The sequence below is a fragment of the Ruditapes philippinarum genome, unplaced genomic scaffold, assembly GCF_026571515.1.
Source record: "Ruditapes philippinarum isolate M1 unplaced genomic scaffold, ASM2657151v2 ctg3148_1_1_1_1, whole genome shotgun sequence".
Classification (NCBI taxonomy): Eukaryota; Metazoa; Mollusca; class Bivalvia; order Venerida; family Veneridae; genus Ruditapes; species Ruditapes philippinarum.
This window is the reverse complement of record NW_026853033.1, coordinates 3,129-75,217: the sequence shown is the minus strand read 5'-3', so window position 1 is coordinate 75,217 and position 72,089 is coordinate 3,129. Positions and strand designations below refer to the sequence as shown.

The window sequence follows — 72,089 nt, the reverse complement described above, 5'->3', positions numbered from 1 at the left end:
GTACATTCAACCTCGTTTTCTTACAGTATAAAAAGAAACAGACAACATTTTTTTATGTAAACGCCTATAGATATGACTGGTGGTGTCAAATTTCTAAAATATTTTATAATAATTTTGATAACTTTTGTACAACATTCATGTGTGTTAAAGTTTAACCAAGACATTCCCTGTTACAACTTTTTTGAGAAAAGTATAAATAAGGTTATGAAAACAGTGTTATTTTACAGTTTTTAAATTTTCAGAAAATTATGTGTTTTTGTCCTTGACCATAGATGATGCAAAAGCAATCCAAACTCTGGTCTTCGTATAAGCTTGCTATATAAACTTATTTAACTATCGCTGAATGCCCATCCCCCACCAATGTCCTTGACAGAAGACGACTTGGAAAGGAGGTTAAGGGAATAACTTTAGTGGCACAAATACATAACCATAAAAAGAAATTATCTCTGGTGAAAAACAGACAAATTGTACAGGTATTAGTATAAGTATATATTGTCAAATCATGGTATAAACGGTTACAAATAACCTTTCATTATCCAAATGTACTGAAACAAACAAAAACAGTGAAGTTAAGAATATAGCATAATTATGTCAAAATGTAATCAAGAGTGGAAAAACTTTGCATACTGAACTTACTTCTAACACTTCATATATCATATAGTTTCAAGTGAATATCTGTTCTAGTTTCAGAAACATTTATTAAGTATAAATTATATCAGAATATTTTCTAAGCCTAAAAGGGACATAACTTGTACTTCACTTCAGTGTTGTTATATTTTCTGGTCCTTCGGGATCATTGATTCCAGTTCATTAGGTGTTGAAGTTTGAGTACCGCTCAAGCCGGTGCTATTTTGCACGTTTTTATTATCCCTCATGTGCAGACTCAATCAAACCAAGCCTGCAATTCTCTTGTAATTTTGTTGTGATTAATCCTTCCGAGGGATCACTTTGTTACCAGAATCTTTATACTTCACAACAGCAGGTATCAAGTGCTATGTGGCAGCTGTAAAAAGTTGCCCCGTACTTCACCTCAGTGTTGTTATACTTTCTGGTCCTTCGGGATCATTGATGCCAGCACTATTAAGTGTTGAGAATTGAGTACTGCTCAAGCCGGTGCTAGGGGGCGTGAGGGATGTTGCACGTTTTCATTATCCCTCATGTACAGACTCAACCAAACCGAGTTTGCAATTGTCTTGTAATTTTGTTGTGATTAATGTTTCCGAGGGATCACTTTGTTTCCAGAATTTTTTGTGTCAAAATTCAATGGAATTTTTGTCATCTGAGCATGCTTGTAAACATACATATAAATTTAAAGTTTCAAGTAAATGTCTGAAAGAATGTTAAAGAAATATTATCAAAGACATAAACATGGACTTAACTTTGTCGAAATACAATAAAAAGTTATCCCCCTACTTTTTTACTTATGAATTTTGACCTGCATATCTTTCTTGCGACACTTCATTTATATTTGAAGTTTCAAATGATTTTCTGTTCAGTTTAAGAAATATTCAAGTACATGTTAAAATTTCAGAACATTTTCTAAGTCAACTTTTGACTTTCAAGTGTGGTCCTTGACCTTAAGTTGGCACCAGGGTAAGATGGGTTCTGCATATGGCCAGTTGGGGTGAAAATTGAGTCAAAATTCTGGAAACAAAGTGATTCCTCTTCAAGTTTGAAGAAAATCCTTCCATTATTAAATAATTTATAGAGCGGACAAGACATATTGTATAGTATTGATTGTATGTAAATTTGAAGACTTAAAAATGGGCATAAATTTGTCAAAATGCAAAACAGAGTTGTGAAACCTGACCTGTATATCTTAATTGTGACACTTCATATATATTTTAAGTTTCAAGCAAATACATTCTCAAGTTTCAGAAATATTCAAATACATGTTAAAATTTAATAATATTTTCAAAGTCAATATCTCACCTTCAAGTGTGACCTTGACCTTTAGCTCGCAAAAGAGTAAGATGGGTTATGCACATTGCACAGTTGAGGTGAACATTTGAGGCAAGATAGAAGAAAATCATTCAATTAGTGTAGGACTTACAGAGCAGACACCATATACTGTCATATATTTGATTGTTTGATATTTGATCTTAAACTGAGACCTTGACCTTGAGCTGACACATGGGCAACATGGGTTCTGCACATCCCCTTGTTGAGGTGAACATTTAAGCCAAGAAAATCCTTCAATTGGTATAGGATTTATGGAGCGGACACGATAATGGCGACAGACGGAGGGACTGACCGACCGACCGACCGACCGACCGACCAACTGACAGACCGACCGACGCAACAAAGCGAAACCATTATAGCCCCCCTCCCAAAGTGTGTGATTGGGGTTTAATTACAATTAACATGTCATTCCAAACTAGTTTTTGTTCTGAAACCATGAAGTGGACCAAACGATAGGTGGAAAGACAGACTGGCAAGCTCACGCCTTTAAACCCCGAAACTTCATTTGTGGGTGTATAATAAATAAATATTTATTCAGTTACACTTTAATCATTTCATTATCTGCCTTAAATATTAAATCCTTTCGTTCTTCTATTGGGGAATTTTTTTAAAAGTCATAAGTGCCTGAAAAATCTATGCTAATTTAAATGCTCATTATACATGTATATAACTCGTTGCTTCATTACAAGATTTGTATTGTTTTTATTGATACACAATAAAGTTTATTCATACACAAAAAGGCAATGGATGCTTTCCTTAAGATATTTATATACACTTAGAACAACTAATACAAAACTTTAGTACAATGTGTGTATTGTGTTTAAAGTCAAACACTTGACAGATTTTTTAATCATTTCTAGTGATACAGAATGAAGATTATTGAGACAGTAAAAGTCCTTCAAAACAAAATTTATTAAGACAAAATCAGTAAGTTTTGAAGGAATAATTATAGTAATACTGAAAAATTTATCACCATATTCTTAACTGGTATATGACTAAACTTTATGGACATATAATTATTTTGTATACCAGCATCTATATAAGTTTTATGAAATACAATGAACTGACATTTATCAACAAACACAAAAATAAACACTAGTTAATGCCCATGTCTGAAAACCTTTATTTATATAACTATAATATGTCATTTATCTCAAAGAGCATGAATTTACATGCAACATTCCTTTTAAATCATTTGTTGTCGTAATAACTTTTTTATTGATTAAATATATAGAACTTCATATCTATATATATATAAGTCTTATAGTTAAATTTTTAATAAGGGAAATAATCCAATTAATTTTCATAACATCAGGAAGAGTAAGTGAGGTATTTCCCTGTAAAATTTTCGGGGAAGTAAAAATTAACAAATTTCCCCCTTTCTTGTCAAACAAAAAGTCAATAACATTTTTGGATTATCTTCCAAGTTTAGTGTAAAATTAAGCTATCAAAGTAAGTGTAAGCTTATTCTTATAAAGAAAATTTCATATTTATATTGAACAACTTTCAAAAAAGTATTACATGGGATATTTTATTACATCAATTATCTCCTTAGTCAATATTTTGCTTCAAATTACATTTCAACGGCCTTTGAATATCAAAAACATAAAAAAACTGAAATTCATTAGATATATAACTATATTGACATATCATTAAGCCTTTAACAATTTTTATGTAATTGTAGAATGCAAAAAGCTGACAGTAATTCAAGGGATATAATTAAATTAACTTTTAATTAAACATTATTTGTCTTTCTTATTTTCAACCAAGATTGGAAGTAAGGTTAAACAAATATGAATTACAAAGTTAAAAAATTAAAGGCCTATTCTAACCCCACCCCCCCCCCAACAAGAGGGACAAGGTGGCTCTTAATCGCTCACCTGATCCATCCAATTCATCCAAGCAATTACTTAGACAAGCATCCTGACCAAGTTTGATGACAATTGAGTCAAAAATGTGACCACTAGAGTCTTAACAAAGTTTTTCCATATTTGGACAGTATGACCCAGGTGACCCATATTCAAACCTTATCTAGAAATCATCAAAACAAACTTGCAGCACAAACGCTTGTGGGTCGTTCATGCCCCCCCCCCCCCCAACCCGCCCCTTTAAACACTCTATCAAAAATATTTTGATATTTCAACACAAATTGGACATCTGTTATAACGATCAAACTGGTTTTCAATTTTTTGTTTTACAAACAGTCCAACCCCGTTTAATCGAAGTGCCTGGGACTGAGTATTTACTTCGAATAATCGATGGGTTCGAATACTCGAAATCGGAATATTTTGATAGACGAAAACTACTCCACTTTGACCAAACATAGCAAAACTACCGTTTACAACACACTTACTTCCTGTAATCAATTGAGGAAAATAAATATTAAAGAAAAGATGCGTAAAAATTATTGTATTGACATTGAAGACATAAATACTTGCATTTTATTCTACATGATGTATCGTTTCGCTTCGCGCAAAGCCTTGATAATGGCCGTGTTGTCACTACGGTATTTACAGCTAAACTCTGGTATTTTCGATTAGGAAAAAGGCTCTCATGTAGCGTTACAATTAATGAAAATGATGGCCCTGAGTCGCTTACCAGACACAACTGCTTTTCAGTGTTGAACATTTTCCATTGTCATTGTAAATTTGAGCATATAAAATGTTTAAACAATTATTTGAAAAAAAATGCCATGACCTGGGGCATTTCAGTTTTAGTAAAAACGAGAATGCTACAGACAAAGTTTAGTGATCATCCATCAATTAATTCTGTAGAAATAGACGTTTAAAGGTATTTCTATCTAAGCTTTAGCTGCCCCTTAAAGGTTTGGTGATCATCCATTAATTAGTTATGTAGATGTCTGAATGATTTTCAATTTTTTGCTCTAGAGATCCCTAAAAGCGGCCAATCAAATTAGTATGAGCAAACTTTATAAAAGACTATCTACGAATGCTAAGGACAAAACTTGGTGATCATCCATCAATTAGTTCTGAAAAAAAGACGTTCAAAGGCATTTCTATTGTTAGCTTTAGCGGCTCTTAAAAGGGTCAATCAAATTAATATGAGCAAAGTTGATAAAGACTACCCAAGAATGCTACAGACAAAGTTTGGTGATCACCCATCAATTACTTTTGTAAAAATAGACATTTAAACGTATTTCTTTTTTTAGCTTTTGCTGCCCCTGAATGGGCAAAACAAATTAATATGAGCAAATAATGAGCAAATTTGATAAAGGACTACCAAAAAATGCAACAAACAAAGTTTGGTGATTATCCACCAATTAGTTCTGTAGATGTCTAAAGGTTTTTATATTTTAAACTATAGAGACCTATCAAATTAATATGAGCACACTTGTTAAAACACTGTCTAAGAATGCTACAGACAAAGTTTGGTGATCATCCATCAATTAGTTCTGTAGAAATAGACGTGTAAAGGTATTTTCTATTTTCAGCTTAAGCGGCCCCTTAAAGGGTCAAATTATTATGAGCAAACATGATATCATGCTACCCAATAATGGTACAGACAAAGCTTTGTGATCATTCATCCAATAGTACTGTAGAAGAAGATGTTTAAAGGTTTTTATTTTTCTATTTTTAGCCTTAGAGACCCCCTCATAAACAATCAAAATAAATCACCATATTCTAAAAAGATATATGACACATATTATCAGAGGAGGTAAAGCCATATAGTTATTTTGTATACCTATATAATTTTCTCTTAATATAAGCAAAACAAATTAGCAAGGGAAATAATCAAGTCAAGATTTATAACAACAGGAAGAGGAAGTTATATTCCTTTCATATTTTCATTTAAAACAAAAAAGGAAGTAAAAATTGTAACAAATTATAACTTAAATTTAAAGCTGAGCTGATTCGCAGACACACTGAACGACGATATGACTCTAATCCTGTTTTACATATCTGTGCATGCTGGGATAAGCCTCCACCAGCAGTAACAGAAGAATTCATGAGGGTATGTGGTGAACAAAGTGAGGACTGTATCAAACATATAACAGCATTTTGTGTCAGATTCATACAGAAAGAGATCAACTGTGTTCCACATGAACTACAATATGAAATGTTCAGATCTACACAAGATGACATGATACACAGAAATGAAATAGAGGACTTTTGGATGGACTGGGCTGTAGTTGATTCTCTACCGTCCTGTACTTCCTTCAATACAAGATCTACAGTCATCTACAAAGACATCAAGATCAGCAACAAGCACTTAGTAGCTTTATAAGAACCATAGTTACTGATGTGAACCTTACACATAGTGAAACAGCTCTAAACATTTTAGGGCAATGAACAAGAAAACAGACCTCAACAAGCATTAAACTGCTACCTGCTTTCTCTTCAACAAAGGCAAGAAGCAATGCAGCAAACTATCATAAATGCAAACTACTTTCTAGGGTATTGGCTGTGGTCAAACATGTGGTCAAAAGCAGACAGTATTAAGACTTGAATTTCTACTGATCAAAATTATAACTCTTGTGTGTATCAAACTGATGCAAATTTCAATATATGTGCTTTCATAATTTTTGTTATATTTTATTATCACATAATATTACCAAATCAAAACAAGAGCGATCAGTGATCACATGTATTGCCTCATGAAAGTCATAACTCGACCACAAATTATCAAACCTAAAAATCTGTTTAATATGCACAAGAACTTGAGCTAACGATTAATCCCTTAATGTTTTATTGAAAATCCACTAGTGGTATAAGAGGAGTAATCCGAACTAATTTGAAAATTTAAAAACCATTAAAGGGCCATAACCCTAACAAAACTCAATGAACAGAAACAAATGGGCCTGCAATCGCTCACCTGAATATTAAACTCCACATGACAAGAAACAATTATTTGTTGTCTATAAACAAAAGCAGATATTAAATCTAAATCTAAAACTTTTATCACAAAGTTTGTATTTGTATCTGAAAAAGTGCATGTGCATTGCTATTGCTAAGAGAAAACAACAAAAGATATGTACATATGAGAAAAATCAATGACCCCCTTTTGGGGGGCCTATTTTGGCCCCAGGGCTTTTATTTGAACAAACTTGGTAGACACCCCTATGAAGATTTTTTCATGCTTAATATAAATTATCTAGCTCTTTAGTATATTTTAGAAGATTTTTTAGTTTTTACTTTATACATATCAGGAAACTCATTAACCCCCTTAAGCGGGGGTCAATTTTTATCCCAGGACTTTTATTTAAACATACTTGGTAAACACCCACTAGAAGATGTTTCTTGCTAAATATCTAAGCCTTAGCTCTTTGGGATGTTTAAAAGAAGATATTATTTTTTTTCTTCAGTTGCCATTGCAAGCAGAGTTTAACATGGAATTAAATTATTTGAATAATCCTTAAAGGAGACCGAAAAAGGAGCATTCCCATGAAATTTGGATCAAATTGTTTTTGCGGTTTATGAGGAAATGTTGATTAAAAGTAAAAGTTTACGGACGGACGCTGGACGAAAAGCGATCACAAAAGCTCACCTTGGTGAGCTAAAAGACAAGAAATATTCAATAATTTTACCTTCAAGGTCATTCAAAATTAATTTGCTCTTCATAAAGGTCTTGTCCTAAGGATTATTGTTTCCCAGATAATCCATTCATATATGAAAAAGTTCTAGCTTATTGTAACAAAAATCAAACGAAATTCAAATATCTGACTTTGAAAGTCATTGTCATTTATAATTGAAGGTTAAATTCAGGCTAGTTAACTTAAAAGTCTTGTGAATTTTTTTTGTTGTTTTCAAATTTGAAGGCAATCCATTAAGAAATAAGAAATTTATAACATATCATAAACCTCATCTTGTCAATTTTAACCACCTATGTGTGGGAAGTCGGTAAGCTTGAGAAATCCATAAATCTGAGAAGTTGGTATTATCTACTGGTCAATAACTTTTAATATTTTTATTACTGTAGAAGTTAAATGGGAAATGCAATATTTTAAATATCTCAGAAGTTTAATTCGTTTTGCGTAAATGTTATAAAATTGAGTAAATGAGTTTATTTACCACAAAAATCCGTCCTACAAAAATTTCCTAGTGTTCATGTAAAATACAACATTGACACTAATAGATGAACTTGAAAAATTGTTAAACCTCATTCTTTCTTTAGTTTGCATTCTTATTTATGTTATAATCACAGTCTGTCAAAAATCTAATCATCGAAAAAGTCTGGGTACATATATAATTAGTTAAATTGGCATTCATAAGATATTAAACTGACTTCTTCACTATTAAGACCTGATCACTATTAACACCTATTCACTACTCTCAGTCAGCCACATCTGTGGTCTGATTAAAGAAAATTAAATGTATTACAAAAAGAGATAATCAAAACATGAGCTTGCAATATGACAAAGTGCTTGGCTATTCTTAGTGCTTGATAGTAAAATAATAGCTGGATGTAAGGAAGCTTTTATTCACAAAAAGACATGCCCACGGACAGAATGCCGATCCTTCTTGGCTAAATTCAAACCTGAACCTTTACGCTACAGATCAAGGAGAGAGATTCATACATAGGTGAGATGTGAACGACATATCCTCTTTATACCCGAGGCAAAACCTTGACAATGCATCATCTTAGGTGACCTTGACCTCTGACCCAGTGACCTGGTTCATGTGCGTGACACAAAGTCTAATGATGATCATTTGTGCCTCAAAGCTCTTTATGTTATTAGAAAAATCTTCCATGTACAAAGAAGTTACGGCATTGACGCACTGACAAGTTTGGATGCAGGCACGCACACACAAAAACCGAACAGCCATTCTGCTTACTATGTCGAGCTCAGCAAAAGCGGGCTTGACAAAAGTCATCTTACCAATAAGCATACTACTTCAAACCATAAGCAAAATACAGTGTGGAGAAACAAATTTTGATATTTCTATTTGATCTTTGACCTCTTGTGACCTTGAATTTTATTTTGCACAAGACAACTCAACTCACCATGGGATAAATTTGTTTCATGAAGTAAGAAACTGAACTTTGCCACATACATTAAAATCCCAACACCCATGAAGAAGTTACGCTTCGGACACAGGTTTTGACCACTAAGTGTGACCTCACCTTTGAGTGAGGTACCTGGGTTTCGTATGCCACACACAACCCTTTTATGGTTAACATTTGTACCAAATAATTTTGCAATACTTTACAGATAAGCAAGATATAGAGCGACAAATCTTAATATTTTTATTTGACCTTTGAACTCTTGTGACCTAAGCCTTCATTTTACACGAAACAACTCAACTCATCATGGGGAACATTTGTGCTAAGTTATATTTAAGAGCATCCATGTATATACTCGCAAATGAATGTGTTTTTCTGTTATTTGACACTTAACCCCTAAGTGTGACCTTGACCTTTGCCACAGACATATTGCATTTTTTTCGTAACTCTCCGCCATTATGGAAAAAATTTGCTCCAAGTAAAATTAAAATCCCTCCATGAATGTAGATGTTACGTTCCGGACACACTCAAGTGTGATCGTGACCTTTGAGCAGCGAACCTGGGTCTTGTGTACCACATATCACCGCACCATGGTGAACATTTGTACCAATTACAGTCGAAACTGCCTTAATGACAGATGCAATTTACTATAAATTTTGTCTAAGTAAAGCAACTCCCTGTCTTACACGACAAGCGACTGTGACATCAGACTCCCAATATGCCGTTTAGACTATTTTTACCGACTTTGAGACACTCCCCTGAATTTCTTTTTAACATTAAAAAGGAAACGTTCGTTAATTTTTTGGGCCTTTTTCCCCTTTGCTGTAGTCGATATTGGGCTACCTCCTCTAGCCGAATCACTACCTTCCTTTACCCAAAATCGTCTAAAATTCCCCTCCTGGGGAAGAATTCTACTATAAAATGAAAGATAAACAAATAAAAACTTGTAATCAAACGTTTTCTGTTAAAAATAGATTGCTGCGTTTGTGAATATTACGATAATATGGCGATCAAGTTACAATGTCACACTATTGACATCCAACCTAGAAAACAATTAAACAATTAAGTCACGTTTGTAATTTTTTAAAAATGAAAAGATTTGATGACTCTTCTATTAGTGCAGAAGCACCTGATACATGTATCCTCTCTCAAGCCCATGTCCAGAAACATGCTCAAGTGGCAAATGCAATTTCAGAAATAAGTTTATATAATCAATTATCACACTTATTTTAAAAATGACCTATATCACTGCGCTATACCGTACCCCGGACATTGCTCGATATTATAAGGACTTTCATCTCGTTTGGCGACTTTGAACGGGGAACAAAGTGAGTTCAGCTATGACATTTAGTCATTTTGAATCGGTTTGATATAAATTTTATACTCAGACAAATACTTCGATAATTTCTCTAGTCACTGAAAACCAATAAATTTTGAGAAACAGCTTTAAAATGTAATAAGGAGATGAGGTTTGTCTCTTTGTTTACATTACAAATGAGCTCGGGACAGTCACATAGGATGTTGTTGTGTATATTCTTCCTTAAAAGAAATATTTGAATCGATTTAAATGAGATTACCATGATAATGTTTATGTTGTAAATATTCGATTAACAATAGAATCTCAGATGACAGCGCATTTTGAGAATAAATACACATGTCTGTGTACCGAGTATTGCTTTGGAGTTGCTCGTCGGTGTCACAAGTATTGACTTTTAATGTAACGAGTATTGGTAATTAACATGGAGAAAATGCGAGGACTAATCACAGACCACATTTAATCTTAAATATTTCTTACTGTGTATACTTATTGACATTATATGTGCAGAAAATGCAGAGTTCCGAGATACTTTACTGGCAACATTTGCGAATAATCCATAGGCAGTAAAACAAAGTTAGCAATTTTCTGTGTTTACAAAGTTCTTCTTGCTATCGAAGGATCAACATTTTCAGAATTTATTAATAATTATTGCATATCTTACTATAAATAGTACCAAAATTGCATTGAAAGTTCATTGATGCTGCCTCAAGATTGTCAATATTAGCCGGTATTGAACAAGTGTACCGATATCTGATATCAACCAAATTCCTACTATGCCAAAAATTCATATAAGGGTTACTTTCCGTCATTTTGCACCTGCATTATAGCAACGGCAGAGCGTCGGCACGTGGAATTTGTTGCGTCATTAGAAATGAGTTATGACTACAGTCTCAAACCGAATAATGGATTTTGATTATGATACGGGCAGTAAATGCAATATATAGGTAATGATACAGGGCAAGTGTTCCTTAAGCCGATACTGGCATACTTGGACGGCATTGGCCTTCGCACCAATATTTTAGTGTGTCGATATCTTTCTTAAGGCACACTTTCCCTGTAAAAACCTATATTTAATGTTATCTGAAGATGAATATTTTTTTTCTTTTAGAGATGGATTTCCTTGATCACGGTTTCTTGAGACATATTTCTAAAGACTTTGATCGTCAATGTTGTAAGTTCTGCCCTGCTCCCGACAAAGTTCAGGCGTAATCTTATAAGCACTTGTACACTTTAACGCCATCCTCATTAAAGGGATATTCAGGCAAAATAATGACAAAAATATTAAAATGATCTTTTGTACTCAACTCGCGCTAAAATGACATTTCTAAAAGTTTCAGCGTGAATTTCTGTTTAAATTCTATATATTTTGGATTTGAAGCATAAATATATCTATATATGTTGAACAAAATTTAGACGCCAATAGAATCACCGAATAATTTTAAAACAAGTCAGGTGACTTGAACAAATCGTTGAAGTTACATTAGCAGATACTGTGGATATTGTATGATTGAAACAAACCTAAATCATTCATTTGACATGTTCTTTAACGTTTCCAGAGTTCACTGTGACAACTATTGTGAAATCCTAGCGCTCTAACCTGACCCACGCGGGTCAGGTTAGGAAACCACCATTTTATTATTTATATGAAGAAAAAGTTTTGTTCCTTTGACTGTCTAATATATTTATTTTGAGGGCATTTACAGAATTACTAACGAAAAATTCAAAACTAAGAAATGAAAATTTTGCCTGTGTCTCCCTTTAACACGCTAAAACTTTATTTCATTCAAAGTGTAAATTTCAAAGTGGAAATTAAATCTCTGTATTTGTCTGTAGAAAAAGGACAGTAATAACACTGAAACTGAATCGTTGAATCTGAAATAAATTGTATTTGAGTAAATATCATTAACAGTACATTATCAGCAAAATGAAATGAAATAGACGTAAAAATTAGACAAAAAAGTCAGGTTTCCATTCTAATTTGCTCATTCTGTTTTACAATACTCTGTACACTAAAGTTGAGCTAATGTGCAATACTCGGTACACTTTCTTGTATCTGTTTTGGTCTGCATCTTTTTGTACTTTCACACATTGTTTGAAATTTGGACTAAACATACTTAGATTATGAATAAAAAAATGATCGATTCCAATTTTTCTATTTTGGTACTCTTATCATTTCTAACAATTCTACAGCATCGCAGTCAATATTTTCTAGTGAGCAGCCGATCGTTTAGGTGTAGTTTAACCAATTTTACAAATACATGTTACTTTTTGATGTCTTTTGAGCTACAAAAAATACCTCTAGATGTTTAAAAGCTGTTGAGATAAATAAAATAGCCATTAGTTTGGCAAATATCGTCGCTGAACTTACCTTCGTTCCCTGTTCAAGTCGCGAAATGGGATGAAAGTCCTCATAATATCGACCAATACCCGGGGTACGGTATACCGCAGTGTATATATACTTATCTTAAGAAGGGCCTATATGCAATGTACATGTTTCACTGGAATAAGTCAGTACATAACTATATATTTGTAATTTAAAACAAAGAAGATAAAAACCGGTGTTAAACTGCCAATAAATACTGGTTAAGGACTACTATATATATCCGGCTGTTATGTTTTCTCCCTCGATTATATAGTTTACAAACCCTTTTAAAGCAAAAATAAAAAAGCATTTTTATTTATATTTCAGTTCTGATAATGTTTTCTTTTCAAACAATACCGAAATAATATCTCATATACACTAACGCCACATATTTCATCCATGTCAGTTAATAAATATTTTTACAAAACGGCACCAATCCATAAGCAGCGTAATGACGTCATCCTAAGTAAATAACCCATTCATAAACGCAGAAGTCAGTTCGAACATACAAGATTGATAAATTGGGCATTGATGTAAACACAATACAATCCATTGTAAGACATAAGTTTTTATTTTTTGAAATAAAATAACGTTTTTTATTATATTTGCTTTTGTTTTGTAATTTCTTTATCTTAACAACAGTAGAAGTTATACGAGAATCGGCACCGGAAGTTATTTCCGCTTGAAAAAATATTATAAGTGATCTCCCTTATTTTATCTTGTAAGAATCGAAATAACATCGGTCTAAGCGGTGTTTAACGGCTATTTAACACCGGTTCGGAGTTTTGATGCGTAGGAATTGACATTACGCCAGAGAAGAGATTGCTCCGCCCACTTATTCACGTGACCTTGTCATTCAGAACTTTAGACAAAAGACGGTACCGACGTTTACGCGAAACTGTCATGCCACTTAAATGACTAATGAATTTACCTTATATAATTTGGTGTATATAAAATTTTAATGCTTTTATTGAATAGTTCAATGTTTTATGATATTGAAAAAAATAACAAAAAACTGCATTCAAGCATTAATGATGAAAAAAACGTTTGGAAAAAATCTTGTTATATTTCTCGCTGACTTCAAAACAAAATATCATTTTAGTTTACGAATTCAAAAATTGATGTAGCGGTACATTTAATAGTAAAATTATATCATTTCATTTCATCTATTGGCAAATCAGAATTATAAATGCCTTTGACCATTTACAACATACTATAACGTTGCATATATGTATACAATGTAATTGAATTAAAATTGATATAACAAATAAGAACAGATGTCCTTAATATAACAACATATAATTATATTGATCAGGTTTCAAAGGTTGATCCCTAATATAAATTTACAATTATTCAGGTCTGCAGTTATCTTTTTTAATGTATAAGACCCTTATTCCATATTATCATCCCCTAGCTATTCCATTTTAGATAGAAAAGCTCCTTAATTTGGAGAACGAACGGTTAGAAACTGTCAATTTGTTTTTGACATCAATTGTAGATTCAGTTATAGATTAGCCAGATAATCCTTAAAGGTTTTAGGCCATTTTATGATACTTTCGGATAGAGATATATTTCGATGTACAGCATTGGCTGTACAGTTTGGACTGGTTGGTCTCGGAAAAATCGTCTGCTTGAAAAAGAGAAATAACCAAAAAGATTTTATTTTACTTTACTAGTCCTGATTCAGCTTTACTCCAATGGGAACCAAACCGCGCAAACGACGGAGAATTGGAGACAGCAAAGTGACCATTGATTGCGGAAATGACGCTAAATAATCAATTTTTGCAAACAATAATATATTTAAGAGCAATAAAAGGTTTTTCCCGCTAGCAACAAAAGAAACTTATATCAACAGCATAGAACCATACCAGCCTAAATATCTTTTTTTTTTCAAAAACCTTATATCTATACAACATGGTGTTTAGTATTGTTATAGTATTTCAATATGGTACCAGAAACAATCATTATGTATTGTTTGTAACATCATCGGGAGAACTCAACATTTTAACAATCGCGAAAATACATTACTTTTATGAATATTGTGTCTCAAACACAGAAGTAAATAACAAAACATTATCGTGAACAATTATCAGCACTAAAAGTATTTCTTAACACCATTATTTACATCTACAAATACATTCAACTTACTCAGGAATGAATTAAATCTTTGTGGTGACAATTTGACAGTGAAGTCGGCATTTTGGTGTCGGTAAAGTTTGCAAGTGTGAAAAGTACAATCAAAGGTATCAGACTGCAATAAACATCCAACAGTACCTATTCGGGACACCTATCCTAAATGTGTAACTCTCCTATTGTTTACTTTGTGTATAAATGAAGAATTCTAAATCTAAAACTAGGCTGCGGATCATTTAATTTTAGTGTATTGATAAACTTTTGTGACGTAAAACGTCCGCAGCTCTTTCCGTGAATCTGATTGGTTCGTAACATTCCGTAGTCTATTTTGATTGGACAAAGACTCTGTACCCTTGAAGTAGTCCGCATTTTCCAAAGGAACGGAATTCTTACGCATTTGTCTATATATTGAGCGTCGCAAAGCATTCTGTGGCTTACTGATGATTAGAGAGTTGATAATTTAGTTAACATTCTATGCAATCCGCATACATTTACTCCGCAGATACCACAGCATTTGTTATGTGAGTAATATCCGCAGCTTCCGCAGCTAAAAATAATCCGTAGTAACAACAACTTCCGATATAAACAAAAACATCCGCAGCTGTCAAAATCCGCACCTTATACAGTACGGTTTAAATCTGTGTACATATAAATAGTCTATACAGTATAGTAGCTCAGCTACTATAATTATATCAGAAAGTACATCTCCTTTGGAATAATAACAACAACAAGTCTACATAAGTTTTTGCTATTTTATTGACAGAAAATAAAAGCTATTGCAATCTACCAAGGGCATACAAATTAGAATTAAAACAAAGACACAGAGCTTTTGTATAATTTATTTATCATACAATACGTTCATAAGATAAACTTGGAATATATTTCAACGTTTGAATAGTTAAAGTTTAAAGAGTTATATATATACATATATTAAAATTGATTAAGTTTCAATATGTTTCTCTTATGTGTTCAATAGTACTTATGCACCTGTGTGCAAGGATTGTATTTATTTAAAGGTGATTTCGACATCACTACCGTATTTAATATAAAAGGAGTATCCCAATGTGCAGTGTTCAGGTGCCTTATATAATTGTTGAAGAACAGGTGACTGGTCTATATTAGATGGCCTAGGTAGTCAAGAATAAAAATAGAAGTGTGCCCTTTTCCAATATTATACTATTTAGGTTGAATACCACTAAATTAAAATATCTATTTCTACAAATAATCTTCAGAAGTAAATCCTCATCAATTTTAACGTTATATAGTGCTAACGTTTCCGCGCCATCCCTGACAACGACACTCGGAGACGCCGGCATTTTTATAACAGTATTTTGATACAACTATCCATGAAACGTGTGTTATGTTATGATAAACAATGCTTTACCACCATGATATAATTACAATATGAAACTAACTTCTGTCTTACTGATAGCTGATTTTATTAAAACTTCCTTTTTGTACGTTTATCATTCACGATAAAAGAAGTACTTGTAAACAAAGTTTTTAGATTTAAATGACAGGACGATATTGCACTCTTATTATCTCTATTCACATAAATCGCAATATTGTAAGCCTTTTGTATTTTGTTTGCATTGCATTCAATTATTCCTGTTTCAAAATGTTTGAGATTAACGATTGCCTTGGGTCTATAATTGAATGATAAATTATTGCTCAACAAACAAGACATATCTTAAAGATATGGCTAAGGTTTTGCCGGCATAACCACAGAATACAATCATATAACTGGCTGCTCTATCGTTCGTTATATATATATATATATATATATATATATATATATATATATATATATATATATATATATATATATATATATATATATATATATATATATATATATATATATATATATATATATATATATATATATATATATATATATATAAGAAGCTTTATTTGCAGAACTTAGATTATTTTCCGCACGGATTAAACGCCAGGAAGGTTGTTTGCTTGAGTAGGAAATCGTCCTATACATAGATTATGTATTTGTATGTTAGATTTGTCTAAAATTAAGCAAATTAATTCTTTTTTATCTAAATCTATTGAAATTATTTAAAGAGATAAAAAAATAAGTATTCGTTTGCTTTTGAATATTGTTGAAGTGTTTTGGGAACATTGCTCCCTTGTTTTTCTTTATTTTCATACTTTAATTCAAAGTTTCAATCTATTCAGTATGTTGTTTGCCGTATGGTTTGCCTTTGTCTACTATATATTATAAAAATTGATAAGAATATATATATATATTTGTCCCATAACACGTTGTACATAAACATTTTATACAATGCCTTTTATATACAATGGGCATTGATACACTGCTGTTGGTTTGGACATTGCAGATGCGCGCGCATAATCAGTGGTGATAAATCAGTCTTTAAATTTAAAAATCTAGCTTTGCTTAAAATTCCATTATCAAAACAATCAAAAAATAAGAGAGGGAGAAGGGGAGGGCATTTGATCCCCTTCGAAGTGTATGACGACATAAAATTCCAACCAAACTTCAACTTAACAAAGGTAAGTCACGTTTATTTGTGGGATTTCATTACGTACGTAACTGTACGCAAACCATCTACTAATTGTATCCCTTGTGACTACATTATGAGGTTTAATGTAACTGGTGAATAAACATGTTTTACCCTGTTAAAGATTCGCAGTCCTCTTTAAATATTCCTTAAGCACAAAAACAACACACAATCTTCTATCTGGAGGATAAGATTTCAATTCAGCAACAGGGTTACTTAACACAACACGACACTGTTTAAATAACCCACTATAATGCAAAATATATGATGAAGAACATTTCCTCATGTCTTTGATATCAAGTAAATATATAGACTGAACCCGGCTTGCCAAAGTCAATGCGATTAACATACATAATTTTAGAGTCAAACGCTTCAATGAAAGTTTGCTAACTGGTGACAATTTCCTCAAATACGTTAGTACTGCCGATACATCCCATGTTTCACAATATTTTAGAACCGAAGGTTGAAGGTTGAAAATACCTTTCATATATCTGATTATTATTGGATGAGATCCAATGGAAAACACATCTTTAACAATACCTATAGCAAAAAGAGCACTTCGTGCTGTATTAATGGCACTATAACTACATCCACTGTCATAGAGACTTGTAAGAAAATCTAAGACAAAATTTAAATCTGTTTGAACTGAATTAATCTGTCTGTCATTACAGAATCTGGTCCAACGATTAATATAAGACACATATTTTTTTTCGTATCTTTTCTCCATGATGCAAGTATGATATTGGTAGACTTAACTGATATGTTCTTACTTTGGAAAGATCTCCTGAAAGCCGACAAGCAATTCTCAAATGCGTGGCACTTTTAAGTAAAATGTTGACGTTTTCTCCATTCATTGCGTTGACCACCATGTTAGAAACATCTTGCTATGTCTCTATTGAATTAAACGTTCCTAGATTGCATATCCTGCTTCTAATAGATTAAAAGTCCACGTCTTACATGTTATGTTTCTAATACATAACACCATCCAAACATATCTTAGAATTTCTTGTAACCTGCACAATAAAAATCGGAACACCTAGCTTATAATTCAAAATCGTTCCGGAAATAATACGGATTGAAAGTGACTCTAAAAAGTAAAAGTATGAAAGTTAGATTTCGTAATCGTGTTTTGTTAGTAAAAACAATCTGAAAAAAAGTGTGATCAGAGGTAGCATAAATCACAACAAAATTACATGGCAATTTTAGGTTTGATTCTGTCCATGACGGATTATGAAAATGTGCAACGGCCCTAGCACCGGCTTAATTTTCAACACTTAAAAGTGTCGGATTCAATGATTTCGAAGGACAAGAAAAATATAATAGCACTGTAATTATGTACTGAACAACTTTTTACATCTGCCACACAGCACTAGACACCTGCTGTTGTGAAGTATTAAAATCTGTTTGTATTTCACAATCATCGTCAGTTTAAGAATGTCGGATGACATATAACTTTGAACCAAGTCATTAATTTCGACTGTTACAAGATATAATAAAGTGAATAACAGCAATATACCCTAGCATTTACTTACTGCAAAATGCATATGTTTATACCGAAACTGTATTGAAAATACACCAAATCAATACGGAACCTCCTTATTAAACAACAAGAAATTGTGTTGCCATTGGCTGCCATAAGGCATAATTTATAATTTCCGCATGCCGTTCTCGGAGCTTTAAGTGCTTTGATCTAATAAACAGTGCTGATGTTACCATTTTCATTCGGATCACTACAACCTTTCAATTAAATCACCGAATCTATAGAAATGTTTGTAACGGGAACATAGACGTTTGTTTACAAGCATTATAGCCAAAAATATTCCTCATTTTGCTCTTATTATCTGAAAAATGTATTAACGACACCACAACGGCTCTTAAAATTTCTAAAACTAAATCTCGTGTTAACGAAAACGCTACAAAAGCATTTTTAAGGACGATTGTGCCATCTGATAAACTTCAGAATTACAGGTACCCTGTGCTATATCACCAAAAGCAGTAACAACAAAGCCACTGATGAAACAAGAGAAAATTCCTGCTGTGCTATATCGTCAAGCTTTTCAACGAGTTATAACATAAGTTACCATGAAAAACATAATTGCATCGAGAGAAAAAATCCAGTATTTGGAAGAATATGATTGTAGAACGGTGACGTCACGTTGGTTTCATAGCTTATTATTTACTAATTACTTGAAACGAGATATATCTTGCTTGCTTCTGTTATCATACTCTAAATAATTTTTCGTTCATGTTCATATGACAGCAGTGTAATACTTTAACAGATTTAAAAGTAGATCATTAAACAAGTGCCACTCTATCTATCTTCAAGGTCTAAGCGCAATTTTCTTTCTAAAGTAGCCTTCCTACAGTTTCATGCTATTTTTTTATGAAAATGTTAAAAATGAATTTGAATGTGTAATATTGTGAAGAACCCAAAAGAAAGCAATTTACATACTGTCAATTGCACTTACAAATCACTTAAATTACCAAACAAATGGTCAAAATATGTATAAATAGACATTACTGCGTAAGTAACGCAGTAGAAATATAGTTGTAAATACTGATAATCAGTCATTAATCATACATAAAATGTAAAATATTGCTTGAATCTTGAAACATTTTAATTTTCCTTACGTTTTAATACATTATTTCTCAAGTTTGGGTTTATTGAAATATATTGACTTATCTGGAGGCATGTAGCTTTAATAAACAGTTGAGTATCTAGGCAGTTTATCCATAAATATCTGTGACCTGTGACTTTGCTTCTTATCAAACAAAGATATCGGCTAATCAGCTATTCGCAGTTTCTATGATTATATAATATCTAATATATGATTTAAAAAAAAAACTGTTGTAGCTAATTACATAACAGGGAGTGAAATGTGATAACTTTCAAATAAAACATTCGAGTTTTAACAACTGTATATGTGATAAATACAACAGTCTGTGCATAAACAATTCAAGACATCTGAACGAGAACAAAGAAATAATTAACAAATAATTAGCATTAATATTTTCAAACGCAACAAGGTACGTAAATTTCTCTTAATAATATATATATATAGCTTGTTTTCTTTATTTTGTAAACCCAACTGTTAAACATTTAACATGAATTTTCGAAAATATGATGAACAGTTTATTCATTTTTATTTAATTCTTTTCGGTGTTTTACTGTAATATATCAGATGATTATATTCTGATAAATCACTAAAGAAATTTATAAAATATAATTTTCACTGTAGCCGGACTATATCTGATTGCGGATGAAAAGAATATCATAACTAAATGGAATAACAGGCGAAAACAAATGCCATCATACGTTAGTTTTGCTTTTTTAGGGAAAAAAAGTGGCTGTCATCATACATCATGTTAAGAATGTAACAAAATTAGAGAAAGTTTAACAGACCTATATTTCAAAATAGATGATGTGACGACATGATGTGATGACTTCATAAAGGAGAATGCACGACGTTACGCGGCAAAATCAGTAAAAAAAATATTTAAAATCACTTAAAAAGCAAGAAATAAAAAGAAAATTTATTTCTTTTACATATATAAGATTGAAATATATTTCATTCGTGACCAGCTAATATATTTTTACGCTACTCGTGAAAATATTGCATGTGGTGTTCACCCAGTGATATATATTTCAATCTTACATTCAAAACAAAATAAAATATCCTCTATGCATACATTTTCTTTCAACCATCGATTTTTTTTGCTACCTACACGTTTTATATAAATGTTGTTTACAATGTACTATGTAACCAGTGCGCATTTACACAATAACGCTTGGACATGCAATTCATCAAATGCCGGGCACTTTTAAGTAAAATGTTGATGTCACATTTTTACAATTCGTTATTTGACAACAATGTTGAAACTAATGAAATAAAAGTTCCTCGATAACATGCCATGCTTCTAATAATAAGAAATTCACTGGTTACATGTCACATCTTAAGCATCATGTGTTAGAATTAATTCGTTCACTACTGACTGGTTTGACGTCCACTGTGGCTTACGTCAAGGCTGTGTTTTATCACCTTTACTTTTTAAACTTTAAGTCAATGATCTTGCGTTGTAATTTAAGTCTCTAAATATTGGTGTAACAATTGATGTTGAAATTGTATGTATTTTTTTGTATGCTGATGATATTGTGCTACTTGCGGAAACCGATCGTGACTTACAATGTTTATTAAATGGTCTAAACGATTGGTGAAGTATAAACAACATGTCAATAAATACAAGCAAGAGTAACATTGTTCATTTCCGCCCAGAATCCTGTACTAAATCAGATTTTGTCTTTAAATGTGGTCATGATACGTTAAGTTATGCTGATAAATACAAATATTTGGGAATCTTTTTGCATGAGCATGTCGATTTTAATGTTACAGCTAGGATGGTGGCACAACGCGCTAGCCGTGCGTTAGGCTTACTGATAGCCAAGTGTAAGTTAGTTGGAGGGGTTCCTCATAGCGTTTTTACTAAATTGTATGATTCTTTTGTATGGCCCGTTATTGCGTATGGGGCTTCCTTATGGGGTCATAAGTCATATTCTTGTATAAATGCTGTCCATAATCGAGCTATGAGATTCTTCCTTGGGGTTGGAAAATATACGCCCAATGCAGCAGTTTCAGGAGATATGGGTTGGGTCCCCCCTTTGGTCCGGCAATGGAAAGCAGTGGCCACTTTTTGGGTTCGCCTTTCCTAAACAAATACTTGTAGACTAAATAAACGGATTGAACTTTGGTCGTTGACAAAAGGTGCTCCTCAATGTAAAAATTGGTTTTATCATGTCTAAAAGCAATGGAATGAATTAACTCTTGGTATGTTTTGCGACTTGTCTTCACTCATTGCTAAAACTTCCTTTGTGCGCCAGGTTGAATCTTTGACGTTAGAGGGATTTGAGGCTGAATGGATCCGTTCAATTAATTGTACAGTGGGCCCGTCAGGTAGGGGTCTGAATAAACTGAGAACCTATTGAACTTTTAAGCAGGAACATTTTTCAGAAGAGTACTGTAAAATGATCTAACCCCCTGGGCATAGGTCAGCGTTTTGTAAATTTAGGTGTGGGGTAGCCCCTATTCGTATCGAAACGGGTAGGTACGAGAATCTGAGAATAGATGAACGCCACTGTCCTTTTTGTAATGTACTTGAAGATGAACAGCATGTTATATTAGACTGCCCAGTATATGATGATTTTAGATCAGAATTACTCTCTAAGGCTGTGTTGCACGAACCTTCTTTTATTAATTTTAGCAAAGACAACCAACTTGCATTTTTGTTCTCTAGTCAACCATTAGTCATAAAATGTGCCAAAACCTGTTTTAATATTCTTCAACGTCGTCAATCTTACTTGTGTAAATGATATATTTTATATAGAACATGCTACTGTATTTTTTATATTTTTTTATGTTTTGATGTATGTGTTTTATTTATTTTTATTTTTTTTTCTTATTTTGAAATAATAAAAAATAGCGACTGTTTTTTTTAAATCATATAAATAAATAAATGTATATTTCTTTCCATTAATTTATAGTATTTGTACTGTGTAGTTAGTTATTATTTATAATTGGATATAATTTTATGATTAGTATGATATTTTATCGTGTTATTATAAAATTAATGTTTTACTAGTCTCTTATAATTCAATGATTGAATGGTCATGTACTTTTCTGTGTTTTATGTTTGCTTATGAATTTTATTTGTGTATGTACATGAATGAGACTTAAATAAATAAATAAATATCCCAAATAAATTATAATTAGAAGTTAATTGATTGCATGACATTTGTTTAATTAATATATTAGATGTTTATTGGTAACAAGATAAGTCTGTTATAGAAGAGAAGTTCATCGGTTACATGCATGTTACTTACAGATAAGAAGTTCAATGGTAACATGTCATGTCTCTTATGATTTATAAGTTTATTAGTGACATGTCATGTCTCTTATGATTTATAAGTTTATTAGTGACATGTCATGTCTCTTATGATTTATAAGTTTATTAGTGACATGTCATGTCTCTTATGATTTATAAGTCTATTAGTGACATGTCATGTCTCTTATGATTTAGAAGTTTATGATTTAGAAGTTTATTATTTAGAAGTTTATTGCTAACATGTCAAGTCTCTCGAATGAATTAGGAATTCTTTGGTAACATTTCATGTTACTAAGAAGTTTATTGGTTACATGCCATGGCTCTATGATTTAGAAGTTTCACTGGTAATATGTCATGTCTCTGATGATTTAGAAGTTTATTATTTGAAATAATAAAAAATAGCGACTGTTTTTTTTAATCATATAAATATATAAATGTATATCTCTTTCCATAAATTTATAGTATTTGTACTGTGTAGTTAGTTATTATTTATAATTGAATATAATTTTATGATTAGTATGATATTTTATCGTGTTATTATAAATGTTTTACTAGTCTCTTATAATTCAATGATTGAATGGTCAATTTACATGTCTGTATTGGTAACATTGGATATCATAAAAATAATCAGACTGTTATTTATTAATTTTTGTAATGTGTGACATAAAATAATAAACTAATGAAAAAAATGAATTAAAAAGTGAGAATAAAACATGAAGAAAACAATGATATTATAAAAATAATTACCCCTTCCCATCTCTGAACCAATCTGACCACAAAACACCCGATATGCATTATCAATTCATTCCTAATACAACTAAAGCAATGAAATTCTAGCATAAGGACAATGTGATCTCCTAAAATTGATGATATTTGGCCATTTATTTGGAAAATAAATCATGTTTGAAATAACATAATTGTATACGTTTTCTTTTTCAGAGATTTGATTTGTCTGTTACGCAATGGCCTGTTACGAAACGGGAAAACAAATCCTTCTGGCTCGTACTGTGTTTGTGAAAGGAGAACTTAGAAAACTAGAACAACAAAAGTGTAGTCGGAACTTAACAGAGATTCGCGCTATTTTTATTGCTATAGATTCCAATATGAATGAAATCAGAAATCTAAAAGCAAAAATGATTGAATCAGAGTTATCTTCTTATCTAAGTGTTCTAACAAATATTGAAGACTTCGAGAAAGATATGCTTGAACTACAAACAAAGATAGAAGAGGTAACTTATCTGAAATTCTTGGTCGACAAATTAGGTTCGATGGGTAGTTTTTTTAAAAAAATTCAAAGAATTTAATCTGCTAAAAATTGACCGAGATCGCAATTTAATACGACAATATTATTTGGAATTAGTAAGTTAACTTCGCAAATTTCCTTCCCAAATGTTTCTAAAAGAAAAAACATGTTTTATTCTATAAAGAAACAAGCGTTTTATTATTATCCTTTATAATCTCATAAAAAGATTCGCATTTCTTGATATCGTATCATTTTATACTACTTTATATACATTGAATACATACAAATATGAACAATTGGCAACAGTTCTACATTTTGTATTTTCGGTCTCTATAGACGTAATTGGCTAAACATTAGTGTACTTGTAGTTGTAATATTTTTTCAATAGATTTGCACGATATAAGGAGACAAGCTAACTCAACAAACATAGCATTTAATGACTTGTTTACATGTTTATTTTTTAAGAGTAATTTAGACCAGTGTCACGTAATAAACACACGCGTGGTAATATTACGGGACACCGGAATACCATATCCGTTCAGTGTATTCATACTATTGTGTGCGAGATTCTTAAAAAGGGCAGAAAAATTGCAAGCATCCTGTGAAATATTCAATGTGCCTGTAATAAAGATATCAGAAATATTTTACATAGGATAAATATCATATACCTTTTTTTATCGTTACAGCAACGTGCGTTGAAGCTTTGTACAGCTTAGATGAAATGAAAGAATTGCAAAGGAATGCCATTTTACTACATAAGCTGAGTTTTTATATGACATAAAATAGGCTAATTTTTGTTAAAGTGTTTATGTTGCTAAGTAAGTGATTCAACATAATTCATCGAGACGACAGACTTAATTTCAAAATAAAAATCAACAACTTAAGTGCCAATCAAAGTAATGATGAAATGGTATCATATTTTTTATTTTGCTTTAATTTGTTAATACCTATGTACATAATAATGTGATAAAAAGTATAATAATATATAATAATATAGTATTTTGTTTGATTGTATTGACTTGCATCTGTCATCTACTCATTTACGGTTTAAAACATACATATGCCTTAAATAGATATATTTTAACCCTGTATAATTTGTCTTAATATGATTGATAAAAATAACGCCGACCTTTGATGTAGCTGAGGCAGATGTTGTTTGAATTGAGCAAACCATATATTGAAATAAATCGGAACTAGTCTATAATATAAGATCAGATAAGATGAAATTATTAAAATTAATGCTACTTTCATCAAAGATAAAGTTGTTTGGATTGAGAAGTTGTACTTGTAAATCTATTAGGAGTTTTCAGCCGAAGGTGGAAAGGAGGGTATTTAGTGGTCGACAACCCAATTTATTTAGTAACTATCACGCTGTGTAACTATTATGACACCAGCGCGTGATTAGTGCATGATTTCTTCGAATGATTTCTTTGTTCGAACCGTATCACAGCGGCATGAAAAATTGTTGATAAACAGTCGCCATCTTTCTGCGAGTAGTTGATGCAGAATAAGCATTGAAGCTAAATTAAAATTTACTTAGAATTAAGCTGTACCAACACCTCCCCTCCACCTGCATTCATTTATGATGTATGACTTAGTAGATTATATTTCTATAATATTTTATATATATTATGACCCACCTTTGCTTAGCATTCTTTGTTAAAACATTAGTTAATAAACATTTGGTAATTTTGTTTAGATTTATTTTAAGAACTGTCATTTTAAAAATAAATCACAATTATTCATTCATGTAGTAATTACTTATTTTTTGGATCCTAAAGCAAAAGAACTCACTTTGTGCAGCAGTCATGGGTATTTTAGTCCAAGGATTCCATTCAAATATTCAGGGAAAATGGTGAAATTGCGCCTTGCGATTCTACAACCGCAGTAACAAATACTCGGCGCACGCAGAATTTGAGACCATTGTTAAGTTACTTTTGTTTCAACTACAGAAAAAATATATATGAGAAAATTTCGAAACAACATCACATGCCAGTTCAATATGCCACGGTCTTTCAAATAGAAATTTGAAGCTGATGCGTCTGTGTCAAATGTAATTTGTGGTTTTAAAACAACAACATAAATAGAGCGGTTTAACCAGTGTTTCTAATTTGAACATGTAATCCATTGTAATCAGACCAGCGGGATATCCGTAAAATATTCAGTTTTATCATTTTCTCTTAAACATACCAAATAAAACGCTAAACATGACTGATTAAACCAAAGCCGAATACCAAGTGAACAGGAAACATATTTTGAAATAGATCTATATATCGGTTTTCTGACGGTCATATTATAACGTATTTTTACACGCATTTTTATGATCTTTATCGAAGCACACGTACATAGCTTTGATATAGTGCAAAGACAGGTAAGTTTGCAAACATTCAATCATATACAACTTGAATATTTTAACTATTTGAAGTTTTTATAATAAAAATTAAAACTATAATTTTGTCCATCTCTTTTAATCTTTGAAACCGCAACCCTGAATGGATTAATAATGGGTGAAATTTTAAGATATGTAATCAACTCTTGTCACGTGTACATTGATGTCACCAGAATAGGTATTGTGTTAGTTTAATATAGAACATTGTTATCACATCTTGTGACTTTTACAGATAAAGATAGTCAAGTTTATGGACATGTTTTATGAAAAACAAACAAGTAAATTATCAAAGCACACAATAACAAACATGTATATATAGATAGTGAACATTATTTAAATTTATTATTAAAAATATGTGTCTCGAAATACTACTTTTTTCATCAGCCGCATTGTTAAGGCTGCACTATCCTATGTCCACTTTGGGCTTCGGAATTGAAATGACTCTATTATGATGTTTTATCTATGACATTTTTCCTGTTTATATTAATTATCAACAATTTTCATAATTTCGTGAATAAAGCAATATTATTTATTTTTTCTTCATTTTGAGTTTTAATCAAATCACAAAAATAATGGAATGTATAATCATGACTGTACCATGGAGATATATAACGTTGTCTTATTTGACAAAATCTCTTACAAAAAAAAAGATACATGAAATTCATCTTCGATAAAGGAATTGTTTTAATTTTGCAAACAGTGTTTGTGGCGCCGTTATAAGTCGCAACGCGGCTATATGAACATTGTCTTTCGTCAGCCCATTAATCTATGATATACATGTACACTATTCTGGTTGAATCCAATTAACCATTGAAAATTTTATAAGAATATCTGGTCATCAGATGTCTAATAGGTCATCGTCAATTGCTGCATTTCTTGCTTGGATGCCCTTTGATAATGTTCACGAGTACTTAATCTAAACAGAAAATGACCTGTGCGCTGTGATTTGGTAAGGTATTTGTAATGAGCGCATATTTTTTTGCGCGGAGCTTCTCAGTTGTTACATTGCATCAACATTTGTACTTGTAAGCTTAGTGTTCAAATATTGCATTTTTCTCGTATTGAAAAAAAAAAACATTGATGAATTTTCATAAAATTGTTAAATGATAAATATAAAGGTTTGTTGTAATCTAACGCTAGTTGGCTTATATCTCTCTCAATTACACAAAAGTACTTGTCCAAAACGTTTACCGTTATGACGTAAAGAACAATCAGACACAATGGCGGAGGCGCGAGCGGCTGATTGGACGAACAGCTTACGCGCTATTTTTTTTGTTTATTATTATTATTATTATAATTTATCTACCCTTCAGTTTATCTGATATTGTCGATTTTTATGCCCCCGCCATGTAATGGCCGGGGCATATAGTGTTACCCTGTTCCGTCATTCCGTCCTTCCGTCCTTCCGTCCTTCCGTCCTTCCATCCTTCCGTCCTTCCGTCCTTCCGTCATTCTGTCATTCCGTCATCATCAGTTTCCGTTCATTATCTTAAGAACGGTTGGGCACATTGAACTCAAATTTGACATATGGATATGTCATGAGAAAATACAGGTCAAGTTCGAATTTGGTCATGGTTCGATGATTTTTTGCAGAGTTATGCCCCTTTTACTTTGAAAATAATATGAAATTTCAGTTTCCGTTCATTATCTCAAGAACGGTTGGACACATTCAACTCAAACTTGACATATGGATATGTTATGAGAAAATACAGGTCAAGTTCGAATTTGGTTATGGTTCAATGATTTTTGGCAGAGTTATGCCCCTTTTACTTTGAAAATAATATGAAATTTTCAGTTTCCGTTCATTATCTCCCCAACGGTACAACACAATCAACTCAAACTTGACATATGGATATGTCATGAGAAAATACAGGTCAAGTTCGAATTTGGTCATGGTTCGATGATTTTTGGCAGAGTTATGCCCCTTTCACTTTTAAAATAATATTAAATTTTCAGTTTCCGTTCATTATCTCCCTCAAGGTACAACACATTCAACTCAAACGTGACATATTGATGCGTCAAAGGAATGCGCAGGTCAAGTTCAAATTTGGTTGTGGTTCGATGATTTTTGGCAGAGTTATGCCCCTTTTACTATGAAAATAATATGAAATTTTCAGTTTCCGTTCATTATCTCCCTCAAGGTACAACACATTCAACTCAAACGTGACATATGGATGCGTCAATGGAATGCGCAGGTCAAGTTCAAATTTGGTCATGGTTCAATGATTTTTGGCAGAGTTATGCCCCTTTCACTTTGAAAATAATATGAAATTTTCAGTTTCTGTTTATTATCTCCCCAATGGTACAACACATTCAACTCAAATTTGACATATGGATATGTTTTTGGAATGCCCAGGTCAAGTTCAAATTTGGTCATGGTTCAATGATTTTTGGCAGAGTAATGCCCCTTTCACTTTGAAAATAATATGAAATTTACAGTTTCTGTTCATTATCTACCTAACAGTGTTACATATTCAATTTTAATTTGACATATGGATATGTCAAAGGAATGGGCAGGTCAAGTTGGAATTTGGTCATGGTTTGATGGATTTTTGGCAGAGTTATGTCCCTTTCACTTTGAAAATAATATGAAATTTACAGTTTCTGTTCATTATCTACCTAACAGTGTTACATATTCAATTTTAATTTGACATATGGATATGTCAAAGGAATGGGCAGGTCAAGTTGGAATTTGGTCATGGTTTGATGGATTTTTGGCAGAGTTATGTCCCTTTCACTTTGAAAATAATTTAGATACATCTTAGGAATAAGCAGTTTAAGTTTGAATTTGGTCATGGTTCAATGATTTTAGACAAACTTATCTTTCCTGAATGTTGGAAAAATTTTGAACTTTCAGTTTCAGCACTCATTCTTTTAGCCATTATTTTGGCTACAAATATGCAATATGCTTTTTCTAAAGGTTAAGACTGAATAATTTCAGTGCCTTGAACGTTGTATGGAAATGGTTTGTGTTAACATTGAAAAGTTTTAAGGGCTTTGAACTTAAAATGAAAAAAAAAAATTAATGCACCATCTGAAATTTTGGCTGCATGCGGGGGCATCCGTGGCATGATGACACATTTCTAGTTTACCAAAAGATTGCTAACGACCCGTATCTTATTTATGATGCATATAATAGTGCTCATGTTTGGAACGCCAGTACTCGCTATATAACGTACTGTATAATTGTTTTTTTCTGCGGGCTCCAAATTCTACGGTTTTTCCAAATTTTAGCATGTTTTTATTTCTGCGGACTTTATTTCTGCGGCACATTGTTTGGACAAAACGTGATTTTAATTCTGCGACTCGTTTTATCAAAGTCTAAGTCACATTACCCTATCTATCATATTTGCATTTACACGTTCGTTCGCATTTGTTTTTTGTCGTCACCGCAAAACTGTTTAGTAATTACGAACAATTATATTGTTTGCGTGCAAACACATATAATGCGCAACAATAGAAAGGTCAGCGTGAAGTGACGTGTGAAAATTATACCCTGGTAATATCTTTAATTTAATAAAATTGATAGAAGTATACCGTGAATGAGATGACAATTAAAGTAAACAACGAATATTTAGCAGTATTAAAAGTTGGAATGGTTTGAAATATCTTTATTCTTAAATTAGAATAATTAACAATAAGTACATCCTTACAAACATAGATAACATACTTAGCCGACAGCAATTTTATACAACTCGAAAACCCGCTATCCGTTATAACCTGTTAGTCGTTATTAATTTAGACGAAACAGGTCACAATGTAGGAATATCGTAGCAGGTAAGCGAAATATTCTGCGGCTTTCATTTCTGCGGTGCCGAAACTGACCGCAGAAAACGCAGAAATAAAGTCACCGCAGAAAAATCACTTATACGGCAGCCGATCGTTCCATAGATTAAATGATACCGTGGTATATATTATTATATGCACTTGAATAACTTTTTTTGTTCAAATACTTGCGATATACCAGTTGAACAAGTCGTGAATGTCACTTAACTCTGACAGAGAAAAAACCCACCTTCTTACATATTCTTTCGTACAAATATGCATTTTTATTTAATTATTATTTTTTTTTAATTTATTTATTTATTCATTATTTATTTATTCATTTATTTATTTAAAAAATTGTAAACATGTCTACGAATACATCTAAATATTGTCATTTCTACGCATGCGAACATTTTATTATTTTTTAAGCATTTTATATAATTCGAATTTGCTTACTTTACAAGTTTCAAATCATTTTAAATCTTAGGTGTATTCCAATTTCTTCTTTGACATGTGCTCAAGTACGTCAGTGAATGCGCTTTAGAAAAATCATATCTAATGCAATTTTAGTAAATTCGAATCATTTTCTATTTACAAGTTTCCAAGTGGTTCAGTGAAAGCGTTGGGCCGTACCACAATGGCCAGGCATATTCAACCTATGACCACGATGTAGACAAGTATGGTGCAAACTGTGCCATGAAGTACCAGGGTGGCTGGTGGTACAACAGCTGTTACTATGCCAACCTTAACGGTCTCTACATAACCCCCGGGGTGTGTACTGAAAAAGCAATTCGCTATAAAAAATATTTTCGACAACTGGTCCTTGAAATCTTGTAAAATCATAAAATGATGATCCGGAGAAGATAGAGTGCAAGAAAATGTGGATTAATCAGTGTACATAGTTTACCCATAATTAAAAAATACAATTGTCAGGAACGTGAAAAATTTAACTATTTGTCTAAATTCATTTGTTTCTTTGTTTGTTTCTTTCTTGTTTGTGTGTTTGTTTGTTTCTTTGCTTAAAAAATAATTATTCATTCATTCGATTATTTATTGTTTGTTTATATATTCATTTATTTATTTGTTTATCTATTTATTTATATATTTATTTATTATCTACGTTTTTGCCAACCAAGTGAGTGAGAGAGTGGGTGAGTGAGTGAGTGAGTGAATGAATGAATGAGTATCTGCGTGCGTTTTTATGCACGCGTGCGTGCGAGGGATTAAGTGAGTTGTTATTTTTGCTTTAGTTTTCGCGTCTTGTTCAATCTTCCCTGTTTTGAGTCATAAATTCATGTACGTACATAAACGTTTGTTTATCGTTATGTCAATTTACATCTATATTTTATAATAGGTAATCTCAAACCGTGTATTGTCTTACATTGTGTACCCGAGATATGATGATGTGAGCATCTAAAGTTAGATTATATAAATACTTTGGTTTTCATGAAATAATTTAGTTCCGGACGTATAAAGACAACCTGACTAAAGGTAAGAAAGAGAATTTTTGTGTGTGATTTTTTCCAACAGTCACTTCGTGGAAGTGTTCGTAATTTTACTTATATGTTGTATATTTGTTTTTTTTTTTTTTTTTTTTTTTGGGGGGGGGGGGGGGGTTTAGGCCCATATATGCTCCCAGAAATGTTTTTTGTATGATTTTAAAAAGTCTTTTAACTTTGGTTTCCTATTATAATTTCCAAAATGTTTTACAATTAACAATTGATTAAACCATTTTCTGTTTCCGGTTGCCCTTTGGCAATCATTTCAGTTTTAGCGATTACGTTTTTTGTGTAGGTCAAAATACTATTTGATTACATTTTGGAATTTTCATTACAAATCATTTCACATCCAGTGCTATTTTCTTCGGGTGATACAAATTAACATTCTCTAAAACCATTATTTAAACGTTATAAATCTTGTGTTTACCATGGCTTACAATTAATTATGTAACCGTATTCACATTATGCTTCAGAAAACAAATAAATTTTTCCTCATTTGAAAGTGCAGACATCGATTTTATAACGTTTAAATAATCTTTTAATAGCATGTTAGATACATTATAAAAATAAAATCTTACTAAAATGGACATTGTGTGTCATAAAAGTTGTAAAGAGTAAACAACATTGCATTTTCACTTCCATACAAAATAATAAATCACTATAACTGTATTTATTACCAAAAAGCAACAGAAGCAAAAGATGTTTCACGTAAATTGCCGATGAGTCTCATTTTTGAAACTATAACGGAAAACGAGCAGTTAAAAGGTTTCAATCAGAAAAGGAGTATCGGAGGGGGCATAATGGACCTCTAAAGTTGCATTTATTTGAATTAATTGTTTTTAAAATCATGTATTTATTTTTAAAAGGGGATGAGATAAGATATGAGAGTGTGTAAAGTATCAATACTTTATGATATTAGTTTAAACAATATTTTATTAATAATCCACACATTTACATAATAAATTACATAAAATAAAATTTACGGATTGAGTAGGAAGCTTGTAAAGCTTTTTTGAAAACTCTCTCCGTAATCAGTATTTAACAAATTTCAAATAAATGGTAACAAAATATAAATATCTAAACTAAACTATACATATCATATCGACTTGTTCTTGATTTCTTACTATACATACTATGTTTATGTCAAGTATTCATGAACTAAATTTAAGATACATTGCTGTTAGATTAGAGGTATAAGCACGAGTATGAATTCATTTTTAAAGGGATATTATTGCTTAGTTTAGTGATTGGTTAATTAAACTAATATGTTGAGAAATTTAATTATTAAAACATGTACATTTGGAGGAGAAGTAATAATAGAAGAGAAAAAGAGATAAGGAACAAGAGAAAGAAAGAAAGTCACTTTACTACTATGGAGTTGGAGGACCTTTTTCTTTTCAAACGAATATTATTATGTATCAAATCTTTTTGTTTTTTGTATGTATTTATGTATATGTGCTATAATTGTTTCGTTTTGAGCACCGGTAAGTGAATTATCGCCGTATAGTAAATTATTCAATGTTACAGTTGTGATTTGACTTAAATTGTTTATAAGGACAGTGCGGTCATCTTGATACATGGGGCAGCGGAGGAAATAGTGTTCTGTATTTTCTATTTCACCACATATACAAAAAGGGCTGTCTATTATGTTTTTAGAAAACAGATGTTCTTTCAGAGAGCTGCAATGTGTTCTTAATCGTGTATGTATTATTTGATATCTTCTTTCACCTATATAATAGTGAGCTGGAACTTTTTGGACATCTTCATTTAGTCTTTTTTTGAAAATTGCAAGCGATGGTGCATTTCTTAGTTCGACAGGGAGATCATTCCAGTCTTTAATCGAAAGATGGTAAGAATGAATTTGAATAAAGTTGAGTTTGACAGAAAATATTTCTAGTGTTACTTGCATTTTCGTAAGTTGTATACTGAAGTTTGTCCTACTGTGTTTGGAACTATGGAAGATAGATATTGTGGAGATAGTGTGATTGAACATTTTATATAGCAGAATTAGTTTGTGTTTATAGCGTGCTCTTACTTTTAGGGGTTGAAAACATGTGTCTTCATACAGATTTGAGAAAGAAACAAGTTTCGTTGTACCAGTTATAATTCTGCAGGCTTCAAGTTGGATTTTTTCTAACTCGAATTCATCTTGTTGAGTAATATTATCCCAGACTACATCTGAGTATTCAAGAAGAGGCCGGATGAAAGAAAGATATATAGTTTCGAGTGATCTACGATCAGTGATGATATTAAATACGCGAAGTCAAGTGGATGATAATGATATATATAGCAGAACGAAAGATGACTGTTTAAAATTAAATTTAACTCCCCGATAATAACAAAACCATTTAAAATCTAAAAATATCTCATAAAAAATCATTTACTAAAAAGCATTTTTCGTGTGCAGGATAAATGACTTTATGATTCGACTTTCGTACCGTTTCTTTTATAGTTTATGATATTCGTTTGATAGGCGGGCAGACATTAAACACCATAAGAAGTTCTTTCTCCAAAATACACAAAGGTAGACAGAACATTTAAAATAGATTGTCAAGACTGTATATCTAAGCCTTCCCCTCGCTATATTTCTTACATGGACTTGTCCATCTTTCGATATGGACGAAACCATTCATCATTTTGAGGGAATATTTCAAAAAATTTAATGACTTAATAGGCGAAATCCAGGTGCCGCCTGTTCTCAACAGAGGAAGGATGATTTATTCATGGTCGGCCCTGGTCGCATATTAATATAATATGTTGCGTTTCCCAACCAAAGGGTTACAGGTTTATCTAATATAGTGATAAACAGTGTTTATACATGTATAATATTACTTTGGCACTAAATCATTGTGATTTAGATCTATTTCTAAAAGAAAATCGCTCAATTAAACAAATAATCAAGAGACTTTACGATGCCGTGGTTGTGTGCCCTATAAAGATAGTAAAATGCGAAGAATGTAGTACTTTGTCTTCCATACAAAAGAGTTATTCAATATCATTATTTAAAAAAAAATGGTATGATACTTAAAGTGAATATTCAATATTTCTCGAATATTTACGTGTCATACGAAGATTAACTAAGCATGAAAATTGAATACGGAAAGTGACGAATGTATCCGAATTGTTAAATTGGAATATTGATCAATACTTTAACTTGGACTCCATAAGCTGACAATATACAGCATGATAGTTTTTATACTAGCGACTAGCTAATTATTTACTACAATAATTCGATAACCTTTATGATAAAATTTGAAATTAGGTAATCAAAAAAAAATATCCAAATCTTACAAGTAATGAACTTTTATTTGCTGATAACATCATACAATTAATGTCACAATAGTGATATTTTGTTCTAAATATTTAACCCTTTACTTCATATAGACGTGTTTTGACAGCTTTACGCTCTATTTAGGCCCAAAACAGTGTTTTTCGTTTGAGAAATGTTGATAAAAAAGTGATCATTTTTTCGGCGCCGCCCCTTTCAAAAAGTAACATCCAGTGGTTGCCAGTAGTGGGGTCCCCTCTTTGTTTTGGGGGTTTGAAGGGGGCGGCTGTCCTCTTCATCGCCAAGAAAATTTGGACATGTGACAGGCTAAAAATGAACTCAGGTCGATCGTAAGGTAACGTGTAACCAACAATAAAATACCTTTTACTCTATCTCAATCCATTGAAAGGTTGCAGCACTTTGAAATCAGTTTTAAAGGAAAGAAACTAGGCAAAATAATATTTTTGGGCAATTTTGAGACGAGCCCCCACGTTGCCATGGAAAAGGGAAATTTAAGATTGAACATGCTGTTACAAAGGCTATTGTCCAGTCAACATTTGTGCAAAGTTTCATCAGTATTGAAGCATTTGTCATAGTTTCATAGCAGTTTGAACTTGTAACAGGAGGCTTTTCTTGAAAACGGCTATTTTGAACAATATGATCATAAAGGAAAGGGTTACTATCGTTTTAAAAACATATCTCAATATATCAAATTATACTGGTTTATACTGGTTTGCTAAAAATGTACTGAGTATACAGGACAAAAGATAAAATCATTTTGTCATCAATTATTTAGTGATCGACCAACCATGGTCAAAACCATCAACTCAACAATCAATCAATCAAGCTAACAACCAATCAATCAATCACTCACTCAATCAATCAATCAGTCAATTATTTAAACAACAAACTTTGAGGGTACACAGTCAATAACTTCCTAATACCCTTTCGATCACATAACAAAGTCGTTAACATTTATACACTACGCGTTACAGGAATAAGAAATTTGTTTAGATCTTATCAATCGGAAATCTAATTGTTTACACTGTAATAATCACAAGGGCGTTATATTACCACGGTTTATCTAGGACGTTTGTTTCTTTCTTTCGTTCTTGTCTGTTTTTAAAATAATTATTAATTCATTTGATTATTTATTGTATGTTTATGTTTTCATTTATAAATATATAATTATTAATACATTATATATATATTTATTTATATAATATCTTTTATTTATATACGTACCTAATTGCCAACTAAGTGAGTGAGAGAGTGAGTGAATGAGTGCCTTTGTGCGTTTTTATGTGTGCGAGCGTGCGAGCGAGCGAGCAAGGGAGTGAGTGAGTTTTCGCTTTAGCTTTCGCGTCTTGTTCAATCTTTCCTAATTTGAGCCATAGATGCAAGTACGTACATCAACGTTACTTTATCTTTATAACAATTTACATCTTTATTTGGTAATAGGTAATCTCAAACGATGTACTGTCTAACATTGTTGTACCCGAGATATGATAATTGTATGTAAAAATCATATAATTTTTGGCACGTGATATATTGCACGTGATAGTCACATATAATTGTTCACTCACAATGTGAAATCTAAAAATTAGAAATTTTATAAAATTTTGGTTTTCAAAGAAAAAATTTAAAATGCGGACGTAACCCGAAAAACCTGACTAAAGGGAAGAAAGTTTTTTTGGGGTGTTATAAGGGGTTTTTTTTACAGTTATTTGGGGAAGTGTTCGGTTTTTCCCTAATAAAAATATCGGGATTTCTCTTTTAAAAAAGGGGGATTTTTGGAAAAAATATTGAAATGTTCAAAAAACAGGGGAGGTATTTTGTAAAGCGGCCGGAAGCTTTAAAGGGAGTAGAGTTTGCCGTACAGTAAATTTCCCAAACGTCCCCGGTTCGAGTCTTGTCAGGCTTTGGGATTTATCTTTGCCCCGTGACAAAATTTAGGTGTTTTAGTCCCTCAAAGGAGAAAAAAAAAAGGGGTTTTTTGTTTAGTAAAAAATGAAAAAGGGGGCGATTTGGTTGGGAACTGTGTTGAGGGAAACCTGATGATTCGTACAATTCAGAATTACGGTCTGAAAGGAAGTGTTGTATTGTTTTGAAAATTGTACATCATATCTATTATTAATGTTGTAAAGCTAAATCCTACTGTCTGTTGAGGCCTTTAATAGTGGATTTTTTTCATTCCTTTTCGTTTAAGAATGGCATATTTGAACTTTTGATGATTAAAATAAAAATAAAAATATTATTATGAAGATATTCATATTTGTCATATTATACTTATTTCAAAATTGAGAAATAACCGATTTTGTCATTCTTCATAGAAAGGTGGTTAACAGTGTTGGCTTTATTATTTAAAAAAAAATCATTGTCGGCTTTTATAAAACAATATAATACAATTTATTCAGTATATAGCTTATAAACTTTAAAGCAAATCAATAATAAACAAATTATCAATAAAGAAAATGTTATATTAAACAGAGTCTACAAAAGGGAAGTTAATCTATAAAAGTAATAGAAAATGTTATATTAGATATTTACTCTTTATAATCAACATATTTCTAATAAAAAATATATATTTGAGCAATATCCAAACTGATAATGTTAACTAAATTCATATTATGGATAAATATTAATTTATCTCAAAAGTTAAAAAAAATATCCTCACATTAGTTAATCAATATAGGAATTTATTCTGGTAAATTGCTATGCAATAACCAATTAAACCAATTTAGTGTCACTCTGTCTTGTCATTTGGTCTTGTGTACTAGACGTGCACATGGTGTGCATTTCTAGTTCAGGTATAGTGCACAAATAGTGCAGAAGTGTGTAAATTTCGTTTGACTTCAACTGTAGACATGACCTTATGTAATGAAAACTAATGCATGGTTTTCCTCCGCATATGAGTGTATTCGACTCGTCTCCCTTTATTATATCATGATAACATTTGCCGCGAAACATGAAACGGACATTGTGGAAACTTAAGTCGATGAAAGTTTGTGTTTTGACTTATTTACTTAATTATGGAGATTTATATTTTTTACCATGATTACTTGTTGATAATTGTAGAAAATGAGTAGCGTTAAAAATGAAAACGAAAGTGTACACACTTTATTACTTTCTTATCATTTCACGGCGTCTCAACGCCGTGATATTGTGATGGGTAGTTTTCGGTAGCATGGGCAAAAGTCACGTGACAAAATTCATTTCGATTTCTACAGCCGACATTTTATTGGCTTTTCACGCAATCATTGTACAGCCCATTTCCGTGAAAAGTTACATAGAAACATTTTCCTTTCAAATCATATACATTTGTAGAATCTAAACAGTATTTTTATCCACACGCGATATATTTACACAATTCCGCACATCCTTTCGACACACTTGAGAAATTCTCATAATAAAACCCGGATTTCGAATATCGTTGTGATCTACATTGATGCCGTTATCCATTCGTTCATTCATTCATATATTTTCAAAATTTTCCTACATGAAGAAAGTTCACCTACCAATTAGTATAAGGATAGGTAATGGACTGTTATAAACGATTATCCTATTAATTTTATATATTACGTTTATCTGTTGCACAGAATGGTTGTTTTTACAAGGTGTACCAGTATCCGGATGTTGAAAGCTATCCGATTTTCTGCAAAACTGCTGACACATGGCCATCTATTTTTTTATGAATACTTTACCATGAATTTGCATGGCTTAATAAAACTGAGCCTGCAACATTTCTTAATTTTGATGTTTGGGGTGTTCTTTTGGGTTTCAGGTTTTCTCTATTTTAAGGGGAAGTAACTTATGTTTACTATTTTATTTGTTCTTTTCTGTCTATCTTAGGTTGAAGTTAGGTATTACTTACTATTTTTGTTTAATAAAATTTACCAGTTGTAAGGTAATCAAAAGCATAGAGGCCATGATGAATGAATATTGATATATATTTTTTACTGGCTTTATATACCTTAGACCAGATTTTTCTAGTTTGTTCAGTTAGCACATATACTATAGGTATTCTGCTAGAGGAATATTCTAATCAATATGTGAAATTATTATTTTCTATGTGTTTGTATGTAAATTGCTCATAAAATAACCTTTGGTAAAAATGAAAAGGTAGAATATTTAAGCTATACATATGGGTGCTCATTTTAAACACTTGATATACAGTATATACAGTTAGTTTTATAGTAAAGTCTAATGAGGGACAGTATTTGTTACTGTAAGAGATATGCATTTAATGTTTAGAAACTCACACAACTTAATCTTTAATTTTATTTTTTCTTTTTATACTTTACAATATCATGTACATTATAGTTTTCTTTCTACAAGATTATGAATTCCACCCAAACACCAATGTTAATAGGATGTTATATTTATTTTTAATGGAACCTGAGAATTATTTATGTAATGTTCATACAAGTGTATCATAGTTAATATGGATATAATGTGTATTTCTGTATTTAAAGACTTACAGTTATGATGGATGAGACTTGCATTTAAATTTATAAATGATAATACATTATCAGTCTACAGGTTTAAAGATGTTTTATACCCAGTATTAGCTGGCTAATAATAGTATCTATATTAACAGAGTTTATATATTATAGTTTTCTTTCTACTAGATTTTGAATTCCATCCATTAGTGTTACCAATGTTAATGTTAGGATTTCATATTCATTTACATAGAAACTGGGAATTGTAATGTTATGTGCATACATGTATATCTTAGTATATTGATATGATGAGATTTATAATATTTCTGAATTTAAAGAGTTACAGTTATGTCATTATTATTAAAGGGATGAGACTTTCATTTAAAGTTATAAATGATAATACATGTATTGATTGAAAATGTCCTGAATCATAGATCCAGCAATATAATTTATAAAGTCTCAAAACAAATCATATTCTGAATAGTTACATTCTATATTTTTCTAACATGTGTATAGTTTGAAATGGACAGCTTCTGCCTTATCTATTTGTAATGGAGGGACACCGGTCTCAATCTCCAGGTCTCCTGAGTCAACCCGACAACATACTTTTCATAGAGTAGATTGTTACTTGCCCTTGTAAAATTTGTACACTAAATTTTATAGTGGGTGATTAAATGTGCCACATGAAAACCAACAAAGTACAAATTTAAGTAACCAGGCGCCAGATGAAAACATTAAAATACAATCTACCACGAAGTGGTTCGTTGGTTGCATAATTTTCATGTTTTCGCCCGGTGCCCTTGATGCAAAATACAAATCAGTCTTCATAAAATTTCTTATCATAGAAAAAAGGTTAGTTTTTTATCTGTACAAAAAATAGATATTGTACATGAATTAGCACAGTTATGTTCACTTTCAAATTGACCTGTTATAAATAATGGCACAACCAATAACTGTCTAAGCCCTTTTTAGTAAAAATAATTATACAATGGTATATAAATTGTTATCTTAATTAAGACTATATGAGTATGTAAGTTTTTCTTTCTTATTTATTAATTAAGAATTATTTATCTGATAATTTAAAAATCTAAATATCTGTCATGGTTTAGAACTGTTCACTATTTAGGGGAGAAAATGTGTAAGTGGCCAGATAGCTCAATCGCTACAGCCGCGGTACATTATTCTGTGGGTCACAGGTTTGAGTTATGGTGAAGCTGAAAGTTTTTCTCATCCTGTGACTGCATATAACCATGAGTTTAATTCACTATGCTCTGTAAATTTATATCAGAAATTCAAGGACATTAATCAAAATAGTGGAGAAATATGTTGTGGTTTAGAACTGTTTCATTATTTAAGAGGAAATGTGTAGCCGGGCGGATAGCTCAGTAATGGTCTTCTGAAAGTCATGTGTTCGAGTCATGGTCAAGCAGTTTCAGTCAGGGTTTAGAAGTGGTTTTGCGACTGGCACATGTTTTATTCATTTAATAAAGTGCATTTAATTTGAAATGGACAAAGGCAGTATTGCATGATACTGTAAAAGCATTTGATACAGTTGATCACACTATACTGCACATGAAGAAGTTCTTTTTCTTCTTCTTCATTAAACTTCAAGCATCTTCCATATGTAATGACATTCTTACATGGTTCAAGTTTTATCTCTGATAGCAGCTGGTTGATGTGGCTGGTACTTCTTCTACTTCTGCTCTGAGTACCTATGGTGTCCCCCTGATGTTCATTTTAGGTCCTCTTTTATGTCTAATATATGTCAATGACATGTCTGCAACCCTAAGCAATAAGCTTTATTATATGCATAGGTACAAGTATCAGACCTGGGAAGAAAAGATATGACTAGATTTTCTTCCCAGGTTCGATACTCGTGCATGTGATTATATGATGATGACTCAGGTATCCTTGTATCTGGTAAAATAAATCTTAAGATTGATTAATTGACTATAAATTGTCTTTGCATCTTGGCAAGACAGTGTCTATTCTTTTTGGTTTAAGTTTCAACTTAAACTGGGTCTAGCCTCCAGGTCACATGAAATGGTACAGCTATAAAGTACACATCTTTTGTTAAGTATTTAGGTCAAATTCTTTTGGCGTCGCCCTTTTGATGCTTTGCATCAATGCTTTTCTTCTTGTCTTTTTTGAATAATTTTATTTTCTTGCGCAATAAAACATTTTTTCCCTTAAATGAGACTTGGTTTTCCATATGCGTTTCACAGTAAGCATTTACCATACCAGGTTGTACAATAACTTAATTGGGTCTGTAAATCAGTCTTTTACACAAAGTCTTCTGAACTTCTGCTATAATAATAATTCAGAATTCCTGTCTCATTATTGTGAGCAAAATTCTGAGTTTCCTTTAGCTATAAGCTGGAAAATGTTTAATTATCCCCCGCCGAAAAGGCGGTTGGGGATATAAAATTAGTCTCCGTACGTCCGCCTGTCCTTCCTTCAGTCTGTCCTTCCGTCCTCATTTTAGTCCGGACCATATCTTAAAAAGTATTTGAGGTATCAACTTGAAACTTCATAGGTGGATAAATCATATTTAGGAGAAGTGCAGTGCACAACAATAATGATTCTACCCTACATAATTTTTCAGTTATTGCCCTTTGTTATTTTTCAAACTTAATTTTTGTCCAGAGCATAACTCAAAAAGCCTTAAAGATGGATAGATCTAACTTAGGAGGTGTGCAGTGCAAAAAATTGATAACTCTACCCCTTCATAGTTTTTGAGTAATTGCCCTTTGTAATTTTGCATACTTTATTTTGCATTATCATACGATTATAATTTTTTAGTTATTGACATTTGTTATTTTTCATACTTTTTGTCCGGAGCATATCTCTAAAAGTGTTAGAGGTAGATCTTACTCAGGAGGTGATAACTCTACCCTTCATATTTTATGAGTTATTGCCCTTTGTTATTTTTCATACTAAATTTTTCACCTGAGTGGTCCAGCATATCTCAAAAAGTGTAAGAGGTAACACCTTGAAACTTCATAGGTGGATAGACCTCATTGAGGAGGAGTGCTGCACACAAGAGTGATAACTGAGCGTGCATTATTTTTCAGTTATTGCCCTTTGTTATTTTTCATACTAAATTTTTGCAGAGTATAACTACAAAAGCCTTTGAGATATCAACATGAAACTTCATATATAGAAAGATCTCACTCAGGAGGTGTTCAGTGCATAAGGGTGATAACTCTACCCTTCATAATTTTTGAGTTATTGCCCTTTTTTATTTTTCATACTTAATTTTTCACCTGAGTGGAGCATATCCCTAAAAAAGCTTTTGAAATCAATATGAAACTTTATAGGTGGATATATCTTATTAAGGAGGAATGTTGTGCACAAGAATGTTATTTACTCTACCCTTTATAATTTTTGAGTTATTGACATTTTTTATTTTTCATACTTTTTGTCCGGAGCTTATCTCAAAAGTGTTAGAGGGAATAACTTGAAACTTCATAGGTGGATATATCTCATTGAGGAGGATTGCCTCACGCAAGAATGATAACCTACCGTGCATTGTTTTTCAGTTATTGCCCTTTGTTATTTTTCATACTTAATTTTTGTCCCAGAGTATAACTACAAAGGCCTTTGAGATATAACATGAACCATCAAAGGTGGATAGATCTTACTCAGGAGGTGATAACTCTACCCTTCATATTTTTTGAGTTATTGCCCTTTGTTATTTTTCATACTAAATTTTTCACCTGAGTGGAGTATATTTCTAAAAAAGGTTGTTAAATGTCAACATGAAACTTCAAAGGTGGATAGATCTTATTAAGGAGGAATGTTGTGCACAAAAATGATAACTTTACCCATTATAATTTTTGAGTTATAGCCCTCTGTTATTTTTCATACTTTTTGTCCGGAGCTTATTTCAAAAATTGTTATAGGTTACAACTTCATAACTACAAAAGCCATTGAAATATCAACATGAAACTTCATAGGTAGATAGATCTCACTCAGGAGGTGTGCAGTGCAAAAGAGTGATGACTCTATCCTTCATAGTTTTTGAGTAATTGCCCTTTGTACTTTTTATGCCCCCCTTCGAAGAAGAGGGGGTATATTAATGTTTTGCTAATGTCGATCTGTCTGTCGGTCGGTCTGTCTGTCTGTCGGTTTGTGGGTCTGTCCGTCGGTAGACCACATGGTTTCCGCTGATTATCTTGAAAAGTATTTATCACAAAGTCTTCATATTTCACATAGTGATTGGTCTTAACTAGTAGATGACCCCTATTGATTTTGGGGTCACTAGGTCAAAGGTCAAGGTCACATGGGCCTTAAATGTTAAAATGGTTTCCTCTGATTATCTTGAAAAGTATGTTTCACAAAGTCTTCATATTTCACATAGTGATTGGTCATCGCTAGTAGATGACCCTTATTGATTTTGGGGTCAATAGGTGAAAGGTCAAGATCACAGGGGCCTTAAATGTCAAAATGGTTTCCGCTGATTATCTTGAAAAGTGTGTATCACAAAGTCTTCATATTTCACATAGTGATTGGTCATAACTAGTAGATGACCCCTATTGATTTTGGGGTCACTAGGTCAAAGGTCAAGGCCACAGGGGCCTTTAATGTCAAAATGGCTTTCGTTGATTTTTCCATAATTGAACACTTCCATGTACCCATTTTTGGCAAGTTTCTGTAATAAAATTACCAATTATGTGAGTCAATGGCTAGAAAGGGGGGTATATGTGTCGTTCGACATTCTTGTTCATACTTAATTTTTCACCTGAGTGGAGCATAATTCAAAAGGTCTTTGAGATGTCAACATGAAATTTCATTGGTGGATTGATCTTATTGAGGAGGAATGTTGTGCGCAAGAATGATACCCTTTATAATTTTTGAGTTATTGCCCTTTGTTATTTTTCAAACTTTTTGTCCGGAGCTTATCTCAAACAGTGTTAGAGGTATTAACGTGAAACTTCATAGGTGGATAAATCTCATTGAGAGGAGGAGTGCGGCACACACCTACCGTGCATTATTTTTCAGGTATTGCCCTTTGTTACTTTTCATACTTAATTTCGTCCAGAGCATAACTACAAAAGCCTTTGAGATATCAACATGAAACTTCATATGTGGATAGATCTCACTCAAGAGGTATGCAGTACACAAGAATGATAAATTATTTTGCTCTACTACATATGCATGGCTCTTGTAACAAGTTACATTGTGGATAGATCTCACTCAAGAGGTATGCAGTACACAAGAATGATAAATTATTTTGCTCTACTACATATGCATGGCTCTTGTAACAAGTTACATTACACTACTTAAAAACCTTCTTAACAAGTTAACCTGTCAATTAAACTCAATGCTATTTGGAGATACCTTAACATTATACTTATATTATAACTGTTTTTTTTGTATTTTTTCTCTTTTTTTTCGCCGTGACAATCACATTGCTGCATTTCCCAGCAATTTTTTACTTGTTTTCTATTATTGACTAGTGACACAAAAGAACACAAAGTTGCACTACTGCCATGTCACATGGACAATTCATACAATAAGTATAATTAAAAAGCAAATTTAAATGATTTAAAAAACATGCGGAACTATTTTTCAATAGTTATTAAAATAGAAAATGACCTTTGAGTAGGAATGATTGGCAAAATATCTGTAATGAGCGCATTTTGTTTTGAGGGAGCTTCTCGATTGCTGCATTGCAGCAACATTTGTACTTGTTGAGTATGTAAATAGCTTGCATACTTCTGCAAACAATGACATATATTCTTTATCATACGATGTCTCACTCATCTATACATCTATACATATACACATATATAATAAAGATTAGATATACAACGAGAACAATGTATAGCAGTATAAACACACCATGTCCCAATTCTTTTTATTTTCGCCGACTTTAGAAAACGAGTTTAGCGAGTCTTTTTATACCAACATGCTCTTATGTGCGATAGGCATTTAACGTCATACTGAAATCACTTAAATATTTCAAATAGAAATTGAAACAGTTGAGTTAAGAAAAAAAATTGTAAAAGACAATAATTATTTTATTCAACATTGTCATGATCCGCATTGAAAAAAAATATTTTTAAGGGACCTAAAGAAACGCGATACGCAACATTTTAGCTGTGAATAACTTATTGTTACACTTAAACTTATAAGCCGTTGTGTTTGTATTATCGTCATAGAGATCAATTAAAGCATATTTTCCTCGATTATATCTGATGTTTAGTTACAAAAGGTAAATAACAAAGAAAAACAAACTTGTTTCAAAAGGAAATGAAACCCAACTTGGTTACGTAAGAGACACCTAGCTAAGACAATAATTATATTTTCTTGATATTGTTTTTAATAATTGCTAGTTTTTGATATATGAGCATCTCCTTATATACGTCTCCTTATATACGTCTCCTTTTATACGTCTAACACAATTAAACAATCACTATGTTTATTTACGGTGCAATAAATTCTTCCTAACAGCAAATCAAATATTCAATATACATTTCGATTAATTCATTATAATTATAGATTACACATGCAAATCGTTTTCTACTCGGATAAGACGAACATTGACTGGACTTGGGACAAAAGTTTGAAATGTTATTTTGCAAATAAAACATTGGATTTTTCCTTAAACTATGTTAAAATACTGGAATTATACTATCTTAAAAAGAAATCAGACCAACAACTAAGGACAAAAGAGTCCAAAAAATTGCAATAACAATTTTCAATGCACTTTTACACGTAATGTGAATCGATCTACCTGTTCTATTGATCTAGCTTTTTTTAAAATTGCAAATCTAATTGGTTGCTTTGTGTTGCCTTTTTCAGTATAGTTTACGATTCAATTCTATAAAATATAATGCTCAGTTTATGCTTATAGTTTCAACTTACTGTCATAAGCTATCATTGATTTGAATTGTTTAAATACTGCTTACAGTGCTCAATGGAAACACAAGCGAACTTAAATAGACTTACACAGAGCAAGCAGTGTGTCTAAATGTTAATAAGCGGAGTAGCTATTTTGCCATCAAATTAGATGCGTCATTAAGACTGACTGTTCAACTTATTATAGTATAAAAAACATTAAAAGCAAACAACAACAAAAAATTTTCTAGCCCAAAAACGTATGTAAATATATCTTGATTTAGCTTATTATTGATGATCCCCTGTGTAATTGATTTCTTTTTAACGGTTTATTCTGATATATTCCAAATGTCACGGTTCAGAACTGTTCACTATTTAGAGGAAATGATTTGTTAGCGGCCGAACAGAACATATAACACTAGCCTCACACGTACCTCTCCTCAATCATACATTAACGGGTAAGTAAAGTGTAAAGAGTATGTGAAGACAGTATGCAAAGAAAGTGTGCTCGATAGTTGGGCAAGAATAAATCAGACCGAAGGATTGGGATAACTCAATAATTAAACAGACTCTAACGTTTAAAAAAATGAATAACTAACACACTTTGACAAACAAACAAAAATACTGCAAATGCCAAAATACTCTAAGACGCTGTGTTTTATGAATATATACTCTATCGTGATCTAAATTAATGACAAACAAAATACAAAAATATATCCCTTATCGATTATTTACTCAGTAAAGAAAACAAATCGGAAAGAAAAAAAGATACCTCACGAAAATATATGACAATTCAGTTTACATATTCACAAAACAAAATTTAGAAACCCTTTTACATACATTTCACATACAATAAAATCCTAAATAATATTGACACTAACAAAAGTCCTAATCCACTATATACCAAGATACCTGATAAATATTCTTTCAAGATGTTCAATGTTCTCCATTTTCTCATTCCCGCGTTAGTTATCCAGTTCCCATAATAACTACACGTCGAAGGAGTTCCTCAATCCCCTCATGTATAGATATGAAGCGATAATGAATACGCGAATGTGCACACTTATAGCTTCAATAACACTGTCGCGTTAGATTTCACAAAAATAACTCCCGATGCATCACACTTTCATAAATTAGTATTCTTCCATTCTTTGAATAAAATCCTGTCTGGTTTAATCAAAAATTGGGGTCCTAACGGCTGCGCTGGAAATTCATCACCTCTAGGAAAATACGTGGTCGGATTCACATCCATGACCTATAGATTGCCTCTCTCGCTCAATCGCTACTGATGAACGTAAACTCCTCACCTCCTCTGTCCAAACACTGTGGCTTCTCATAGACCACACTGGCCACCAATGTCACAGAGTAGAATTGTAACTACAAACTCCTGGCGTAGTTTCGTCAATTTAATATAATACGAAGAATAAGCCTTAACACATAAATACATGATTATATTACAAGTTTATTATAACATACATAAAATACAAAAAAAACAACAATTGAGCTATGATATAAGAATTATTTCAAGTAAATAAATAAAATGAAAAAAGTAAATAACTTAATAATAAGTTATTTCCAAAAATTCTATTAAATAAACTTATAGAATCAATGCAAGTACAATTGTGTATCTAAACGCGGGAGAAAATAAAGACGAAGTGAAGTGGAGAAGGAAAATTCGCGGGAATTTAGAAGAAAGGAAATGTTAAAAACCAATGTAAACTTTCTCTCAGATCTCTTTCATACAACGTACAACACGATTGGACATACAAAAAAATTTCACAAAATTGCACGAGATACAGACATAGTTTAATTGTTTCGGCCGTTTTCGTGCATTTCCGCTTATAAGCGTACGTTACGGGACCTTTCCATACAATACAATAGCAGACAATGACAGACATCACGGAGGCTTACGACAATAGACGCATGTGCGGACATTAAGGATACTTTTCCCGCGACTAAATAACGAACAGTGCAGAGCAAAACGAACAATAATATAATAATAATAATAATAACAAATAAATCGGTCTGTTACACAAATATGACGAACAGTTAACATATTTACATCATTTCCTCTAAATACCATTAATTATCAGTTGCTCACTTTATGCCGGCTCGCCACGGCGAGCCGGTATTACGTTAGGATTTTACTGAGAAACAACCTAAAACTCCGAATCCATCCAAAAATTTAATCGAAGCTTGGCTTCCAGCTTTCTATAAAAAATTATCTATCAGGGCTAGGATCCAAAATTATTTAGCCAATCAAATTTAATCTTACATAGCGTCAAAAAACCTTCAATTTTCACGCCATATTTAAAAAGCAGCAAGTATTGTTTTGAGCGCAAAGATATTATGATGATTAAAAACGTTTGTTTTCATGAATTCTTTTCAATAAATCATATTAACACTGACTTTTGATTTAGCGATTTCACCTGTTCCTCTGTAGTAAGTTTTCGTTTGGTTAATTAACATAAGTGTACACCTGGTCTGTGCATTTTTTTCTTTTTCCCTTTTTCCGGTCATTTTATCCTTTCTGGTATTTAGTGTATATATTTACTGGCCGGGATCCGGGACGCCCGGACTGGCCGGGATCCGGGATCGTATAAGATATAGAGGAAAAACTTATAAACTATATTTGTGTTGATTATTGTCGTAATGAAAGGCCATTAAACGTTAAGTTTTTTTTATTGTATGTAATGAACGTTAAATTAATTAAACTTTGGATATAAATATATTTAGAGCTATTTATCAACAAACTTAAAAATCACAATACTTATAATTATATGCCTAATTAATTGGAAAAATCAAAGACTACATTCTTGAATTGGTCAAATCCCGGGATCCCTTTATGTTTTAATGCGATCCCAGCTTTTCTGAAAACTATTCTTGAACTGTCCAATTCCTTGGATCTCTTTAGACTTTAATACGATCCCGGCTTTTCTGAAAACTATATTCTTGAACTGGTCGATTCCCGGGATCCCTATATGTTTTAATAGGATCCCGGCTTATCTGAAAAGCATCTAAGACTGGTTAGTTCCAGGGATCCTACGGAATGCCGTTAGGGCCATCGCCTATGAATGTGTTGATCTAAAACGCGATAGTCGATAGTACGATGGTGAAAACGCGAAATCACGAAACTACGATGGTGAAAACGCGAAAGCACGATGATGAAAACGCGATAGTACGATGATGAAAACGCGACAGTACGATACTACGATGATGAAAACGCGATAAACTATCGTGTTTTCACCATCGTACTGTCGCGTTTTCACCATTGTAGTTTCGTGATTTCGCGTTTTCATCATCGTACTGTCGAGTATCGCGTTTCAGATCAAACCATTCATAGGCGACGGCCCTAACGGCATTCTGGAATGCCGTTAGGGCCATCGCCTATGAATGTGTTAAACTGAAACGCGAAAGTCGAAAGTACGATGGTGAAAACGCGAAATCACGAAATTACGATGGTGAAAACGCGATAGTACGATGATGAAAACACGACAGTACGATGATGAAAACGCGATAGTACGATGGTGAAAACGTGATAGTACGATGATGAAAACACGACGATACGATGATGGAAACGCGAAATCACGAAAGTACGATGGTGAAAACGCGATAGTACGATGATGAAAACACGATGATACGATGATGGAAACGCGAAATCACGAAAGTACGATGGTGAAAACGCGACAGTACGATGGTGAAAACACGATAGTTTATCGCGTTTTCATCATCGTACTTTCGCGTTTTCATCATCGTGCTTTCGCGTTTTCACCATCGTAGTTTCGTGATCTCGCGTTTTCACCATCGTACTATCGACTATCGCGTTTCAGATCAACACATTTATAGGCAATGGCCCTAACGGCATTCCGTAGGATCCCTATATTTTTAATAGGATCCCGGCTTTTCTGGCTGATTTAATTGACAACTTGTGTTTACTTTAGGACTTGTGTCTGTCACTCATTCCAATACTAAATATCATATTACAACTTAACTTCGTATAAAGAGACATCTTTATGAATTCTACCTATCTAACATTTATTTGGTCAAGGTCAAAAGGCCATATAGTAAATGTGCATAGACATAGGGACTTCATTCTATCTGTTTACATGCATCTTCATATATACTCATATTCCTCTTTGTTAAACTGAGTGAAACTGGCTTCCATAACTTTATGTCACTTTTATTTTGATGTTCGCTGAAGTCTCTTCAGCTAACAGAACTGTCATTTTTACATTTAAACGCACCCCTGGAAAAAAATTACGAAGCGAGTCGCTACTAGCTTTTTTAAAAGCTAACCTTGTTTTTATATTTATTTATATTTAGAGGCAGTTGAAAATAGTTGGCAATATAATTTCTAAAATGCCCGATGCTGTTTCGTTAATTCTAACGTGGCTTATTGACTTATTGATTTGACAACTAGTGGGTTGGTGTTAGGGATAACGGCGGCAAACCACACTGAATTTACTAAAACACTGTTCATTGACGACATAGGGGAGCATTGGACCATGGGACGAGTTGACTAAGGGAAACTCTCATATAATATACTTCTATATATGTCCATCCTTGAAACGTGATAGGACAAACGTTTCTTGATTATTATATTTCAGCTTGTGCAATACTTACGTGGCTACAAGTTGACGTTATTTGACTAAATGTATTTTGTGTCGAAACAGACGGATACACGATTGATCTCTGTAAGAAAGATGACATTGGAATGATTGCTTCCAAGGTAATTGCGTACTCCTTGTTTTTTGTATAAGAAATATTCGTATGTATGCGCAATATTACTGACTAATATTTATGAATAACCTACTTTAAGATAGAAAAAATATTGTCCATGCCGTTTGCTCATTTTAAATATCGCCTTAGTTTATATGATTATGAAGCGGTTTCAATATCATTTTTTTAAAACACTGAAAAGTATAGTGTTTATTTTCAGAGGTGATTGCAAATAAACACATCAAAGGTTCGTTGCTAAGAACCTTGCAAGGATACAGGACCAAATGAACCAACATACCATTAAACTAGAAAAGAACATATTTAGATGATTTCAATGACATCCATGGAACATTTGTTTAAGACAAATATATTATAATACATTTCCTAGACAATATTCTTCAGTTGAATAAGTATCATCATTTAAATCGAGAGACCTTTGCATATACATGTAGTGAATTTACAATTAGAGATATTCATTTGTTGGTATGAGTGTAGAGAAAAATATATAACGTTGGAAGCTACATTGAAGTGCAGAAGATTTTCGTTATCATTAAGTTTGGATGGACAAACTTTAATCTTACTTAATGACGGATTAAATTTCAGTTTGAATATTAAGGAAATTACCTAATCGTTCTTTTCCAGCATACAATGTGACAGTTAGTGTATAGTATACTTATTGCATTTTATTGATATTTTACTTCATTTTATCAATTATGTTTCCAAAGGTCTGTATGCAATCTAGGTTGCCAAAAAAGTGTAATGATCAGACCTCCTTAGTATTGTATTCTCTTAATATTCATACTTTTCTCTGGAAATATGATAATTAAAATTATAAGTATGAATGCGGATGGTCCAAATGATGGCAGAGGGTCCGCAGCAAGGCGGAAAACGGCGATTCATGACATAGTCTGGAATGAACAACCAGATATCATTTTCTTTCAAGAATTTAATTGGGCTAGTATTAATTGGAAAGTGAATTCCCTACCTACGAACTACACTCACATTCGTCATAACGATACTTGTATTGTTCTAAACAATAAGCGAATAAGTAACATGACAGATATACATCAAACTGTCCTTGAACGTCTCGACCCTAAAGAACATCCGAACAAAATTGCGCAAACGCGCTATTCGATTAAGTATTTTACAGTTGATAATTACTTAGACATAATTTGTATGTCTTGGCACGGTCCACATAGAGGTTTTACCGATGACGAAAAAGTTTGCTTTTTTAATGACCATCTTATGAAGTTCATAAAAAGGATAAAAAATAGGTATAGGTTACCAATGATTATTGCTGGTGATTTTAATGTTGAAAGAGATCATATCAGCAAGTATGTTGCCCATCCATTTAAAATTTTAAATTATGAAGCCTCACCACGACGACAAGATGTGGGAGTGATTGATTTTATCATTACGACTGCTTCTTTGGAATCATCTGATGAATCCTGGTTAGATCTAAATGAAACTTCGGCTGAAAAGCCACAGGATGTATTGGATCACGATCCAATTAAAGCATCATTGATATTACCAGAACCGGTTGAAGATATTCATATACTTTTTAAAGCTGGTTAAATTAAAAAGGTACTCTGTTGATAAATAAAAGAAATCGAAATTAAGATAAAACTCAAGAAGCTTGTCCTTTTCTATTCATTTTGAACTCCGAGTAGAAGAAGATACCTTCTTTCATCAAGTGACAATTAACAAAGTAAAACGTATTAACTGTGATTGCTATTATAAATGAAGTGTATGAATGAAACTTCAAGCCACATAACGTTGTCATATCATTGAATACCATGGTATTTTTGCATTTACTACCACACTTAAAATGGTTTAGCTGAAAAATAATGAAAATTAATGTCAGCTCCCCCGTTACCCTTAGATTATACGATTTTTGTAGGATAATTGTACGGTCATATTGTTTAACGTTGATATTGTTTAAATATTTAATATCATTGTTTTATATGCTTGTTATGACTTGTTGAGCAATATTGACTAATTAATTGTAGGTAGTTATTTTGGGAGTTTGTGTAATTTATTGCGATTTACGCATTCGTTTTAATAGTAATATAAGTCTCAAAATTAAAGCAAGATTGCCTAGTGGAAAGTACAACGGAGTGGAAATCGCTTTGTTGAAAATTCGATTCTTCGATAAATCATTTTCTAAGAATTCGTTATTAGTTTTATTTAGATTTTTCCTTAAAATTGGCATAATTTAATTCTTATTTCATAAATAAGATGAGGATATAATTCAAAATAATTTTCATTTGTTGGCATTAAGTCTTACAAGTGGTTCGCATGATCGAAAACTTAGTGGTCCAGTTTCACAAAAATATACAAAGAAGAAATGAAATAACGCTCCTCGTTTTACGAACCTACAACTTTTCATTTCATTGATGCAAGTAAGGGGCGAGCGTTACGCGGATAATATCTAAGTTATACATATAGTCTGATTTTATTGTCATGTCAATTTTGAATATATAATATCATTCATTTGATTTAAATATTTGATCCTATTTCTGTCCTTGTAACTTACGAGAATTAATATGAAATATTAAACTAATGCTCTTAAAAGTTACAAAAGGTAATTGAATTTTCAAAGGCCTAAGGTCATTACTGCATATCAATAGCATTGCAGTATACATATGTTTTCTATATGAGTCTTTTCTTGTATTTACTTTAAGCTTGAAATCATTTTAAGTACACATATTGCTAGAATTAGGTTTAAACTGTCTATACTTTACAATGGATAATACTTTATTTTAATTCAGTATATTTAATTTTATCTTATTTGTAATAAAACAAACAAAAAACATTTCTTTATGCATAAGATTTTAATATGTCAAGAACTGAGTTTCATTGAATTTTTATTCGATTTCTATAGATATTATGATTTAGTATATAATTTTGTTTTTTTGCATGTAAATTTCAAAATTGTTTACAATGTCCCTTTAATTAAATCGAAACCCGATAATTACAGGCAACTGGTCATTGAATATTCAAATGACTTAGTGTCAATGTTGCTAAACAATATTTGTACAATTTTCATAATTATTATGTTTTCGAATTGCCTTACTTGTAAATCTTATTTGTTGGCGTTATCTTTTTTTCAATTCTAATGTGACCCATGAATAAGCAAATAAGAATGAAAATGTGTTTATGAATATGCAAATGTGGCTATGAATATGCAAATGTGTCTATCAATATGTAATGGTGTCTATGAATATGCAAATATGTCAATGAATATGAATATGTGTCTATAAATTTGAAAATGTGTCTTTGAATATGAAAATGTGTCTATAAATATGAAAATGTGAGTATGAATATGTAAATGTGTCTATAAATATGAAAATGTGTCTATTAATAAGAAGATGTGTCTAGGAATATGCAAATGTGTCTATGAACTCGTGATTATTATCTTATTAATTATACCTTTTATATTTTCCCGTGATCATTTGTTTTTGAAGTGCTTTTTTAACTATTAATTATGTGTTTATTTATTATATTTATAAATACTTGAAGGTTAATTTCAACAAGCCGAAGATAAATGATTATAAGTTGCAATGCTTCAAACATGTACAAAATATGTCAATTAAATGTGTGTATGTCTATGTGTCTGTTCCTATGTCTGAGATAAATCATTGTTATGTTTATTTTTAGATAAACATTTTGATTTTCTGAATTTTATTTCACATCAAATATTTACTTTTTAAAGAGACACTTTTGATTGTTTTTGCTAAACATTCATTAAAATGAATACAATTCATACATTGCTCCAATTAAATCCTATATCTGAACACTTTAAATTGTTTTTGAAAACTTGAAAATCATTATTAAGTGTAAATATATTTGTTAAGTATGATAAGTAATAATTATCTATATTATTATTTATATAGTTTAGATTACTTTAATGATCAATTGAAAGTGTGGGTATAAAGAATAGGTAGACGCCTGATGTGAATAAATTTGTTTCTTATGATTTCTTTACATGAATCGTAATTCAAATATGTATTTTATGCGAGACCTTAAATGACGTAGTACGCAGATACTGCAAAAAAATTACGTTCGAAAAGGAGCATAGTGACATCCAATATACCATATATATTTTTTCAGCTATGATTCTCTATAATCATGAGAATTTAAGTAAATTATGTATACTTCTTAAAATCTACCTTCTTTGCCTAGTATGAAAACAATAATTAATGCAGGATTGTTGGAAATGTCTTTGCTAATTTATTCAACACTTGTGTTATCTGTTATGAAAGCAAAACCAGCCAGATAATTTTTATTAAATCGATATTTATATAATAAAAGTTATGCAAACATGATACTGCTAATTACTTTTTATGTTAACAATTTAGTGGTTATCTGGTGTTGTTTTTGATATGTTGTGTTTTTAAGATATTATTTGCTTCTGTATGAAAGAATTATATTTACAGACAGCTTCACAATTGATTGTCTGGGGAAATTTTTCAAACATTGTGGAAGAAGATATCACAATCCGAAAAGATCTGTGTATTGCTTGTATCCTGTGCAATGTCAATCGGAACACCTTGCCTATAATTCATAAAAAATTCAGAGATAACACGGATTGAAAGCAGTTCTATCAAGTGACTCTTAATGTATAGGAGAGACATATTTTGTTACCGTTCATGATTTTGTAATGAGATAATATATATTACAATCATCGTCAGTTTAAGAATGTCGAATGACAAATAATTGTAAACCAAATATAATTTTACTTAATTCATATGGACTTTTACATGATATAATTAAATGAATTACGGCAACATACACATGCATTCACTTACCTTACCATTAAATCATCGGATTTATAGAAATGTTTCTAATGGGACTGTACACGTTTGTTGACATGATAGCCAAAAATATTGCCTGAAAAGTGTGTTTACGACACCACAAAGGCTCAATCTCTTTATTTTACTATCTATCTTCGGGGTCGAAGGCACGATTTGCTTTATAACAGTTAGTTGCGTATCCATAAATATATGCTACGTTTCGCCAAAACAAACAAAGAAACCACCTCGTCAGTAAGTAGGCAGTTACAAAATTAATTCATTTGTCATTAATTCAATGATTGATGGTCAATTAAATACTATCTTTTCTATACGTAGCTGAGAGCATTGCAGAAAGTTAAAAGTGATAAATTTCATATAAAACAACCGTGTATGTTAAAGATAAAACTTGGGAGAGACAAATTAAGACCATATATACAACAAATATTCATTTTGTTTGTTACGTCTGGAAATGAATCATGTCTAAAGCAACTTTCCGTATTACATAGATTCGGATTGCCTTTAACGCAATGGATCAAATCCGCGAAGTTCGTATTTCGTTTGTCAAAAAAAAACTGACAGAACTAGATGAAAAGAATATATGGACTTAGCAGAGGTTCGCGCTATTTTTAAAGCAATGTATATGAAATCAGAAATCTCAATGAAAAGATAATGGAATCATAGATAATGGAAACGGATTGCGACATAGTTTCCAAAAATATTGACTACTTCGAAGAACGTATGCTGAAACTACAAAGATTGATAGAAGAGGTACCTTATCAGAACTTCTCTGTCGAAATTTTGGGTTTGACAGTTTTATTTATCAATTTATCAACTTTTTTAATCAACTTTAAACAGAGATCAAGTAAATTCAAGACGGCAATTTTGTGCTATATACATTGTAACAATATCATTTGAAAAAGTTCATTTCGCAAATTTACTCAACGTTTTAAAATAAATCAAGTGTTTTATAAGGTTATATTGTACTACCCTTGGCTGTTCTTGAATTAACATTCACAATTCTTGATGTCGTATAATTCATCATACGACTTTATATTAATTGAAAACGAAGGTTGTTCGCGAAGTCTGTGTAAAATGGGATAATATTGTATTGAAAGCATTTTTTCTATTGTCTTTTGTTTTAGATATAGTGTCGACTTACTTTAGCTGATCACCACAGCTTTTATTTGATTTCATGTTTGACTGTTCGCACAAGCCATGTCTATAATAATGCAGGTTATGCCCGAAGGGGTTACCATTACCTTAAAGTTTCGTCTGACTTTATAGTGCCCTAATTTGTAAATATTACGCTAAGTCGTAAAGATATTTTCCCGGAAAAATGTGGACGTTATCGTGACGTCTTAATGTCATTTCCGTCAAATTTCACTACTGTAATGCTTCGTGTTGCAAAATGTCATCAAATTTGTTAATAGTAACAGAGTGTTACTTTATCCGACATAACGTCAATGATGACGTCGAATTGACAGCGTCGCTGAAATTAAGCGCGGGATTGGGTCATACACCAAAACAGGCATGGGAAATGATAGAAACTTGCATAAAACGTAAAACAAGTTTCACACTTGTTTATAAATGGTACGATATGTTCCGGAAATTTGTGACTTCAATTTCAACGTACAGCGCCTAAGACTGCCAACCAGCAGCTGTAAGACAGAAAAATATGGAAAGATTCGAGCTCTAGATATGGACGATCATATTATCGTACTACCGGATCATGTCAAGGCACGTTGTGTTGAGTGTTCTGAAGCGATTCTGAGGAGATAGGAGTAAGAAGGTGATATTTTTAGACCGTATTATTATGCTTGATGAAGCATGGTTGGGCACTTCGACCCTGAATCCAATGTCCAGTCATCCATGTGTAAGGCCCCTTAGACACCAACCCCTAGAAAAGCTTAAGTAACCAGACACGGCGGTAAGCACATGTTCCTGTTCTTCATGGGCAGAAAGAGCATGATTATGCAGCACCAGAATCAAGCCTGGCAAACCATGAACGCACAGTGTTTTTCAAAGGCAAATTTTAACATTATCATTGTTTGTTGAAAACTTAAATCTTAAGATAAAATGATAAAATAGCATTAACATAAGTTATAAATAATATTAAAAAAAAGATCTGTGGACAAAACGTTATTATTGCAAAAATTCAGTATGCTTGCATTTGAGTATTTTAAGTTATGAGGAGGGATCTCGCACGTGCATTAACAAAGAATCGTCCTGATTTACCATCATACAGAGTAATTATGCACCAATGTAACGTTCTGTGTCATGCGGCAAGAGAGACTATTACCGAAATAGACTTGTTTGGCTTTTGATTGGTACCACACTCGCCTTACAGTCCGGACGTCACTCCTATGGTCTTCAGGCTTTTTCCTGACCTAAAGGCACAGCAACGAGCAATTTGTTTCCAGACTTCTGAAAGCTGAAACTGGTTACTCAGAACATTATTGCAACGTTTGACCAAGAGTGGTATTTAGAAATCTTTCAGAAATGCATCCACTGGCATCCGAAATGCGTGAGCGTAGGCGATGAATACATATAAAAATGCGACTTTTGAAGTTGAGTGCGAAATCGCAGCCCCGGTTTTACATACACGTATTTTTTTTCTTTTGTAATTTAAAGTAGTTTTTCTGTTTTGTTAAATGCATGTGTAGTATTTCACCGGATTTGTAATGAAATAAATTTTCTAGTTGTGCAATTTATTTTTATCCCATTATAGTTTATTTATTTTCTTTAATCAATATTTTAAACGGACTTCGTGAAAAACCCTCGTACATACAAAAATGAACAATTGTCAACAGTTTTACATTTTTGATTTTTGGTTTCTATAAACATAACTGGCTATGAAAAATTAATGTAAGTTTTATTTTGTATTATCTTTTCAATCGAGTTTTGCACGATATCAAGGAGTCAAGCTGACTCAAAACTTAGCAATTACGTAATAAAAAGAGCACCGAAACACGAGGCTATCTGATTTGTACGAGGGGGCGTAGCCCCCGAGTATTAATCAGATTGCCGAGTGTTTTGGTGTTCTTTCTCTTTTGTATCATAGTCAAACATAAAAGCACGTTCCTTGTTGTCACAATATGAAACCCCGGCAAAAATGAACAAATGAACGAACATCTGAATATGACATTTCTGTCGCTTTCCCTTTCTCTGCCGTCACAATATGTAAACATCAGCAAAAATGAGCCAATCAATGGGCATGCTCTGGAGTGCGGGTAACTAATACCCGCACCCCAGTTAACGCACTGTGCATGTATATGTATGCGATTTAACCCTGACACATTTTCAACAGAAAACTATGATACAAATAATTGTTTACATGTTTAATTTTCAAGGGTGTCTCGTAATAATAAGACGCGTGGTAATATTACCAAGCGTGCGATAATTACGCGGCACGTGAATTCTTAAACGGTTCCGTGTATTCATACTACGCGAGATTCTTATCAAAATATTGAAGAAAATGGCTGTGAAATTTCAATGTGCCTGTAATAAAGATAAACGAAAAATTTTACATAGGCTACAGCTTCATATACGTTTTTATCATTACAGCAACGACAGTTGAGGCTTGGCACAGTTTAGTTGAAATGAAAGAAAAGCGAAGGAAGTTTCGAGTGCAAATTAAAATGATGATTTCGTTACCATATTATTTCTTTTGCGTTAATTTGTTTAGACATATGTAAATATGTGATAATAAGTTTGCTTGTTTGGAAGTATAGTATTTTGTTTGATTATATTGACTTGCATCTTTTAGCCACTCATTTAAGGTTAAACACATAGATATGCTTTGAATAGATATATTTAAAACCCAGTGTAATTTTATTTTGATACGAAGGATGATCAATTAAAATACGCAGACGTTTGATGTTGCTAAGAAACAGGTTGTTTTAATTAAGTTAACCATATATTGAAATAAATCGAAACTAATCAATAATAAGATAATGATAAGATAGAACTATAAAATATTCAGGGAAAAAGATGAAATTTGGCCTTACGATTCTATAACCACAGTAACACGCGCACGCAGATTTTGCGATACATGTTACGTTACATTTGCTTCAACTCAAGAAAAAATACATATGAGAAAACTTCGAAACAATGTCACAAGTCATGGCAGTTCAATATGCTGATGCTATTGTGTCAAAGTTTGACGTAATTCGAATGTTGCGTTTTGTAAACAACAGCATTATTAGAGCGGTTTAACCAGTCTTTCTAGCTAGACCAGCGGGAGATCCGTAAAAATATGTAGTTTTTTCATTTTCTCTTAAAAAAACACATAATAATCGCTAAAGATAATTGATTAAACCAAATTCGAATACCAAGTGAACAGGAAATATATTTGAAATAGATATATATCGGTTTTCTGACGACCAGGGCAGATGTTACAAAGACAAATTATCACGTGACAAAAATGATGTCAATTTGTGACCCGCTGCACACACGACTGTCGACCAGAAAATGGACTGAGCGTTAAGCCTCGGTCTCACTTACTCCCGGCAGAGCCCAGGACCATCCCGGTAAGTTACCGGGATGATCCGGGACGATCCGGGATGAAATTATTGTTGCGGTCACACTTACCCCGGCAGCACTACGGTAGTTCCCTACTTACCACCCCGGATGCGCTCCGGATCATCCAGCCAGAGCCCAGGTGAAGCTACGGTTCATGCCGGTGCTTCCCCGGTCGTTCCCGAATGACCCCGGAAGAGCCCCGGTTGACCCAGGCAGAGCCCCGGTCGATCCAGGCAGAGTCCCGGCAGAGCCCAGGACGATCCAGGCAGAGCCCCGGTAGAACCCCGGTGGATTGAAAACGCCCGAAAATGATAACATTGATACATAATTTTTATTTAATATAATATCTATTGTTCCAGAATAGTAATTCATGATGATTTTCTGAAAAATCCTTATGCCATACTGGATAGAAGGGAAATGGGAAGGCTTTTAATACAAGCAAGTGCAATCATCGCAAATTGTCGTTATTCTTTTGAAATGATCCGGGCTTTGCCGGGGCTCTACCGGGGTCAACCGTAGCTCTACCTTTATCCTCCGGGGCTCTGCCGGCATTTACCGGGGCTCTGCCGGCATTTACCGGGGCTCTACCGTAGCTCTACCGGCTATATCATACCCCGGATCATCCCCGGTTTGTGCCGGCAGAGCAACGGTGCTTTCCCGGTATAACCCCGGTCGTTCCCGGCAGAGCTAAGGATGAAGCCGGCAAAGCTATACCTTCCCGGATCATCCCGGACCACCCCGGTGATATTAAATATTTTATTCCATCCGGGGTCGAGTCCCGGATGTTCCCGGATCACCCCGGATCATCCAGGACGTTGCCGGCAGAGTTACGGATGTACCCCGGTTGTTCCCGGTAGTACCCCGGCCGTTCCCGGATCACCCCGGACGTCTACCGGGGCTCTGCCGGGGCTCTGCCGGGATGTAAGTGAGACTGTAGCTTTAAGGCATCATACCTCGGATACAAACAAATAATTTGATGATTTAATGCCAAAGATTAATTTAATATCTCGTATTGCTACTTTATATATGTATGCGATAATACCATAATGTATCTTCATAAATAGTGTACGTTGTGTTTAACATTCATTGCGAATTTTTTTAAATAAGATTTGAAGTTTCGTATAATGAAACGCTTAAGCTAAACAAATCTTTCACACTATCTATAAAATACAACAATATATCAATTATATAATTGTTTATTATGATTACAAAGTTCCGATTTATTTTGCCATAATTTAATTCATCCATGAAGAAACATCTAAAGAAATACGATTCTGATCCCGTGCTACTATAAAGAGTACAGTATTGTATGATAAAGAAATAAACAGAACCGAACAGAGTTTATTAGGAAAAATCATAAATAAAGAGAAAAATCAATACAATACAGAGGAATGGGATATTTAATACATACAATGCAATACATTACATATACCGACAAAACGCCATTAATCAATTATATATTCAAATCTATGAATTACTTCTGTAAATGAAAATAATGAAGAGTACTAAATTTAAGCTAGGAACAAATTATAACTTCGCATTTAATATAATTTTTTTTGACAAAATACTTATATAATATACAGAAAGAACATCAAGGTATATAAAATCAAAACAGCAGCATAATACTATTGAAGATTTCTAGAGTTATCATTTCGTCTGATGTTTGTCTTTTTAAATAATAACAAAAGTTTGTAAGTACTTTATGGCTTTCAGATTGCAGTAGTTCTATAAATTTGGCCATACTAGGCCGAATGTAAATAGAACGCTTAATATATTGGCTAGATTTTCATAAGCTCTGCATTTTAAAACAAAATGATACTCGTCTTCGAGCTCGTTAGCATCACTGAATTAACAAGTTTTTTCGTGACGTTTTACCCGGCCTCGACCATACCTTACAGACTCAATTCTAAGTCTGTGAGAGGACACTCTAAGGCGTGTAAGAGCGCTTCTAACTGATTTACACTTAATCTTATCTAAATATAATTCATAACAGAACTGTTCTTTTACATATGAGTATAGATGTCTGAGCACACCATTACTAGATACATCTGCACGCCATTCTTGTAAGTAACAATCGATAAGTCTTTGTTTAAAAATAGGTAAGAATTGTTTCACCAATACACTATCGGAAAAAAATCCATATTTCGGCAAAACCAAGTACCGTAAGCAGTTTTTTTAATTTTACATGGCCAGTGTTGTCATTTTCACATTTGTCACGGGCATTATCGTAAATACATTTTAATATAATGTTATCCGTTTTCAGTTATTTAAACCAATACTTTATTATATGTGTATACCTAGTGATAAATAACGGATACCTCCCTAATTCCCCATAGACCGACACGTTACTTGTACTTAATTTAACGCCAAATATCGTTTTACAGTATTTGAGATGCACACGTGCCTTTATTTATTATATTTTAAACCTTTAAATAGATTTTAGCATAACATAAGGTAAAGATTTTTCTATTAAATAAGATACATAAAATGTTTCGTATTAAATGTTGTTTATAAATGTGTAAAACTATTCAACGAATTAAATCGAATACATATGTACTGGGAGTATATTTCATTGAGAGTAATTTTATTTTAAACATGTACCTAAACACTGCACAAACTATGGTAAAACAACAACATTTTTATTTACAATGGTGCAAAGTTTAGGAAAATAATACCATCCAATGTACGTTCTTCTAATTCTCTGACATCTTTTACAAATAAGTATAAAACATATCTTGCAGATCAAATAAATATCTTCATAACTCTGTCATTATGCTATTATGTTATAATAATTATTATGCATGTATATTTTGTTAAAATATTTTTAAATGAAAATTGTATAAATGATATTTAATATCTAAAAGGAGCGTTTGTTATAGGACAAAATCTTAATGGAATAGTTAACTGTTGTTATTGTTTTATGATCTTTTGTGTTTCTATATATTGTTTAGAAGGCACAATTTAAAATTAAGATATGTTATTTGTTTTATACGATTGTATATCTTCATGTGTTACAGTTACCTTCTTTAAATAAAGATATTATTATAATTATTATGTACATAGTATATAGGTAAATGGTTATTAAATAAGTAATTTGTTTATAAAAAAACGATATGACTGACGGCATTGTTTCGTTTAACAATAATTCATATAATATGTTTATCAGTCACTTAAACGTGTTAAAGATAACATCTGTTTGGCAAAGTATTATAGTGACGAACAACATTGTTTGATTACATAAAGAACAGAAAAACCTTTACAAAACAACGAATTGTTACCATAAAGATGCTTAAAATCGAGAAATGCTGTGTTAACGTTAAACCTTAACTATACTAGAATTTCATTTGGACTGAAATTCAAACATGTATTTCTTATCACCTTCAAAATAAAATATTGAGAAATATTGATGAAAAAAGATGCTTATTTTAATTTCCGTACTAACACTGTAAAAATTCTCTTTTACTGCAGTGAAAGTGCACTTACACTGAAGCATGAATCAGACTTACAAGATAATTTGTGGCCCCAATTTGAAAAAAAATGGTTGTCATAAGAATTATGTGGATACGTAAAAAACAACAACTTAAGATGAGTTCATACCTTGTGAATTATTGAGAATAAATTTTAAAACAATACATCTGTAAACCGACATCAAATATTTTTATTTATTGCACTCTTATAATAATAGTATACAAAACGTTTTTAAAAGACTTAAAGTGTATAAAGCTATATATATCTGAAGCAAAAATTATTGCTTGAATTTTATAAAAGTATACTTCCAAAATGTTTTTATGAGATAAATATGCTAATTTATTGCCTTAAAAGCGAATGGTGCATGCACAAAATCATTGCTAAACGGATGAAACCCTACTTAAAATAACAAAATTATATTTTGTTCCGGAACATTTTTTTCTCTTTACGTACATAATTCATGTGTATTAAATAACAGAGACATTCTATGTTATAACTTTTTCGGGAATAAACAATATAATAATAGAACCAATATATCTTTACTATTAATAAATTTTATTTAAATATTTGAATTTTCATAAGATATAGATATGAGCCGCGTCATGACAAAACCAACATAGTGGGTTTGCGACCAGCATGGATCCAGACCAGCCTGCGCATCCCCGCAGTCTGATCAGGATCCATAGTGTTCGCTTACAAACCCTATAACAAGTAGAGAACTGATAGCGAACAGCATGGATCCTGATCAGACTGCGCGAATGCACAGGCTGGTCTGGATCCATGCTGGTCGCAAACCCATTATGTTGGTTTTGTCGTGACGTGACTCATATATACCTTTAACGCATTATTCCAAATAATCACAATTGGTGTTCTTCAGTTTCATATTTGATATGTTTTCTTGTTGTTTTTTTTAAGAAATTGGCTGCAACAAGGTGTACATGTTTTTATCAATAATTAAACAAAGGTCACATGATCGTTTTGTACAGAACTTGCACGTATCATTGGAAAACTCGTGTAGAACTCTGTTTTATAGAAATATTACAAATTTTAATTTTCAACCGTATTAAAATTATTTTACAAATGAAAAATTTGCTACGTATTTTTTAGAATAAAAGTATCATTCCCTAGCTTACTAGCAAAAACTGGTCGTTGGTCTTTACCTTTCAGCCACACCATCCAGTGAAAGATTGCGTCATTTTTGTAACGTCTTAGAGGACGAATATCATTTTTGTTGTAGAATGTGTTACTATTATGTACAATGGATCAAGACAAAATTTCCTACCTTCAAAGTACTGGAGAAACCCTAGTATAACCAAATACTAATGAATTAAGACAGCCAGAAAACTATTTCTGCACTGCTTGTGTGAAGCGTCGCGATTTTTTAAATAGTCTATACTTTAGAATATTCGAACTTTTGCATCAACTTAAATATGTGTAAATGTCGCGAAATTCGCAAAATATTTTGTCACCAAAGCAATGAAATATATAAGAGTATACACACTATTATGTCATGAATATATATTATAACTGATTTCACGCGTGTTGTTGTTATATAACTAAAAATACGTATTTCTTTACATTACACACATTTTATTTAAAATGTGCCGTAAAACTATTATGTTGCAATTTTCCGGCAATTACTATCGTCTGAATCCACGGTCCGTATATTTAAGTTATTTACCAATGATGAAGCATGTCTGTAAATAGTCTCGGTTACCATGGGTATAGTTTTCTTGCTATATACATATAATATCATAATTATGTATCTTATAGCCATTGTCTTCTTCAAAACTGCCAAAAAAACTGGCCGCTAATTTTATCGCATTTGTATACATCTATATATATGATATGTAAAGTAAATAATTGATAAAATTACATTCACTATCGCTATATTACATGCATGTACTTGCGTTCAAATAAACTTCTGTTAACATGGGAACTCAAAATGCAATCAAATGCAGCTCAAATATATTTGTAATATAAATTTTTGTTTGTTGATCGTGCATTGACCAATCATGTTTGCGAAATATTTAGTAGGTGCTTTAGGTCTAAAACAATGATTCAAACCACAGGCGTCCGGCACAAGAATGTTAAGGGTTACTGAAAGCCATATATATATATTCTTTATTTGAGTCTCATCCATACATAACATAAAACAATTCAATGACATAATTTTACAAAGTAAAAGTTATTTATGTACGGCCATTCTTATCAGAATTACAAGAGACTATAAAATTTTTAATCTAATGAAAGGGAGGCAACCCTGCAAGAATGTCCAATGTTACTTACAGAGTTACCTCTCTTCTCATTCCATATTCATATGCATGTTACAATTTAAAATTGCTTAAATAAGAAACTATTGCTAATCTTGTTCTAAAATACTTAAAATGTTTCTGGTATTATTGCTTTACAGTAAAAATCCTTAAAATGTTCTCTTCCTTAAACCCGTAAAATTACACGGAATAGCAATAGATTCTTAAACTATAAAATCATGTAAATAAAATTAAATCTATTGTGTTAATTAAGAATAAAAATATGTCTGATTTAAAAAAAAAACAATGCGAGAGCAAAATCTTGAACGTGTCGGGGGAATAAGCTAAGGCGAGTTCTATACCTTGTATATATTTTGTATACTAAACGGTTGCTGGAGAGTAATTTTGTTCTTGATGATCAAAGGGTGATTCTTTTATGATAATTTGATCATTATTGGCATGGCAAATGTGCCAAACGCCTGTGAATCAAACTATGATAGTCATGTGTACTTTAAAGGTAAACATACAAAACCTTTAAGCATTTTTTAATCTAAACAAACCAAAACAAAAACAAACTTAAAAGCGGAGCAATTTGCGTGAAAAATTAAATACCGCGGTTTCCAATTTGTATGTTTCTGTGAATTCACTTAAATAAATTTCGTGGGCATGAAGTTTCGTAGATTTGTTGCAAATAACATTTTCGTTGGGTTTTAAATTCATACCAAAAGGTGAAATGTAAATAATGTGATGTAAAATAATCTTGCAGCAGACGATTTATTATTATTATTATTATTATTATTATTATTATTATTATTATTATTATTATTATTATTATTAATATTATTATTATTGTTGTTGTTATTGTCATTATTATTATTATTATTATTATTATTATTATTGTTGTTATTGTTGTTGTTGTTGTTGTTGTTGTTGGTTTTTGTAGTATTTTGTTTACACATTAACAGGGCTTAAAATAGAACTGAATAAGTTATAAAAATGTCATTTTCTTCAGTACAAAGTAGTTATGTCATATATTATGACTACACACTAATTATATCATGAAATGAAATCGTTGCTTTTAATAACGTATACAAATCAAATATCAATAAAATAAATCAATTAGCAGCTATAAAAAAATGTCCAAAAATTCAATAAAGATGTTTATTTCAGCTGTCAATCAGGCTTACATCACTGGTTCTACGTTATCACATGACAATTGCGGTTAAAAACATCAATTAGCGTGTATATTTCAGCTGTCAAATATAATTATGTCATAGCAATTTAATTACCACGCAGTTATTGCTTAAAATTGCGTATAGTTTTAGATAAGCGGATAAACAAAAACAATCACATATAAAACGTCGAGGCGGTCAGCTCTATAGCCATTTTCGTTCAAAGCTTTTGCAAGGAAACTTTCGTCAATCTTTCGCAATTCATAACAATCGAAGTTTATTTTCTATTTCCTTGCAAATACTTAAATACGGACGGATAACTTTTAAAACTGTTTGAATATCTTATTCAGTATTAATATATCTTAAATATGGTTTTAATAATGCTAGTATTTATATGCATATTTTTCATGGGATCCACGATTGTTGAAACTCGATATATAGCATCAAATCAGGTAAGAAAGTTTTTATTTTCAAAAATTTCTTTAATATACTAGCTACATGAATACACATTTTATAATTGCATTATTTTTGTTAAGTGCTTAAATCAGTAAATGTGTGTCAATTACTGTACAAATAAAGGGATTTTATCTAGTTTAAAAGTCCATTATGCCTCAGAAAATAATTTGTCTTTACTTCCTTAGAAAAGGAAAACATGCATTTTATAAAATGTTTAAATAGTAGTTTAAGAACATGTTAGATGTTAGTTACCCTGAGGAAAGTAGCGATAAATGCGAAATAATTCGTTATAAAAGCAGCAAAAATGTAAACAGTGTAGTATTTTGACTTCCGTACAAAAACAAATTTACTATAACTGTATTTATTACCAAAAAGCAACAGATGAATGTAATTGGACTATAATTTGTTTAATATCATTTAAATTTGTATGACTCTAAATTTTTTAATTCTTCGTCACAGCGTCTGCAAATCAGTCGAGTTCTTCAACGAAGACCAGTAGAAAATATGTTCCCAAACCATGTATTATATCGACGAAACCAACGAGTCATTTCATCAGATAAAGGCTACAACTCATACAGCGGAAGGTTTACCCAACCTCGAACAAAAATGTCATCTGGGAATTCATTTTATAAATCATCCATACAACCTTCGAAAAAGAACAGCTTAGCTGAAAGGCGGTTAGGAAGTTTTGAGTCGCGAAATCACCAACAAAAATCGTTAAATAAATTAAGTTTTCTTGACCGAAAGCGTAAATTACAGATCAGCCTTAAATTCAACGAACCTAATTCTGAAGACACGAAAATGCAAAAACATGTACATATTAAATCCAAGAATGTCAATGATTTGAAGATATCTCACGGGATAAAAAGTACGAAGATTACCATTGATAGAGATGGCTCACGAACCGGAATACATATGTTCAGGAGACCAGTTTTAAGATCAAACAACGGCATCCGAAACGTGTACCATCCGAAACATCCTCGAACAAATCATAGGCGTAAACCTTCACCGATCAATAAAATTCAAGTGCCATTCATTTCGCCTACATTTCATACAAAGAATGGTGAACTTGTGGAAGATGGATTAAGTTTTCAGGCTAGCACTTTTAATCCAAAATCGTGGATTATAGATAATGTCTACAAACCAACAGCACGTGTCCAAACCGGAAGTACTTCCTCATCTGTTGTCTCCACTTCGGCCCCTTTCTCAATCACAAAATCAACGGTTCAAGTTATACCTAAAAGTGAAGCAACACTGACAATTCCAAGACGAGCATTAACAGATAAACCTAAACTGGATTATTTTGTAAGCGTGTCAGAAATTTCAGCTACAACAAATGGACCGTCTCCGTCAACCGTGACCGAAGAATTAGATCTTCCAGATTCCCCGGATGTACCAGATTTACCGGAAGCGCCTGAATATCCAGACTCGACCACATCTGCAGGAACATTTGATTGATAATGTTTTAATATTCTTAATAGTTTTCTTCACAACATAATAACCTTCAATCTAATTTTGATTTTACTGTGTCGCTGGTCGATATAATACATTCCAATTAGCATATTTTTGTGCATAGTATAAAAATAAAAATAATAAAAATTGGTATTTTTTATATTTATTTTTGGTTAAGGTATCACGTGATTATTACATTATGAATATACCATGTGTATGATATAAAAGAAGTATACCAGTATATAAAGTAAATTATATACATGTATGTATTAAGTATTCAAAGTAAAAACAAAAAGCCGCATCGGACAACGACAATTCAACGAGGGTAACTTTAACTGAATTGGGACAATGAAACGAGTACTTTAAGCGGTTATTCCTATTAACGTGCTCGCTATAACCGTTTATTTTTTAAATTAAAATAAAGAAGGGAAAATTCGGGCCAAAATAAACTGTTCCTTTTAACCGGAAGTTCGCTATAACCGTGTTCGCTTTAAGTGAAGTTTACTGTAAATCAGTATTGGATAAGTTCTTGTCAAATTAGTCTCGTTTCTATTTTTCGAATCGAAAAGACTACATCAAATGTATAAAAAAAATGTGTGCTCTTTATCACATACCCTGTGCCGAATTTGCGACTCCGTAAAAATGATATTACACAGCCGTACATATATTTTGACGTGACGCCATTTGCGTCATACAAACATAGCGTAAAGACACATTAACTGTTAAATGTTTTGAGTATGTGATAAATGGAATATTATATTTGTGTAGGTTAATTACTGAATTTATTGAACTCGTTGAATAAAATAATGTTTTGCTCGCCAGAGGCTCGCATAATATAATTTTATTCGACTCGTTCAATTAATTCAGTATTGAACCTACATTAATTCAATGAAAAAGTGCAACATCCCTCGTGGTCCCTGGTACCGGCTTGAGAAGTATTTTATTTTCAAAGCTTAAAAGCGCTGGAATAAATGATTCCGGAGGACCAGAAAAATATAACAACTCTGTAGTGAAGTATGTGCTGCCACACGTTACTTGACACCCGCTGTTGTGCCGGAAGAATGGTGATCATATACATGTACACTGTCGAATACGGTGCATATTCTATCAGACTAGTACACAGCTGGAAAACCTAAATAGCACCTCGTCCATGCTAGGTTAGACGAATGCGTACTCGCCTAATATAATTAAGTATTGTATTCAACAATGTATTATAACCTAAAAGTATGTTATACATATGTATGTCGATACAGTAAGTAAATCCCAGAAAAAAAATGAACCAATCAACGAGCATACTCTCTTTATATCGCGGACAGACAGTGCAGTAACTAGATTGCGGATAACATATTCCTGCAATCCAGTTAACGCACACAGCATGAATGGCTATATCCAATTTGTATGGAAACGTTAATTAGGCACGTGAAAGTTGATACCTACCTGTATTTTGTCCACTTTATCACGGTATCTCGTGAAAATATATGACTACATGATGCATTTATTAATACCAGAAGTTGATTTTTCTCTTCAATACTATTTTTTTGACATGTCGAAATATCGGAACTGGATTATTATAATATTATCATCATCATCATCATCATCATCATCATCAATAATAATAATAATAATAATAATAATAATAATGATAATAATATCATCATCACCATCATCATTATTATTATTATAACTAGATCTATTATTTTTTATTATTATTATTTTTATTATTACTCTTAATATTAATTAATTATTATTATTATTATTAATATTATTAATATTATTATTATTATTATTATCAACATCAACAACATCATCATCATTATTATTATTATATTTTGTTCTTCATCACCACCAACACCACTTTTTTTTCATTATTATTCTTATTTTTTTTTTTATTTTTTTTTTTTTTGCGAGACAAACACACTCTTTAATTAAAGATTGTGGAAAACAACATCTTTTGAGTTTGATAAGATAGTCAGAGGCCTGCACCTATACATTATCTAACCATATGCTACCGTGTCAAGCATGAAGTTATTTAACAGGTAGATATCATTTACCTTTATTTCTTATCATTTTGTTGTGTATTTTTTTGTTCCATTTTATATATCATTTAATTCCAATAAAATTGTATATTTCTTGTAGTATTTAAAATATTTATACGAAGAGATGCAATAACTATTAAAACGGTGTGGAAGTCTTAAAGTAGGTCGACTACAGTGAATTTATACAATACACCAACACATCAAACTCTTAGGTATTCTTGTACAAAAGTAAGGAACTATAACCATCGCAACAATTTTTTTTAAAATTCCGCTTAATGTCTAGTTGGCTTTTTCATCCTCTAGTTTGAATCTAGCTGTTTAGTTCAGTGATTAAATTTTTCATAATATAATTATATGCAACGACATTTAATATGATACTTTAGGTAGTCTGACTGTTACAGTAATGTTTCCCGCCAAAACTTCTAACATCGGCCAATATCGTAGCCAATCGGTTATTTCCGTTACGTTATTTTTTCGAAATCTTGGGCGTAAGATTATTTACAAACACTCATTCTTATCACTATGAGTATACTAAATTCCGATTATGAACGGTTAAAACTTATTTAATACCAAAGCTTGTGAAATATTATGTTCCGGAAATGACCGATTTATT

The 72,089-nt window shown here is 32.1% G+C and overlaps 1 protein-coding gene and 2 long non-coding RNA genes across 3 annotated transcripts; all 3 read left to right on the top strand.

Annotated features, from left to right (window-relative positions):
- The first annotated feature begins 20,062 nt into the window (after nt 1–20,062).
- Nucleotides 20,063–26,144, top strand: LOC132732096 (uncharacterized). Its single transcript, XR_009625983.1, has 3 exons — nt 20,063–20,302; nt 24,092–24,381; nt 25,082–26,144. It is a non-coding gene; the product is annotated as an uncharacterized LOC132732096 (long non-coding RNA).
- Nucleotides 26,145–31,766: 5,622 nt separating this feature from the next.
- On the top strand, nt 31,767–52,306 carry LOC132732098 (uncharacterized). The gene is made up of 3 exons (XR_009625984.1): nt 31,767–32,040; nt 51,212–51,333; nt 51,544–52,306. It is a non-coding gene; the product is annotated as an uncharacterized LOC132732098 (long non-coding RNA).
- Nucleotides 52,307–67,716: 15,410 nt separating this feature from the next.
- On the top strand, nt 67,717–69,546 carry LOC132732086 (uncharacterized). Its single transcript, XM_060718435.1, has 2 exons — nt 67,717–67,984; nt 68,448–69,546. Exons 1-2 carry the CDS (start codon nt 67,901–67,903, stop codon nt 69,444–69,446), a joined length of 1,083 nt encoding a protein of 360 aa, XP_060574418.1. The 5' UTR covers nt 67,717–67,900; the 3' UTR covers nt 69,447–69,546.
- The last annotated feature ends 2,543 nt before the right edge of the window (nt 69,547–72,089 follow it).

What these genes read in the sequence shown, in the direction of transcription:
- LOC132732086 (XM_060718435.1), top strand. Translation starts at nt 67,901, where the DNA reads ATGGTTTTAATAATGCTAGTATTTATATGCATATTTTTCATGGGATCC. An exon ending in GATATATAGCATCAAATCAG is followed by an intron (nt 67,985 to 68,447) that starts GTAAGAAAGTTT and finishes TCTTCGTCACAG; the next exon opens with CGTCTGCAAATCAGTCGAGT.